General features: G+C 46.6%; 2 protein-coding genes and 1 pseudogene across 2 annotated transcripts; 2 read left to right on the top strand and 1 right to left on the bottom strand.

The window, feature by feature from the left end:
* Positions 1-39,122: 39,122 nt before the first annotated feature.
* MRPL46 (mitochondrial ribosomal protein L46) lies at positions 39,123-48,417 on the bottom strand. The gene is made up of 4 exons (XM_028122192.2): positions 48,133-48,417; positions 46,439-46,628; positions 45,499-45,672; positions 39,123-39,505 (listed from the first exon to the last, which is right to left on the bottom strand). Exons 1-4 carry the CDS (start codon positions 48,415-48,417, stop codon positions 39,258-39,260), a joined length of 897 nt encoding a protein of 298 aa, XP_027977993.2. The 3' UTR covers positions 39,123-39,257.
* On the top strand, positions 43,337-45,052 carry LOC148163990 (tudor domain-containing protein 3 pseudogene; annotated as a pseudogene).
* A 78-nt stretch (positions 48,418-48,495) lies between the features above and the next one.
* On the top strand, positions 48,496-59,081 carry MRPS11 (mitochondrial ribosomal protein S11). Its single transcript, XM_028122204.2, has 6 exons — positions 48,496-48,813; positions 48,953-49,075; positions 54,423-54,521; positions 56,606-56,735; positions 57,707-57,772; positions 58,470-59,081. Exons 1-6 carry the CDS (start codon positions 48,749-48,751, stop codon positions 58,575-58,577), a joined length of 591 nt encoding a protein of 196 aa, XP_027978005.1. The 5' UTR covers positions 48,496-48,748; the 3' UTR covers positions 58,578-59,081.
* Positions 59,082-71,460: the final 12,379 nt, after the last annotated feature.

Raw genomic sequence — 71,460 nt, 5'->3', positions numbered from 1 at the left:
CATCACCATTTACCTGGCTAACTCCTATTCATTCCCCGAAAGCAGCAAAGCAGCGCACATACCCTCTCCCCCAGGAAACCTTCCCTGACCACCCTCCCCCGCAGCTAGGCCAGATGCTGCACCAGGCTACCCTCTCCAGTGAGTGGCTTCGGCTTTGGGGTTGAGACCTGTATGGGGAAACAGATGGCACACTCTAACTAGCTAATTGAGAAGAGTTTAATAAAGGGACTGTTGACAAAGGGATAGGCAGGGTTTAGAGAGAACAAAGAGAGACAGCGGCAGCTAGCAGCAGAGGGCAGCCAGAACCACATAGACACACACACACACACACACACACACACACACACACACACACACACACACACACACACACACACACACGGGCTATGTGAGAGTGGCAGGGAGCACTCAGCAGGACCAGGAGAGAAGGATAGAGGGGAAGTAGCAAGGTTTGTGGGGGGTAATATCATGTATCAGAATAATAGAATAATAATGTTTGTTTTGTGTTCATACCTTAATTAATACTTTCAGTTGATGTCTTGTAATATGTTTATATATAGTTTATATTTGAAATGGATTAAGGTTTTAGTGTCACTGATTATTTAAAAATGAATTTTAAATACTTGATTTTAAAGTACCAGCATTAACACTAGTATTTCAGCTTCACGTGAAATAAATACTAAACCACCTATTATCATTTTGTCCCAATATTGACAATCAGTATTCTGTTAGCTGCAAGCGGTAAGAACCCAGCCCACACTGACTTCACGAATCTGCCAGCTCCAGGGGAGAGGGCTCGCTTCAGGCCCAGCTTGGCTGCAAGGGCCTGAACAATGTCACCAGAGCTTGGGTGACTCCATTGCTTCGCCTAGCTCTCTCTGTTCTCCTCCACGGTTGTCTTGATTCTCAGACAGGCTCCCCCTCATGGTCACCAGGGGGCTGGGGCAGCTCTAGACCTCAGACCCACTCACCTTCACACCCAGCGGAGAGTAGCCCCTGTGCCAGAAAGTCACTGAAAGCTCGCTACCCCTCATGGCTCTGGAGGTGGGGCTGAGTCCCTATGTCCATTGCTACAGCAATCCTGTGACCCGGCTTGTGAGCTTCAACCACCCTGCGGGCCCAGCATGGGCTCAGTGTTTTCAGAAACATTAATATTGAGGATGGGAAGGAGGTGGTTCCCCCAAAGCATAAGAAGTTATCCCCCCAAAAATGAGATCTGATGCTGAGTGAGAAACAACAGATACCCACCTGAGGCATGCCTCTCGAACCTTCCATAGAATCCTGGACTTCCCTCTTAAATAACTCCATTCACACTCTTAAAAACAAAAAATAAATAAACAAAAAAGCCCTCTAGACTAAGTTCCTAGAGCACAGAGACTTCCTTGTATTCCCAATCCCTAGGAAGTACCTGGCGTTCTGTACTTGCTCCGTACTTGTTTGGAGAGGGCACATATGATCAGAAGTGCTCAGTAAGAATGCCTTGCCTATGGCCATTAATCCAAAAGGCTGATGGGACAGTGCTTCCTAGTTGCCTTTGGAGCTCTGAATACAGACTTGAGTGGACCTAGGAACTGCCTGGGCAGTTTCTTCAAACACAAACTTCTGGGCCCCAGTCCCCAAGACTCTGATTCGAGAGGTCTGGGGTGAGTTTGAGATTCCGCATCTCCAGCAAGCTCCCACAAGGTGCTGCTGCCGGCCAGGACTACACTTTGAGGAGCACTGCTCCAGACCTGCAAGGGAGGCCCGGAGCATCAAGGAAAGAGCATTGTTCTGGCTAAGAGCTGGATTACCCTTTGTGATGAAAAACAATATATTCAAGATGGTGCTCCAGTGACGGCTATATTAACTGAGCAATTTCAAATGGTTTTGCTCCATGGGTCTTCTAATGAAAGGACTAGAATTTTCAAAACTATCTGGTAAAAGATTTATTCAATTAAAGTGATTCAATTTTTAAAGGTATCTGTCCCTTCGTGGAGGCAAAGCCATGCTTTTCTAATTAAAAGCTAATTACTGGCTAATATGCTGGTCTCACTGCTTTCAGCACAATGAAGCAGAGGGAGCTGGAGGGCCTGGAGGCGACGCTAGAAACCCCAAGAGTAAAGAAAGAGGGGCACTTCTCCCCCATCTCCCAGAGGCCCTGCATAATGAATCTTACACTTACTGTCTTCATTCATTCAATAAACATCTTAAGCCTTTTTTTTTAAAGAGAGATTTTTAAGTGCCTATGTAACCCACATCATGTCACTCCCCTACTTAAGGCCCTTCAAAGTCTCCCGACTGCACAGGACAGGTACAAAAGCTTTCACATGGCCCATGAGGACTAATCAGGCCCCTCTGCATCTTTCCAGCCTCATCTTGTACCACTTGCTTCTTGTCTTGAGGACCAGCCGCACCAGGCTTCTGTCTTCTGGTTCCTCCAGCGTACCAAGTCTTTTCCTGCCTCAGAGCCCTTCCATATGCTGTTCCTCCACCTGCTGGCCTATGCTGAACTGTCACAGCTTGCATAGACTTTCCCCAATCCCCCCTCCCTTAGTCTATTCTTTTTTTTTTTTTTAAGATTTTATTTATTCGTTTGAGACACAGAGATACAGAGAGAGAGAGCATGAGCCAGGAGAGAGGCAGAGGGAGAGGGAGAAGCAGGCTCCTCACTGAGCCAGGAGCCCGATGTGGGGCTCGATCCCAGGACCCTGGGATCATGACCTGAGGCGAAGGCAGACGCTTAGCCATCTAAGCCACCCAGGTGCCCACCTCAGTCTATTTTTTTAGAGAATCCATCAATGAAACGGATTTCAGATTCCAGAAACATACCCAAATCCAGGTGAAAATATAGCCCACAGTCAACATGGCATTTTGAATCAGTAGAAAAAAAGACGTGGTTTTCAAGAAGTGATGTTGGGATAAACTGTGTCTCTAGCTGGAGAAGAAAAGTTTGATCTCAACCTTATTTTTTATACCAAAATAAATTCCTGATGAAAGAAAAGTTCAAATGTGCAAAATAAAATCACAAGAGTACAAGAAGAACTTTTACACTCTTGGAGTGAGAAAGGCCTTTTTCAAAGTATGATACAAACCTAGAAACTATGAAGAAAAGGTTATTATGCTAACTTCACAAAAATAAAAATTTTCTTTTTGAGAAAGAGTCTTAAGAAAAGTAAAACTGAGGGAAATATTTGCAACATGTATCACAGACAAACAGCCAATTCCCTTAATATATAAAGAACTTCTACAAATCAATAAGAACAATAATCCAATAGGAAAATGTGGACAAGATAAAACAATTAACTGAAATAGAATGAATTTTAAACATATAAAAAGATGTGAAAATTTAAATGAGATACATTTTTACCTATCGGGTTGGCCAAGTTGACAATGCTTAATAGCAGATTGTTGGTAAGGGTAACAAGAAACTAACACTCTCATTCTATGCATGTGACCTTTCTGGAGGCAGTAACCATAATATTTAAAATGTGCAGAGTCATTAATCCAGCAGTTGCAATTCTAGAAAATTATCCTACGGATATGCTTGCACATGTGTGAAATAGCATATATATATGAGTATTCATTGCAGCATTGTTAAAAATTCAAAACACTGTAAACAAACTAAATCTGATCCTTCAATATCAGACTCGTTAAATAAATCATGAAACAATCCATATAATGAATATTATACAGCCTTTAAAATGAATGACGCAGCTCCCATGAACTGCTGTGGAGCCTTCTCTAAGATATACTATTATGTGGAAGAGCAAGCTATTGAAGAGGGTGTGTACCATGCAAGAATGTGTTTTAAAAATAGAATACTATGCATGCATATACTTATATATACATTGATTAACTTTGGAAGGAAACACAAGGGGCTGGTAACTGAGGCTGCCTTCCAGGAAGGGAACTAGGCGGAGGTGGGAGGGGGCAGAATTCTTCTTCACTGCATACACTCTGTAACTTTTGAATTTTGTATATACTATGTATCAGAATGAATTTTTGATTAAGAATAAATGAATTAAAAGCCATTTCACAGTAGGAAAGTACCAAAAAGGAAAAAAGCAGAAACAAAATGTTACCAATGATTGTGTGGTGAAACCAGGAGTGCCTTTTACTTTTCTTTGTATTTCTCTATATTTAACCCTATTTCTTTAATGAGCATGTACTGATTTAAAATGGGGGAAAGAATCATTTTTAAAAAGCATTGGCAGAGTCAGTAATCACCATCTTTCCTGTTGAGCCGCATGTGTTCCCAGCTGGATATGGCATGAAATCCCCCAGCCACATCTGTTAATCCTGAGCCATCCTTGTAAAGACCCTCTGAGCCTCTGCATGTGGCTTTGGGGAAACAGGTCATCCCAGCTGCTATTCTGGTCTCACTCCAAGCAGGTTGGGGGCGGGCTCTGTGTGTAAATGACAGCAGAGCTCTACCTCCAAGATCCACTGTGGGCCCCAAAACTTGGAAAGACCACAAAAAAAAAAAAAAAGCACAGTTACAGTTAATATTTGAACAGTGCCCTGGAGTTTGCCAAAAGCATCTTATATGACATCTTATTTGATTCTCACAACTGCAGTGAAAGACAGCTTGAATTATTTTCCCCTTTGGAAAGCTGGTAGAACCGGTGTTCAGAGAGGGAAAGTGACTGGTCCAGGCTCACACAGCTCTGTGTCCTAGGGTTAGGAGTTCAATACGTGTCTTCTATTCCAAACCAGAAGCTCTTTCCACTTAATTAAGCTGCTGTGGTAAACACTAAATGTGCTCACCAAAATTGATCTCTTTTCCCTGGGCAAACAGCTAGATTACATTTCCCTGCCTTTCTTACAATTAACTGTGTCATTGAATTAAGCATGTCTTCTTATTCTGATGTTCCCACATCTGGAGCCTTAACTGACCCGGGGGACACTGCCCTCTCAGAGTTAGCAGATTTTTAGAGATAGTCAACTCTCCCAAGAGCAGGTCTGTTACCTGAAAACTAAGCAGTCCAAACCCAAACCCCCAATCTCCTGCTTTCTTGGCTCTTAAGACTGCATGACACTATTTCTCTGCCCTAATCACCCTAGGGTCAGGCATCGGACAACTAGAGGCAGCCCCTACACCTTGAGCCCCTAAAATTATCCAAACTGGCCAATCCTAAAGCAGCTTAACCCGCCTCACCCATCCCTCCCCATGAAAAATACAATAAAGGCTTTTCACTCTCCCTCTGCCTCCTAACTGACCCTGCTTCTTCCCTGTGTGGTCCCCATGGGTTTGGCGTGTCCCCTCCTCTTGGTAACTGTGGGTAATAAACTCTTTTCGATGGCAGATAGCTCCTTATCTGTTGGCCTCGCCAATGGAATGTGATCAGCAGTGAAAGACAACACCTTCCAGGGCTGGTCCATAGGAGCCCGCCACTCAAGCCTCTCACTCTGTCTGTCCCTCCCTGACTCCCTCTCCTTCTCGCTCCTTGTCTATGAGCTGGATGTAGAGCATCCCACCCAGCAGAGTACTTTGAGGCCCTAGGGGGATGGTGGGCTATAAAATGAAAGGAGGCTGCATGCTTGAATATACCACATGGGAGGCCACCTGTCAGACACACATCAATACTGTGATCTGAGCAGACACTAAACCTCTATTGTGTTAAGACATTGCAATCTTGAGCTTCTTTGCTACAGCAGTTGGACTATCCTGACGAATTCAGTTGCAAAAACATGTCTTTGGTTGCTTCTACCTCCTACCACATCCCTGCCTCCCGGATTTCTGCCCCCTCACCTCCAATCCCCCAAGGCCTTGGAGTTCCCCAGCTCTGCTCAGATTGCCTAAATCTCCCTAGAAAAGCATCCAATTATATCAAGTATATTCCCCCAAATTCAATTCCACAAATGTTGCCTAAGCACCGGTCATGTGCTGGGCACAGAGCAGGATGTGAGACCAACGTCACAGCCCTACAAGAGGGCTTGGTACCAGCTACTGGAGATCAGGAGGAAGACTGTGCCCCAAGGACATGAGGCTGAAGCAGAGAGTATCTGCCACCTTGTATTACACTCTTTGACTGCTGGGCGTACAGTTTTCAACATCAAAAGAAAAGGAGAAGGAGGAAGAAGAAGAGGAAGAGAGAGAATGATACTGCAGTTGACTGAGATTCGAAGAACAAGACGGAGTAGAAGCCAAGGGGGGTTGGGGAGCAACTTGAGAAACTCGGGTCACAGGAAAGGGGAGGTGTAGAGGCTCTAAAAGCATAGGTAAGAACACTGCAGACCAGCAACACCCTGGACACATGCGGTTCTGGAGACGATGCTAGAGATATTTGCTTTCTGTCCCTGAAACCAAGCCTCCCTGAGGAAATTCCTGGAAACATCCAGCAGCTCACCCCTCCCCAGCAACCCTCGCCTAGTTAAGAAGCAACAGTGCCTTCCCCCTGGTCTCTGCCTTGGGCCCGCCAGACTGCTGATGCTCCCCCACCACAGCACCACAGCACTCAGAGGTGCACATTTGCATTTGGCAAAAAGGCAGGGTTTGCTGAGGGGAGCTGGGGATGCAGGAGGTGTAAGATACTGTCCTAATCAGGGAGCATTTGGCTGCAAGGAACAGAAATGCCTCAAATGAGCTCAACTACTGGAGGGTTTTAATGAAGGATTATCAGGAACACTCAAGGAAGTACTGAGAAGGAAGTGAAAGTCATGCTCACAGGAGCTGGAAAATCCTTCCCCCCGCCCCTGTGCAGAGCTTCTCCCTCCTTCTATCATGTTTCTGGTGTCATGACTATGTGTCCCATTCTCTATAGAATGGCCTCATCTAGCTACCATGGTTCTGGCTCACCCATAACGCAGGCTTTCCATGGGTATCTGCATGCCAGGCAACTTGATCTCTGACTCCACAGGACTCCCAGCTCAGTGCCCCACAGCTCATCGACTCAGCCCCTCTGAGTCTTGATTTCAAATTCTGGAGAGCAGACCTGATCATATTAAGTCATATGTCCACCCCCTGTCTAGTCAGCTCAGGTCAAGAGAGAGAGACAACATGGAACAAAGTGCTGTCCCTTCCAACGACTAGGAATCCACAAGATGAATAAGTAGATTATAGAGGCAGAGACACAAACTCACTCACATGTGCACTGCAGACTGGCTCTGGCTCTCAAGAACCTCACCATCTCCCGGGAGAGCTTGACCTCAAGTAGACGCTCCTTCAAGGAGATGAGAGGGAGGCATCAGTCCCATTTCCCAGAGAGGAACAAATCCAAAGCAGAAAGTCCCTATGGCAGGTAAGGAATTCAGCTGGAGCCCTACAGGAGCAATCTCCCACATTTTACACAGACCCAAACCTTGTCCCCCAGTGACCAGCCTGACGTTTGGTCCACCTGGGCCTGTAACCCCAAATAACCCCTCCATCCTCAACCTATCATCAGAAACTCCTGCCGTACTGTTATGTGAGCAGAATGCCAAATTAGAGGCGGCTTTATGACCCAACCAAACAATACCATTCCTGCTCCCTAGGAACATAAATGTCAATACACACCACACTGATCTAAAAGCAGCTAAGATGTCGTGATGCAAAAATACAGAATGTAAAGGAAAAAAAGTTAGTCACAATGGTGGCAGGAGGGCTGAACGAGAAATGCAGAGACCTGGTTGCTTGTCCTGACACTGAAACTAGCTCACCAAGTGAAGGTGGGCAAGCCACTTCCTGGCTTTGTACCTAGATGACGTCTATGGTCTGTCTTCCCACCTTGTTTGGTTGAGGGTCATCTTGGACAGGGTTAGTGGGGTGGTATGTAAAAGGGAAGATGATTCATACCTTCCCCCACTTAGAAAAGATGCCCTGCATGAGGTCAGGTCCCAGAATTGATGAAAAGAGGGAGGGAAGAGGACAGCAAACCGGAAAGAGTTTTCAGGCCAGGTGCCACCTGGGAGAAGGGGCTGTGTCACTCTCATGGGGCAGGTATCTGTGGCTGAACAGGGGACTGGTATCCTGCTGTTGAAAGATATGGTCAGCCATGAAAAGGAAGGAAATCCTGCCATTTGCAACAGCAGGGAGGGCTCTTGAGGGTGTTCTGATAAGTGAAATAAGTCAGACAGAGAAAGACAAATACTGCATAATCTCACTTATATGTGGAATCTTAAAAAACTGAACCCATAGAAACAGAGAGTAGAGTGGTGGTTGCCAAGGGCTACAGAGTAGGGGGAAATGGGGAGATGCTGGTCAAAGGGTACATATTTCCCACTATAAGATGAAGAAGTTCTGGGATCTAACATACAGCATGGTGACTGTCATCAACAATACTGTATTGTATGCTTGAAAGCTGAAAGAGTAGATCTTAAGTGATGTCACCACTACAACAAAATGATAGTAAGTATGTGAGGCGAAGGATGGATTAACTAATCTTGTGGTGATCAAATCATCACATTGTACACCTTAAACTTACACAGCGTTTTATACCAATTATATCTCAATAAAGATAGAAAAAAAAGGTCCTGATGTTGCCTCAAATCTTCAGTGGGTGTGGGTACACATAGGGAGGAGCTGTAATAGTAGGGGGCAGACAGCAAGTGAAACATTTGGTGTGCACGGTCTTCTCTACAAGGCCTCCAGGAGGCCTACTGGGGAATCTTCATGGTATCCTGGTGTGAGTTAGGGACATTTCTGTCACTAGGCACAGAAACCCCACCCAAATGGTCTTAAGCCAAAAGAGAATTTAGCATACACGTAACTGAAAAGTTCAGAGGTAAGGCTAGCTTCTGGCACAGCTGGGTACAGGTGCTCAAAGAGCGTCACCAAAACTTGGTTCTTCATCTCCAAGTTCTACTTTCTCTGGATAGGATCTATTCTCAGCAGGGCTCTTCTGACAGAACCATGGATGACTACAGTGGCTCCAACACCACATACTTCTAGGGTCAAGGCCTACAAGAAAGTGAGAGTCTCCTTCCCCAGTCCTGAAACAAATAAAAATCCTAGGGGGCACCTGGGTGGCTCAGTCGTTAAGCGTCTGCCTTCGGCTCAGGTCATGATCCCAGGGTCCTGGGATCAAGCCCCGCATCGGGCTCCCTGCTCCAAGGGGAACCTGCTTCTCCCTCTCCCACTCCCCCTGCTTGTGTTCCCTCTCTTGCTGTCTCTCTCTGTCAAATAAATAAATAAAATCTTTAAAAAAATAAACAAATAAAAATCCCAGAGTTCAATCTCAATGGTAGTTTCCCAAAGCAATCACTGTCAGCAGGCGAATGAAACGCACCCATTATATAAGCCTGAGCCTTATGCACCCATCCTGGGGCTGGGGATGGAGTCTACTCAAAGCAGAAAGAGAGGGAGAAGTAGACCCTCAGATGAAAATGGGAAAGTGCTATTACAAGAAAAATGGGGAATGGATGCTTGAGAAGCAAATAACTTGTGGCCACTACAGCAAACTATCCTAAACTGGACATATTGCCAACAATGCATTTCCACTGCAGATGTAAATCCACACGGAAAAGATCCCATCACAGCTACTTTGGACATATCGTATCCTCCTCCCAAGGGCTGATTCTTATTCATCATTCTAACACCTGAAGTGCATAATATAGGACCCGTCTGGTAAACAGTAATGCTTACTACCTGCTTCTTGAATTGAACTGAGCATCTGCAGTGGACCTTGTCACAATTAGCACTGCATGCAGCCTTTATATAATTTACCAAGCTCTCTTGTATCCATTTATCTAATTTCATCCTCCCAAAAACCCAGTAAAAATGGGCATTATTGGCCTCATTTTATAGATGAGTAAACTGGAGATCAGTGAAGCTAAGCAACTTGTCAACTCTAAGTGACTTGCCCAACTGGTGATTATTGGGGCAGAATCTCAACCCAGGATTCTCAATTTAAAGTACGGGCTCTTTCCTCTCCACGGTGTGGTTGCCCAGCGGGGGGGGGGGGGGGGGGCGGGGGGCAAGGAAAGGACACAAGCACCAGAGTTTGGGTCCCTGCTAGCCCAGACAGACTCAGATGCAATAAACCACTCTCCCCAACCCCCACCAAGCTAGCCACCAGGGTCTCCTTCCCTCTGGATCTGGAGAAGGTCCTGCTGCCATGTCATGTGGCCTGGGGACAGCAATAAATAGTCAGCTGAACTCTGTGATGCTAGGCGACCTGATTGATCCTCTCTTAGTGCCCCCACCTCCTGCCACCCTTCAGGCCTCTACTGAGACTGGGGCCAGGGCAAGGCTGAGTTATGAATCTCATTTATTGACATATAAAATCCAAAGGTTTGTTTCCTTAAGATTCCGCTGAGCACACATTTTTAAAATATGAGTCCAGCCACTGGAAAACATGCCTCTCCATTTGGTGACTGCCTTTGAAAGACTGGTATGCTTCTGAACATTTGTTTACTTAATATTTACAAATTAAATTTAGAATTTTTACAGCATTGATATTAAATATGTGTCACCTATTTTGAACTGTATATAAACTGCTTATAAGAACTGTATGCATTTCTGAGTATTTACTTAATCTCCTAAATTAACCTTTGAATTTCTGCAAAGTGCCTCACTGAGCATGTCACTTCTTTTTCTCTTAATGTAGTACATAAAAATATGCACAAGGATTGCATTGTTTTTGAGCATTTATCTGCTTAATCAAAATTTGTGTGTTTGTGCATTCATTTAATTAATTGACGGTTTTTAATTTTCAAGAAGGGTAAAGATGGCTAGCCAAATATATGAACTCTGAGCAACCACAAAGTAACTGCTTATACAGCTTTGGAGAAGCAGTGAAATAAAGGGTAATGCTGGGGAAGGGGAGCAGAGGTCTGAGGGTGGAGAGAAAAAAAGCTAGAAACAGAAGAGAAAATGATGCAGAACTGCTAGACAAAGAGATGTTCCAGATATAAATCATCAATCAGTGTCATGGGCTGAACAAAGAGTGTTTGTGTCCTCCCAAAATCTACATGTTGAATACCCAATGTGATGGTATTAGGAGGTGAGGCCTTTGGGAGATAATTAGGTTTAGATGAGGTCAGGAGGATAGAGCCACCATGATGGAACTGGTGCCCTTAAAGAGGACAAACAGCCACCAGAGCTTCTTCTTTCCACCCTATGAGGACACAGCAAGAAGGAAGACATCTGCAAGCCAGGAAGAGGGCCCTCCACCAAGAACCAAATCTGCCTGCTCCTTGAACTTGGACTTCCCAGCCTCCAGAACTGTGAGAAATAAATGTCTATTGTTTAAGCTACCCAGTCTATGGTATTTTGTATTTTGTATTTTATAGCCCAAGCTATAATAAGCATGGCTAGGTCCAAGATAGGAAGTATGTAACAAATAATGAGTACCACAGTGAACTCAGACACTATTCACCTCTGACTTCCCCTGTTGCCCTACATATTCAAAAGGACAGGTTCCTGGTTTACTCAATGATCACAAGCTCAAAAGAAAAACTTCTGGTAGAACTTCAAATCATGGAGAATAATTGGCTCTTTCAAGACCTTGGTTATTGAACTCATTAAGAGTTATATTTGAGAAGAATAAGATTAAATTTTCACAATGAGACAGATAAAAAATATGATTTTATTAATAGCAGGTGAGATCTGCTAGAATGAAGTCTGTTTGTTACACTGGGTATGGTTCACTTCCCATCAGCCCCTGACCCTGGAGCCATTTTCTACCTTTTGGGTCCTTCTGATAGACTTCCTAATCCAAGCCTTTGGCCTTTACTGGACTTGTAGAAAGGCCCACCTTGCATTCTGTCCAGGTACATGGGATTATACACCACATTGGACTTGGTGATTTGGATAGTCCCACCCAGCTAATTTGTTTCTCCAATTGCCAGTTGCTCCCTGCCACCACACCTGCACATGCATGCGTGCGCGCACGCACACACACACACACACACACACACACACACACACACAACCCTAGCAACCTCAGTTCCTTCTCTTCTCCACTCCAGGAGATCCCATCCTGTTTGCACTCAAGGTAGGGCTTGTTGTGATCCAAGGATTTAAGTGACTGAAGGACTATCAACCATGAGCACCAATAGCAAAAGTAGATTTAGCAAGGAAATTCTTAACATTTTTCACCATCATAACACTTGTTTTTTTTTAAGATTTTATTTATTTGAGAGAAAGAATGAGATAGAGAGAGAGAGCATGAGAGGGGGGAGGGTCAGAGGGAGAAGCAGACTCCCCGCCGAGCAGGGAGCCCGACGCGGGACTCGATCCCCGGACTCCAGGATCATGACCTGAGCCGAAGGCAGCTGCTTAACCAACTGAGCCACCCAGGCACCCACCATCATAACACTTGTGAAAGATGTGAAGAACTTAAGCATGATAGATTTTAACAAAAGTCTCAAACCATTTTTCAGGGAAATAAGTAGGATATTATAGTAATTTATAATTATTCCATCAATAATAATTTATTAATCAATTTTAGATCAGAGCTATAAACATGGGCTAAAAGCAGTCTAGCTCACAGAAGTATTTCCCTCAGCCTTCATAACATTTTTTAAATATTGGGGTTTTTTTGCTACCTTGAAAATGAGATGATTTCACACTAAAGGAACAATCATCTGGGCTTCCAGTCAATATGGAGAAGGTCATGAAAGATAATCACTTGAGAAAACATCAGATAAAACCATAAAGTCATATTTTGTAATCCCAACAAAGAGCTAAGGATGCAAAGAAATCTAAATGAATTAAATTCTAAAGACAGATGAGCCTTTAATAATGAATAGAGACTAGGGGCTGCTTTTATTCTTGGGGACATGCAGAGAAGCAAATCTGCAATAGATAGGGGTACTTTGCTGAATTAAGAGGAAATCGGATTAACTCATGATGACCATAAGGGCTGACATGATGGATTGGATTCTGATTGAGCCCTCATGTAGAGATGCCACCCACTGCCCACCAATTCTCCCCCAGAGGATGTTTATCAAGTACACAGCAGCATGTGGACCTGGGATGGACAGCAGAGCAAAATTCTCCCACAGGATGAAAATGTGAAAGCAGGAAAGGAAATTAGAGAGAGATCTTATAATCATTTAACATTTAGATCCCAAAGAGAAGCCTCATCCCATCCTTAAGGCATTTGAAACCAATGGTGATGAAACCATTATTTTATTGCTGAGAGAAGAAAGGACATCATGTTTCTGGGGATAAATATTACCTACTTCGGTTTCTTCTGTCCTTTTACACAGAACATCTAGTTTGTGATCCAAAATGACAATGAATGCAAAAGAAGGACAACTCTAACCAAGAGGAAAATGGTCAATAGAAGCAGACCTATAGATGACCTAGATAATGAAATTAACAGACAAGAACTCTGAAATGACAATTATAAATATTTTAAGAAATAAGTGTAGAGTATAAACATAATGGGTAAGAAGATGGAGAATTTCATCGGAGAAACAGAAACTCTAAATAAGAATCAAATGGAAATTTCAGATCTAAAAAATATATATATCTGAAATGAAGAAATCACTTCATAATTGACTGGATAAAGTAGAGGAAAGGATCAGTACACTCAAAATTAAGTCAGTAAGAAAAATTACAAAACTGAAGCACAAAGAAAAAGAATTTGAAAAACAGAATGCAGCATCAGAGAGCTGTGGGGAAAAGAAACAAAAACAAAATAAACAGTGTATGTAAATGCAATTATCCAAAAGGAAGAGGAAAGAGAGAACTGGAGCAAAAGACGTATTTGAAGCAACAATGACCAGAATTTTCTAAATTTCATGATACATACCAACCCACAGATCCAAGAAGCTCAATGAATCCCAAAGAGAATAAATACAAATAGCACAACTAAGCAAGTTATGGTAAAACCACTGAAAAACAAAGATGAGAGAAAATTTTAAAGCAGCCATAGAAAAGAGGGACATTAAATTTATTTTTTTAATAATTTTTATTGTTATGTTAATTACCATACATTACATCATTAGTTTTTGATGTAGTGTTCCATGATTCATTGTTTGTGCATAACACCCAGTGCTCCACGCAGAATGTGCCCTCTTTAATACCCATCACCAGGCTAACCCATTCCCCCACCCTCCTCCCCTCTGGGGGGGACATTAAATTTAAAGGAATAACCATAAGATTTATAGCAAACATCTCAACAATGTAAACATTGTTTATAGCAAACAATGGATTTTAGACAACAATGGGATGACATTGTTTAGATGCTACAAGAAAAAAATGGTCAATCTATAATTCTATATGCTTTGAAAACATTATGCAAAAATGAAAGCAAAATAAAGACATTTTCAGAAAAACAAAAGAGAATATTCATCACCAGCAGACTGCACTAAAAAAATACTAAAGGAAGTTCTTCAGGCTGAGGAACAGATGGAGGCCCAGATCTTTAGGAAGGAATAAAGAGTACAAAAAAGGATAAATATTGGCAATCATACATATATATATATACATATATGACTATTAAAAGCAAAAAAAAAAATAATATCATTGAATTGTGGGGTTTATATCATGTCCAGATGTGAAATACATGAAAAATAGCAGAAATGGTAGGAGAGGAAGGAAACAGAATCATATTTTCTAAGATTCTCACATTGTTAAATGCAATAATACTGATCAATATTAATTTTATGATTTATTAAATGTGAAAAAAGTATGATTATTGTAATTTCTACAATAGACATTTAAAATAATACAAGAAGGTACAGTTTAAAAGCCAACAGAAGAATAAAATGGAACAATGAAAAATGCTTGATTAATTCAAAAGAAAGCTGGAAATGAGGAACAAATATATAAGACAGAAATTGGACACATAGTAAAAGGGCAAACTTAAAGCTAAGTTAAAGCTTAAAGCTTAATTATACTAAATATAAATATATGAAACGCTTCAATAGAAAAAATTGTCTAGATAAAGAATCAAATTATGCTATTTGCAAGAGACAAACTTTAAATATAAGGACACAAAATTTGAAAGAAAAAGGATGAGAAAAGGATTTATATTTACCATATAAATGTTAATCAGAAGAAAGTTGGTGTAGTTGTATTCATATCAGACCAACAGACTTTAAGACAAAGAATATTACTAGAAATAAAAGGAACATGTTATAATGATAATAGTGTCACTTTATCAGGAAGACCCGATAATCATAAATGCATATGCACCTAATAATAGAGCTTTAAAATACATGAAGCAAAAACTCACATAAGTAAAAGGAGAAATAAACAAATCCACAATCACAGATGAATATTTTAATTAATAGAATAGTAAAAAATTCAAGAAGTATATAGATTTGAAATATTATCAACTACCTTGGCCTAATTAGTATTTATAGAAAACGATATTCAGGGGTGCCTGGGTGGCTCAGTCAGTAGAGCACGCAACTCTTGATTTTGGGGTCAAGAGTTCAAGCCCCACATTGGGTCTAGAGATTACTTAAATAAATAAATATTTTTTAAAAAAAACAAGATTCAATGCTACGGAATATAACTTTTGTTAAATTCACATGGAACAGTCACAAAAATAATCCATATGCTGGGACATAAATCAAGTCTTTATAAATCTCAAAGGGTTAAAATCATACAATATCTGTTCTCTGACCACAGTGGATTAAAATAGAAACCATTAACAAAGCAAAATCTAAAAATCTCTAAATAAGTAGGAATTAGATAACACTTTTCATAACAACAAAAACAACTTCAAGTATCAAAGAGGAAATTTCAAGGAAATGAGAAAATATTTTGAACTGAAAAAACAGCATACTAAAATCTGTGGGATGCAACTAAAGCAATGCTTAGAGGAAAATGTATAGCTTTAAAGGCATCTATTAGGAAAGAATAAAGATGTAAAAAGTAATGGCCAATGATTCTACCACAAGAAGCTAAAAAAATATACTTAACCCAAAGTAGGAGAAAGAAAATAAAAGAGCAAAGAATCAATGAAATCAAAAAAAGAAAATTAACACGGAAGTCCAACAAAGCAAAAATTTGTTGTTATTTAAAATTAATAAAATTGGCTAATGTCTAGTTAGAATTATCAAGGCAAAAGGAGATAAAACACAATATTAATATATGGAATAAAAAGGAGAGTATTATGACAGATCCTACAGATATTGAAAAGATAATAGGGGAATATTATGAAGAACTTTATGTTAATAAATTTGATAACTTAGAAGAAGTAAAAAATATCCTTTGAAAAACACCACCTTACGAAACTCATACAAGAAGAAAGAGAAAATCCCATCTTTGTTAGCTGAATTTGTAGTTAAAAACCTTATACAGATCAAACTTCAGACCCAGATGGCTTCACTGATAGATTCCTTTTTTTATTTTATTTTATTTATTTATTTGAGAGAGAGGGAGAGCACAAGCAGAGAGAGGGGCAGAGGGAAAGAAAGAAGCAGGCTCCCCACTGAGCCAAGAGGCCGATGCAGGGGCTTGATGCAGGGCTAGATCCCATGACCCTGAGATCACGACCTGAGTCAAAGGCAGATGCTTAACAAGCTGAGCCACCCAGATGCCCTTTCACTGATAGATTCTACCAAACATTTAAGGAACAAAGTAATAGCACCACCAAGAATGTAAAAAGGCAAGCCACAGACTGGGAGAAAATATTCACAGCACATATATCTGACAAAGGATTTGTATTTAGAACATATAAAGAATAGAGAACAAATGTATATAATATATAATACATATTTTATATATATAATACACATCATACATATATATAAAATATATAAAATAGTAATAAGTCACCCCAATTTAAAAAGAGGAAAAGGAATTGAAAAGGAACTTCACAAAAGAAAACACTGAATGGCCAACAGATATATGTAAAGGCGCTCAATATCATTATTCATCATGAAAATGCAAATTAAAACCATAATGAGGGGGCGGAGCAAGATGGCGGAGGAGTAGGAGACCTAGATTTCGTCTGGTCTCAGGAATTCAGCTGAATAGGGATCAAACCATTCTGAACACCTACGAACTCAACAGGAGATCGAACAGGAGAGTAGCAACAACTCTCTGAACAGAGAAGCGACCACTTACTGGAAGGTAGGACGTGCGGAGAAGTGAATCCGGGGCGATATTCGGGAGGATAGACGGCGGGGGAGGGGCCTCCGTCGGCCGCTTCTGGCAAGTGATAGAGCCGCGGAGCACAAAATCGGACCTTTTAGAAGTCGGCTCCGCGGAGGGACGTCGCTGCAGTGCCTAAGCTGGGGGTGGAATCCTCCTGGGATAGTGTGGTCTCAGGACCCTTGGGGTCCCAGAGAGACCAGGGGTGCCTGAGTGCGCCAGAGCTCCCAGGTATCAGAGCGGGGAAGCCGGCTGCAGAGACGGAGCAGAGTCGCGGGCTCTCAGCTCGGGGTGGCCATAAACTGTGATCTGCGGCCCAGTCGGGGCACGGCTCCTCCAGCAGGGACCCAACAAGCACAGATCCGGGGAGACTCCCCTTCCTTCCCGGGGAGGAGCGGTGCGGGAACACACTGCAGGGATCTGCTGGGTTTGTAGACTCCACACGGGGTCGGGTGCCAGAGATAGCAACGCTCGGTCACAGGCCGGGTGAGCATGGAGTGCGGCCGGAGACCGGGGACACGGAAGTGACTGCTTTTCTCTGGGGGCACACTGAGGAGCGGGGCCCCGAGTTCTCAGCTCCTCCGGGTGGAGATTGGGAGGCCACCATTTCTGCCCTGGTCCTCCAAGGCTGTACCGAGAGCTTGCAGGGAACAAAAGCTACTGAGAGCAAACCGGAGCAGCTTCCTTAGCCCGGACCGACCAGGGCGGGGCAATTCCGCCTCCGGCAAAGACATTTGGAAACCACAGCAACAGGCCCCTCCCCCAGAAGATCAGCACAAACAGCCAGCAAGCCAAGACCAAGTTGATCGATCAAGGAGAATGGGAGAACTCCAGCGCTAGGGGAATACTGCACATAGATTCATGGCTTTTTTTTTTTTTTACCATGATTCATTATTTCATCAAAGTTAATTTTTGTTGACTGTTTTTTTTTTTATTTTTCTTTTTCCCTTTTTCAACCAACATCTTATCAATCCCTTTTAAAAAAAAAAAAAAAAAACAATTTTTATTTTTCATTTTTAGAGTCATATTTTATCCCTTCATAGTAGTTACCCTTATTTTTGGCATATATATATAAGTTGTTCTCTCTTTAAAATTTTGAGATACAGTTTCTTCTAACAGATCAAAATATACCCTAAATCACTAGTGTATGCCTTTGTTCTAGTCTCCTGCCTGATCACATTCTCTCCCTTTTTCCTTTTTTTTTTCTTAAATCTTCTTTCTTTTTTCAAACGACTTATCAAGTCCTTTTATAAAATCTTTTATAATTTTCATCTTTACAGTCATCTTCCATCCCTTCATTGTATCAACCCTTATTTTGTACATATATGTCTTTCTTCCCTTAAAATTTTAGGAGGCACTTTTTTCTAACAGACCAAAATACGCCCAAAATCTAGTATGTGGCACTGATCTATGCACTAGCCTGATCATATTTGATCATATTCTGCTTTTTTTGTATTGTTTTGTTTTTGTTTTTATCTTTTTTTCCTTTTTTTTTTTTTCTCTTTCTTTTCTCTTTCTTTCCCTTTCTTTTCCCCTGGTCTCAGGTCTTTTCTGATTTGTATACAGTATATTTGCTGGGGACATTGTAAACCTGTTAGCATTTTGTTCTCTCATTCATCCATTCTCCTCTGGAAAAAATGACAAGATGAAAGAAATCACCTCAGCAAAAAGAACAAGAGGTAGTACCGTCAGCCAGGGACCTACTCAATACGGACATTAGTACGATGTCGGACCTAGAGTTCAGAATCATGACTTTAAAGATACTAGCTGGGCTTGAAAAAAGCGTGGAAGTTATTAGAGAAACCCTTTCTGGAGAAATAAAAGAACTAAAATCTAACCAAATCGAAATCAAAAAGGCTATTGATGAGGTGCAATCAAAAATGGGGGCACTAAATGCTAGGATAAATGAGGCAGAAGAGAGAATCAGCAATATAGAAGACCAAATGATGGAAAATAAAGAGGCTGAGAAAAAGAGAGAGAAACAACTACAGGATCACGAGGGCAGAATTCGAGAGATAAGTGATACGATAAGACGAAACAAAACATTAGAATAATTGGGATCCCAGAAGAAGAAGAGAGAGAGAGAGGGGCAGAAGGTATATTGGAGCAAGTAATAGCAGAGAACTTCCCTAATGTGAGGAAGGAAACAGGCATTAAAATCCAGGAGGCACAGAGAACCCCTCTCATAATCAATAATAATAGGTCAACACCCCGACATCTAATAGTAAAACTTACGAGTCTCAGAGACAAAGAGAAAATCCTGAAAGCAGCTCGGGAGAAGAGATATGTAACCTACAATGGTAGAAACATTAGATTGGCAACAGACCTATCCACAGAGACCTGGCAGGCCAGAAAGGACTGGCAAGATATCTTCAGAGCACTAAACGAGAAAAATATGCAGCCAAGAATACTATATCCAGCTAGGCTATCATTGAAAATAGAAGGAGAGATAAAAAGCTTCCAGAACAAACAAAAACTAAAGGAATTTGCAAACACGAAACCAGCCCTCCAAGAAATATTGAGAGGGGTCCTCTAAGCAAAGAGAGAACCTAAAAGCAGCAAAGATCAGAAACGAACACAGACAACAGACAGTTAACAGTCACCTTACAGGTAATACAATGGCACTAAATTCATATCTTTCAATAGTTACCCTGAATGTAAATGGGCTCAATGCCCCAATCAAAAGACACAGGCTATCAGATTGGATTAAAAAACAAGACCCATCAATATGCTGTCTGCAAGAGACTCATTTTAGACCCAAAGACACCCCCAGATTGAAAGTGAGGGGGTGGAAAACCATTTACCATGCTAATGGACACCAAAAGAAAGCTGGGGTGGCAATCCTTATATCAGACAAACTAGATTTTAAAACAAAGACTGTAATAAGAGATGAGGAAGGACACTATATCCTACTTAAAGGGTCTATCCAACAAGAAGATCTAACAATTGTAAATATCTATGCCCCGAACATGGGAGCAGCCAATTATATAAGGCAATTAATAACAAAAGCAAAGAAACACATTGACAACAATACAATAATAGTGGGGGACTTTAACACCCCCCTGACTGAAATGGACAGATCATCTAAGCAAAAGATCAACAAGGAAATAAAGACTTTAAATGACACACTGGACCAAATGGACTTCACAGACATATTCAGAACATTCCATCCCAAAGCAACGGAATACACATTCTTCTCTAGTGCCCATGGAACATTCTCCAGAATTGATCACATCCTAGGTCACAAATCAGGTCTCAATCGGTACCAAAAGATTGGGATCATTCCCTGCATATTTTCAGACCACAATGCTTTGAAACTAGAGCTCAACCACAAGATGAAAGTCGGAAAGAACTCAAATACATGGAGGCTAAAGAGCATCCTACTAAAGAATGAATGGGTCAACCAGGAAATTAAAGAAGAATTAAAAAAATTCATGGAAACCAATGAAAATGAAAACACAACTGTTCAAAATCTTTGGGATACAGCAAAGGCAGTCCTGCGAGGAAAGTATATAGCAATACAAGCCTTTCTCAAGAAACAAGAAAGGTCTCAAATACACAACCTAACCCTACACCTGAAGGAGCTGGAGAAAGAACAGCAAATAAAGCCTAAACCCAGCAGGAGAAGAGAAATCATAAAGATCAGAGCAGAAATCAATGAACTAGAAACCAAAAAAACAGTAGAACAGATCAACGAAACTAGGAGCTGGTTCTTTGAAAGAATTAACAAGATTGATAAACCCCTGGCCAGACTGATCAAAAAGAAAAGAGAAATGACCCAAATCAACAAAATCATGAATGAAAGAGGAGAGATCACAACCAATACCAAAGAAATACAAACAATTATAAGAACATATTATGAGCAACTCTATGCCAGCAAATTAGATAACCTGGAAGAAATGGGTGCATTCCTAGAGATGTATCAACTACCAAAATTGAACCAGGAAGAAAGAGAAAACCTGAACAGACCTATAACCACTAAGGAAATTGAAACAGTCATCAAAAATCTCCCAAGAAACAAAAGCCCAGGGCCAGATGGCTTCCCAGGGGAATTCTATCAGACATTTCAAGAAGAATTAATACCTATTCTCCTGAAACTGTTCCAAAAAATAGAAATGGAAGGGAAACTTCCAAACTCATTTTATGAGGCCAGCATTACCTTGATCCCAAAACCAGACAAAGACCCCATCAAAAAAGAGAATTACAGACCAATATCCTTGATGAACATGGATGCAAAAATTCTCACCGAAATACTAGCCAATAGGATCCAACAGTACATTAAAAGGATTATTCACCATGACCAGGTGGGATTTATTCCTGGGCTGCAAGGCTGGTTCAACATCCGCAAATCAATCAATACATTAACAAAAGAAAGAACAAGAATCATATGATCCTCTCAATAGATGCAGAAAAAGCATTTGACAAAGTACAGCATCCTTTCTTGATCAAAACTCTTCAGAGTAGAGGGATAGAGGGTACATACCTCAATATCATAAAAGCCATCTATGAAAAACCTACAGCGAATATCATTCTCAATGGGGAAAGGCTGAGAGCTTTTCCCCTAAGGTCAGGAACGCGGCAGGGATGTCCACTCTCACCACTGCTACTCAACATAGTATTAGAAGTCCTAGCCACAGCAATCAGACAACAAAAAGAAATCAAAGGCATCCAAATCGGCAAAGAGGAAGTCAAACTCTCACTCTTTGCAGATGATATGATACTGTATGTGGAAAACCCAAAAGACTCCACCCCAAAACTGCTAGAACTCATACAGGAATTCAGTAAAGTAGCAGGATATAAAATCAATGCACAGAAATCAGTGGCATTCCTATACACCAACAACAAGACAGAAGAGAGACAAATCCAGGAGTCGATCCCATTTACAATTGCACCCAAAACCATTAGATACCTAGGAATAAATCTAACCAAAGAGGCAAAGGATCTGTACTCAGAAAACTATAAAATACTCATGAAAGAAATTGAAGAAGACACAAAGAAATGGAAAAACGTTCCATGCTCATGGATTGGGAGAATCAACATTGTGAAGATGTCAATGCTACCTAGAGCAATCTACACATTCAATGCAATCCCCATCAAAATACCATCCACTTTTTTCAAAGAAATGGAACAAATAATCCTAAAATTTGTATGGAACCAGAAGAGACCCAGAATAGCCAGAGGAATACTGAAAAAGAAAAGCAAAGCTGGCGGCATCACAATTCCGGACTTCCAGCTCTATTACAAAGCTGTCATCATCAAGACAGTATGGTACTGGCACAAAAACAGACACATAGATCAATGGAACAGAATCGAGAGCCCAGAAATGGACCCTCAACTCTATGGTCAACTTATTTTTGACAAAGCAGGAAAGAATGTCCAATGGCAAAAAGACAGTCTCTTCAACAAATGGTGTTGGGAAAATTGGACAGCCACATGCAGAAGAATGAAACTGGACCATTTCCTTACACCACACACAAAAATAGACTCCAAATGGTTGAAAGACCTAAACGTGAGACAGAAGTCCATCCAAATCCTAAAGGAGAACACAGGTAGCAACCTTTTTGACCTTAGCCGCAGCAACTTCTTCCTAGAAACATCGCCAAAGGCACGGGAAGCCAGGGCAAAAATGAACTCTTGGGATTTCATCAAGATAAAAAGCTTTTGCACAGCAAAAGAAACAGTCCACAAAACCAAAAGACAACCGACAGAATGGGAGAAAATATTTGCAAATGACATGTCAGATAAAGGACTAGTATCCAAAATCTATAAAGAACTTATCAAACTCAACACCCAAAGAACAAATAATCCAATCAAGAAATGGGCAGAAGACATGAACAGACATTTTTCCAAAGAAGACATCCAAATGGCCAACAGGCACATGAAAAAGTGCTCAACATCGCTCAGCATCAGGGAAATCCAAATCAAAACCTCAATGAGATACCACCTCACACCCATCAGAATGGCTAAAATTAACAAGTCAGGGAACGACAGATGTTGGCGGGGATGTGGAGAAAGGGGAACCCTCCTACACTGTTGGTGGGAATGCAAGCTGGTGCAACCACTCTGGAAAACAGTATGGAGGTTCCTCAAACAGTTGAAATTAGAGCTACCGTTCGATCCAGCAATTGCACTACTGGGTATTTACCAAAAAGATACAAATGTAGGGACCCGAAGGGGTACGTGTACCCCAATGTTTATAGCAGCAATGTCCACCATAGCCAAACTGTGGAAAGAGCCAAGATGCCCATCGACAGATGAATGGATAAAGAAGAAGTGGTATATATACACAATGGAATATTATGCAGCCATCAAAAGGAATGAGATCTTGCCATTTGCAACGACGTGGATGGAACTGGAGGGTGTTATGATGAGTGAAATAAGTCAATCAGAGAAAGACATGTATCACATGACCTCACTGATATGAGGAATTCTTAATCTCAGGAAACAAACTGAGTGTTACTGGAGTGGTTGGGGGTGGGAGGGATGGGGTGGCTGGGTGATAGACATTGGGGAGGGTATGTGCTACGGTGAGCGCTGTGAATTGTGCAAGACTGTTGAATCACAGATCTGTACTTCTGAAACAAATAACGCAACATATTTTAAGAAAAAAGAAAAAGAAGAAGATAACAGGAGAGGAAGAAAAGGGGAGTATGTCAGAGGGGGAGACGAACCATGAGAGATGATGGACTCTGAAAAACAAACTGAGGGTTCTAGAGGGGAGGGGGGCAGGGGGATGGGTTAGCCTGGTGATGGGTATTAAAGAGGGCACGTTCTGCATGGAGCACTGGGTGTTATGAACAAACAATGAATCATGGAACACTGCATCAAAAACTAATGATGTAATATATGGTGATTAACATAACAATAAAAAATTTAAAATAAATTAAAAAAAAATAAAACCATAATGAGGTACCACTGTATACCCACAGGAACAGCCAAAAGTGCTAGTGAGGATGTGGAGCCACTAGAAATCTCATACATTGCTGATGAGAATGTAAATTGACAAAACCTTTATGGAAAACTGTCCATTTCTAATAAAGCTTCATGACCTATTTTATGTCCTAGCAATACCTCTCCTATGTTTCATATATATATATATATATATATAGTCATGTACATATTCATATATATATGAAGCATATGTCCAGAAAAAAGACTTACACATGAAGGTTCATAAACAGCTGTATTCACAATAGCCAAGAAGTAAAAATAATCTGAATATCCCTCAATAAGAGCATAAATAAATAAAATATGGTATTTGGTACTACCCAGCAATAAACGGAATGAACTACTGATGATGTGCAAGATGGACAATCTCAGAAGTATTATATTGAGAGGCCTGACAAAAAAGAATTCATACTGTAATATTTCATTCATAGGAAGTTCAAGATCAGACAAAACTACTTTATGGATATAGAAGTCAGTGGTCCCCTTTGGTGGGAAATAGGCAGCTACTGGTGGAAAGGAGCACAAGGAAACTTTCTGAGAGGTGGAAATGTTCCCTATCTTTATATGGATGGTGGTTACATATGTAAAATGTATACATATGTAAGAATTCATTAAAATGTGTGCATTTTAGGGAAAAAGATAGTCTCTTCAACAAATGGTGTTGGGAAAACTATACAGCCACATGAAAAAGAAGAACTGGACCACTTTCTTACACCATACGCAAAAATAAATTCAAAACGGATTAAAGACCTAAAGGTGAGACCTGTAACTCAACACCAAAAAAGCCCCCACAAATAATCCAATTAAAAACTGGGCAGAAGACGTGAGCAGACATTTCTCCAAAGAAAACAACCAGATGGCCAACATACACATGAAAAGATACTCAACATCACTCATCATCAGAGAAATGCAAATCAAAACCACAATGAGCTATCACCTCACACCTGTCAGAATGGCTAGAATTAAAAAAAAAAAAAAAAAAAAAACAAGAAATAACAAGTGTTGGCAAGGATGTGGAGAAAGGGGACTGTTGCTGGGAATGCAAACCCGTGCTGCCACTATGGAAGACAGTATGGAGGGTCCTCAAAAGATTAAAAATAGAACTACCCTATGATCCAGGAATCAAGCTACTGGGTATTTACCCAAAAAATACAAAAACATTAATTCAAAGAGATACATGCACCCCTATGTTTATTGCAACATTATTTACAATAGCCAAAATAAGGAAGCAGCCCAAGTGTCCAACAATTGATGAATGGATAAGGAAGATGTGGTATATATATGTGTGTATATATACACACACACACACACACACACACACACACACAACGGAAATTATTCAGCCATAAAGAGGAATGAAATCTTGTCATTTGTGACATGGATGGAGCTAGAGCATATAATGCTATGCAAAATAAGTCACTCAGAAAAAGACAAATACCTTATGATTTCACTCATATGTGGAATTTATGAGCAAAGAAAAAAAGAGAGAGAGTGACAAACCAAGAAACAGACTCTTACTAGAGAACAAACTGCTGGTTACCAGAGGGGAGGTGGGGGGGGAATGGCTGTAATAGGGGATGGGGATAAAAGAGTACGCTATTCATGATGAAAAAAATTACATTAAATTAAATTTAAATTTAAAAATACAGCATTCATCATAAAAAATTGTGCATTTTATTGTACATAAATTATGTCTCAAAAACAAAACCCCACATACATCTCATTTCTTTTGAAAGCATGAGACAATCTGGCAACACAGAGTCCACATTTGGCCACAGTTGGCTGAGGGAGTGCACATGCCACTTGACCACAGACCCCACCACTCTCTATTGCTCACCCCCAACCCATCCCACTCATTTCTGCTACCTGCCTGGGCCCAGATCCAACCACTTTAGCACATGGGTCAGGATGGGAGCCCCGATGAGGGGACCACAGCAACCGCCCACACAGACCACCAGCTATGAGACTAATCAAACTCTGGTTGTTTTCTGCCTGGCATTTGGAAGTAGGTCTCCTTCCTTCATACTGAGCCAACAATTCAACAGGGGCAGGAAGCCTCCAAAGAGAGATCCTGAACTTCTGAATAATAAAGACTGCTCAAGCAATTAATTGGAGAAATTAAAGAAATGTGACAGTATTTGCATTCCAACCTGGTGAAGCAGTTCATATTGATTACATTTTTTAATCATTTAAGCAAATCATGTGCAAACTCTATTTTAACAGTAATGTGCACTCCCTGTTGCCTAGTTCAACCTCCAGATACAGAGCTCGGTCTTTGTCTCATGGCTGTGCTGGGGAGGAACTGTGGGCAGGAAGCTGACAGTGGTGGGCCCGGGGATTACGTCCACAAGCCAGGGTCACTGGGCCTACTGGCCTGGCACCTCTTGCTTGCAAGCTTGTGATATTCGAGTGATTTGCCTACTGGTCAGGCCCAGTCTTGACCTTCAGAATGAATATTGGCCAAATCAGGGGGACAGGGTTAATGGGCCCGTGGGAGGTCTGCGAGGAGCATGATGGAAGGGGCCAGGGCTAACAGATTCAGAGGAGGACTCATGAGGCAGTGCCTATTTACCAGCCAGTATGAAAACTTGTAGTATTTATTAAGCAGCCTTATCATACCAGTGGTACTGGGCCAGAGCTCCCACCAACTCTTGAGAGCCAAATGCGGGCAACTTCTTCCCAATTCCTCAGTGACACGACAGTGGTGGCCACAAAACTGGCCACAGTGGGAATGTTTACACCGTGGAGATTGGCAAGAACTACAAAACAGCACTCCCGCCCCACTGCCCACCACCTCCAAACACCTGTTTGCCTGCACACTGGTGGAAATGACTAAATATCCCCACAAGTATGTCCTACTTATATTCCCATTTTGCAGGTAAGGAACTGAGATGCAGAGAAGTCAAATGACTTGCCCAAGGCCACCTAGCTATTGGCCACTCAGCTATTAAGTGACAGAGCTGAGCTCAAACTTCACCATTTAGGGGCACCTGGGTGCTCAGTCAGATAAGCATCTGACTCTTGATTTCAGCTCAGGTCATGATCTCAGGGTCGTGAGATAGAGCCCTGTGTCGGGCTCCATACCGGTTGTGGAGTCTGCTTAAGATTCTCTGTCCCTCTCCCTCTCCCTTCTCCCACCCTCCCTCTCCAAAAAAAAAAAAACCCCAAAAAAACGAAAACAAAAAACTCGACCATTTAGAGCCAGAGTCCATACGCCTCACCTCTATATGACACTGCCCTTCTTCACTTCTTCCTCCCTCAAAAGCTTCAGTGGGCTATGGCCTCTCTGTCAGCCATGAAAGCAGAGAGCCCAAATTACAAGCTATAGAAAATCTGGCTTCCATTCCTCACAGGCAGGGAAGGCCCAGGCCTTCAGAAGCACACTCCATTACTCGGGCCACACTTTTTTTTTTTTTTTTTAAGATTTTATTTATTTATTTGACAGAGAGAGAGAGAGAGAGTGAGAGAGGGAACACAAGCAGGGGTAGTGGGAGAGGGAGAAGCAGGCTTCCCACTGAGCAGGGAGCCCGACTCGAGGCTTGATCCCAGGACTGTGGGATCATGACCTGAGCCAAGGGCAGACGTTTCACGACTGAGCCACCCAGTCGCCCCTGGGGCCACACTTCTTAAGGAGGACAAGAAATGTTTGCATCTAACTGGGAAAAATTCCTCTCCCCCCCACCCCAACCCCAGAAATGTGCCTAATGATGCCTTCTAAAATGCAAGGTTGAGTTTTCATTACACAAACAGGTGGACCATCCATATGCAGTGTTATTGGTAATGAATGGGTATCCACATCCCTGCTGGAGCTACAGCTGCCCCGTCCTGCCTTCCTCACTCAGGTACTGGGTGCAGAAACCCATCCAGACCCCTTGGACAATCCTGGCCTGGCCCTGGGCACGACGATGTCGTCCAGCCCTGCATGAGGACCTGAGAAGGTTTCTGGGAGATTCTGGCCAGCGGCGCCAAGACCAGATGGCCAGAGAGATTACTACAATTTGATTTCCACAAAACCCATAAACTTGGATGAGCTAATGTTCCTTCATATGCATTATCTTGTAATCCCAGGGAAAGCTGTGCAGAGCATACAGCCTGGCTCTCTCTACCTCCACTGGCCCTGGTGTGCTGGGTAATCCTTGCTCTCCTGGGAGGGGGTCATAAAGGCCAAGGAGCCCTGCCAGGGGGCTGGGGAAAGATTCACCATGGCCCTGCTGGCTCCTCAGAGCCTGGAATTTGAGGTCAAGAGGGGAGGACCTCAGGTTCTCAGAGCCTTCCAGAAGGAACCGGATGTCATGCTGAGGCCAGGTAGACTCCACATGGTGTCTAGACAAAAGCCCCAGGCTGGGAATCAGGATTCCCTGGGTCTCTCCCCTTTACCTCTGGCTCTGCGTGAGACCTAAGACAAGAGACCCCTTCTCTGGGCCTCATTACCCTAAACGTAAAGGAATTCACCTGCTCTGCCCCCTGCTATGTGAGGATCTGGCCAGCACCACCTCCTTGTAGCATGTCAGGAGCTGCGGCTGCCCAGATAGGATCACTTGAGGCCACCCTGAGGCAGGTGACCACCCTATTGACTGTGCCCAGTACCCAAGGGTGTCCCTCCTGGCTCACAAGGACTTGGATTTAAGTCCCAGCTCGGCCACTTTACTTCCCCAGCTCTTGGCTCCCCTTGTCTGTCCATCAGGAATACTTATACAGCCCTGCCTTCCTCAGGCATGTTGTAAAGTTCACATACATGTAGGACACTGGACAACGGAGGATGTGGCGTAACCATCTGCTCAAAGTAAAAATATGTTAAAATGAATCAAATACCTGTGAAAATGTTTGGATGTTGGCATTATGCTTTTTTCCCCTGGCTGTCTTCCCTTTCAAATTTTACCTCCCCTGAGTTCCCACAAGCTCTTCATAATTCTGCCTAATCGTTATGAGCTCATGCTAACGTGTGAATGCCTTAGTTGGTGACTTCTGCCCCACCATTATCATTGCATATTTGCATTGGCCTTCGGTGCCTTAACTCAATTTGCAACAGGCAGTTGGCCACTCAGAGGCACAGGCATGCAGGGAGGCTCTGCGGAAGGGCACCTTGGGCTTTCTGAAGCTGCGGGCAGCACAGCTTTTGGCCTGGAGGGTCTGGGGCTGTGTAGGCATTTGTGTGTAGAGCCTCCCTGTGGACAACATATGTACTGCCTGGGACCCACCCTGATCACCAGCACCTCATCACCGGCCCATGACAGCCCCCATCAGCATTGGGAATCCAGCCTCCTAACATCGCAGATGAGAAAGCTGAGGTTCGCCCCGGGGCGGGGCATATGACTTGTTCAAGATCAGACAGTTCCTTAGACATCCTGTAGACAGGATTAAGTGATGGGTAACAGTTGCTTACAATTCCACAGGCAAGAATGCCGAAACAAAGAACAGCTTGCCCCAGCCAGTTTCTGAACTAAGAATTTAGATTGGGGGGCCAGTGCTCAGAGCACAGGTGCACCCAAACTATTAGGGAAAGAGAGATCTCCATTCTCTCCTATTTATGTCAGGCACTGAGAGTCTCCGTGTTTCTGAAATGGTATCTAGCCTACTGATGCAAAACCTGGTTACACATTAGGCTCCAGGAAAGTTTCCATGACTCAGTCAAGGGCTGTCCACACTCTACTCTCCAAATGGGCTCTGGCTGGGATGACCTGGATCCCATGAGGCTGGGCTCACTGCTGTCATCTGTGACCCATCCAGAGAGGGCTGAAGATGCCCTTGAGCCACGTAGTTCAAGAATACCACAAGCTCCGACCCAAAAATATCCCGGAACAGGGAGGAGGGGCCACCATACTCATTTATTCAACAAATACCCAACACCTACTCCGTGCCAGGATTTGATCCAACAAAGATCCGAGCACAGTTGGAAGAAAACCTGTTGGTCAGGGAAGAGAATATCCTCAAGTGTGAGTGTCAGCAGAACAGCAAGTCGGGTCCAGTTAGGGGAAAAGTCACCCAAGCCAGGTAGGTAGGAAGAGGGAATTTAATCCAGGAAACTATTTACACAGGTGTTTGGAAAGACTGAACAAGAATGGGACAATGAAACAACCCAGAGATGAGCAAGAGTAGAGGCCACCACCACCTCCGGAATGGAAGGACCAAGGAAAGAGGTGGTGCTACCCGGAACCTTGACTGTCCTGCAGGAATTGGAATCGAGAAAAAGGCTGCTGGTGGGACTTGGGATCACAGAGGGGATAGTGCCACCTAGGCAAAGAATGAGGAGAAACACGTGGCCCTTCCTCCACCCTCCCATCTCTAACCAGTACCTCTTACTGGCCAAACCCAGCTGTAACCCAATGGCAAGGAAGCTTGGAAGATGCAATTTTCAGAGGTCAGCACCTGCCTCGATGTGTGCGTGCATACACATGCGCACACACACGCTCTAGAGCACAGCGGGGGAAGGGTGAGGAGCGGATCTGACAGCAACAGGCAAATGACCCGAACAGCATGTGAGGTGAATATTCAAGTCTGTGTGTGATGTGAATGCTCAAGAGCGCGCATGTGCATTATCAGTTTCAAAGGTGCGTGTGTATAGAATGTGCATGTGCATCTTTTAGTGTGACTGCTCAAGGGTGTGTGTGGATCAGACAGATTTCGAGGATGTGTATAAACCTGTGATAGGAGCCAGCATCCAAGGGTTTGTGTGTGATGTGAGCGTTCAAGGGTACGTGTATGTGTGATGAGAATATTTAAAGCTCTTGGCGGGGGGGGGTGTGCTGAGAATGTTCAAGGAGGTGTGTGTGTGCTGTGAATGCTCAAAGCTGTGTGACATGATGTTCAAGGGAGTGTGTGTGTGGCTGTGTGAGAGACTGGTGAGAAGTGGGGATAGGAGAAAGGAAGTGTACAGAAATGTTCTTTATGGACGTGGGAGAAAATGTGGCCATGTGTCTTTGTCGGGGACAGAGATGTATACAAAACTTGTCATTGTCATCCATGCACACAAAATGCCTAGGAGGAGGGTGTTCGGAGAAGGATGTGTATGAGGTGGGACTATAAGAAACATCATTTTTTTTTTTTTTTAGGAAACATAATTTTCCATCCAAATGAGTGTCCCCTGCTCCCAAGCATTCACCTTTTTAAAAGTTAAATTCTTATTTTATTGATGCAGCTGCGGCTCAGGGAAGTTTTTGGACCTGCTTTCAGCCAGTTTGTGTGCCATATATAAAATCCATAATCATTGCTACAATCACCCCATATTCTTACTGGGTGAGGCTAGAATTTCCCAACTTAATCACTCCCATCTCTGGCTTAAGAACTTTTCCAAAACCCAAATCTCTCTCCTTAAAAAAAAAAAAAAAATTGCTAATTTGTCACCCTTAAGGCCAAGTCTCTTCAGGGTATGTGAGTTAAAACATACGCTTCATGGGCGCCTGGGTGGCTCAGTCATTAAGCGTCTGCCTTGGGCTCAGGTCATGATCCCAGGGTCCTGGGATCGAGCCCGGCATCGGGCTCCCTGCTCAGTGGGAAGCCCGCTTCTCCCTCTCCCACTCCCCCTGCTTATGTTCCTGCTCTCACTATCTCTGTCTCTGTCAAACAAATAAATAAAATCTTTAAAAAAAAACCAAACATACGCTTCATTGCCTGATAATTAGCCACTGCAGATGAGAGTGTGCAGGGAACGACAGAAACAACTGGGAACCAGATAAATACCATAGAATCACATCATAAAAACCTTTGACTCTTAAGAATTCAAACTACTGTTCAGGGATTTTTAAAGGTGAGACTAATAATGTGTAAACAGTACAGGCATTTCCACTCACTGTAAATGAGCCTCCTGCTCCCACGGACTCCTGCTCTGGAGTGAGCCTGAGATGGGTAAGGCAACTCCATCTTGGATCCTGAACGCCTATCTTTGTGTGAGCATCTCGTGATAACTGAATGTGGGTCTGAATGTGTTCTTCCAAACTGCCCCAATATGGGCTTTTCCTCGGAGTACATACACCTGCAATTTCCCCTTGGTGACAGGTACGGGAGTCCTAGTATGTTATATAACCTAGCCCCTAAACCGAAGCCACCCGTTAATCCTGTGTTCAACCAAATAAACCATGATTGGTTCCATCATGGGAGGAAACACCAGAGAAGTCTTTCTAAAGGATAGTTCAGTAGTCACTTTGTACATGATTTGTACACTGGCTTTAGAATCCAGCCCCTGGGAAGATGGGGCTTCACTGTAATAAGAGATCATGGAACCCGTTCTCTTGGTTGGCAGGCTGGAAGGATGGAAGTCATCCTTCAGATAACACAACTCTTAAGCATCTTCAAGATATTGTAAAATAATTCCCACACGTATTGCACTCCAGCCTCACAGGACTTTTCAGGCCTCTGTGGGCATAGGCTCCCTACTCCTTCCACTCCCCCAGCTCACTTCTCCTTGCTCTTCAGGCCTCAGCTTGGCCATGTGTGTCCGGGGGGCCTTCCCTGAGCCCCAGACCAGGCCGGGTGCATAGTACTAGTGTTTCCATGGCCCCCTCCCCCTTGCTGGTTGATGGGTCTGTTTCCTGCCCCCATCCTCGGCCCTAAACCATTGAGAGGACTTTGGTCAGGAGTATTTTGATCAACATTTTACCCCCAGAGCTTGGCAGTCAAACCACCTCCTCCACAAATATTTGCTGAATGGTCACTGGAATGTTTCAGGAATTCACTTTGATGTTTAATAAACCTATATGTCAAGGAATTCGACTCATGTTGTAGTCTCCCAAAATCTCTCCTGCTGTGTGCAAAGCTTACTGCCTCTAATCCAAAGGAGACTGACCAACTTCCCTTGTAGAAGTAACATGCACACTTGAGGACCATGACTCTTGTCATTCTCCAAGTTCAGTGGCTTCAACCGGGAACTCGATGATACAAAGACAACTGTCTAGGCAGCATTGGGCAGTGGGTGGCTTTGAGTTCAATCTTGGCTCCAACACACATTAGCTATGAGGCATTCATCCCTTCACCTCCCCAAGCTGCTGACCAAAACGTGGGGAGAATAAAAGCTGCCATGTAGGGCTGACAGGAGAATCAAGTGAGGCAGAGGATGTGAACACGCATCTGTGTTGGCCGGTGGCACGTTGGCTTCAGGCTACCCCTTGACCCCAGGGGACATGGCACTGGGGGTTCTGCAGATCCTGGGCAAGGAGCCTCTCTCCAAGGCGGTGGCCTAAGGCCAGGCGCTGTTGAGATTGCAAGGGACAAAGTGGTTGTCAAGCAAATTCTGCCACCTTGTGGTACTCATGCATAAGATCCAACCCCACCTGGATCCTGAAGCCCCGCCTTACCCCTCTCCACCCCCACCCTGCTTCTTAGTGGGGGGGGGGGCGGGCCTCTCTCTTCTCAGCCCTGTCTATCCCAAGGCTTCCTGACCTGGAGGTGTCCTCCCAAACCCTGTAGTCCCAGGATGTTCCCAGTTTTGTCTATCAGTAGACCAGTCTACTCCATGGTCCATGAACTGTATCAGGGCCATTTTCCCCCTGCTGGGCCAAAGGAGAACCCCAACAGGGATTCTCTCCGCCCACCTCAGTCCCTTCTTCAGCCACCCAGCAGCTACTCAGTGCCTGGGCATCTGATTCTTCAGCAATTAATGGTGTGTCTGTACTTGCAAATCTTCTCAACAAAACCTGCTGCTGGCTCCTCTGGCCCATTTGAGGAGGACTTGGGTCAGGGTAGCTGGGGTGTGTTTGTGTGTGTGTGTGTGTGTGTGTACGTACGTACATGCACACGGACCTATTCCTTGCTCTGGACTAGTAATGTCGTGTGTGCGCGCGTGCGCGTGTGCGCGCGCGCCCTCCCTGGCCATCTATAACCCAGCTCACAGGGCGCCCCCACGGCCAGGCCCTCAGCTGCTGCACTGCTTCAGCTGCCTGGGCCTCTCCCCAAGCCTGTCTGTTCTGGATACCTCTCCTGGAAGCAAGAAGAGCAACTCCGCTCTTCCCTTCCCCTGGGCCTAGGCACTGACATTCCAAGGTAGGTGGGAGGTGATTGATGCCTGCAGGGACTGGCTATCATCCAGGCTTCCAAGAAATACAGCAGAGAAGTGGGGGAACGGAGGCTGCCCTCAGATTTTAGGCAAACAGCCTTTATCTTGCTGTGTGTGCTTGCAGCTTAGTGATCTGTGAGCTCTTAATAATTAGGTCACTGACCTTTTCGCTGTGCTTTTCCCCCTGCTGGGGTAATAAACAGGCCCGCGAGTCCATTCTGTTGTTAGTGCTCCACTGGCCAGCACCTAACGATGGCTCTGGATTGCCTGGCCCGGGGTGGGACAGGGCTGGCATGCCCAACCAGCTGGATGTGGTTATGGGACTGACCTGCCACCCACCCATTTCAAAATCGGCTGCTGGAATCCATTAATCTCCAATTCCCCGTGTTCCTTTCCAAATAGGTCAGAAATGTTTGGTTGCCACAAGGTATCACCTGGAAAAGGTGAGAATGGGAGTTGCAAAAGCTAAAGATGGTACAGGTGGGTTTGGGAGAATTCAGGAGCCTGAATATGTTGGGTGGGGCAACATTAGCTTAGTGTTCACAACAAGGCATGTGCAGTGCGAAGTATTCTCACATACATGATCACATTACCTGAGAAAGAGGATCACCTTCCTCTTACAGATGAGAAAGGTAAAGTCAAGAAAACTTAAGGATCTGAGTTCAAACGCTGATCCCATGGCTTACTAGCGAGTCACCCTAAGCAAGTTAACTAAGCTCTCTATGTTCTCACCTATGAACTAGGGCTGATGATGCCTGCCCTACTGGTTTAAATAGAAACATATGCTGTAGGTACGGGCCCTAGCACCCTTTCTCTGCTTGGCCAATAGTGACAGTACAAGTAACTTGTGTAAAAGGAGACTTCAAGATGGAGCAAGCAAGCCTAGTTGAGAGACTGTCTTATTTTTTTTAAAGATTTTATTTATTTGAGAGAGAGAGAGCTTGCATGCGTGGGGCTGGGGGCGGGGGGAGATGGCAGCAGGAGGAGCAAAGGGAGAGGGAAAAGCAGACTGCGTGCTGAGTGCGGAGCACCACGTGGGGCTCCATCTCACAACCCTGAGATCGTGACCTGAGCCAAAAGCAAGAGTCAGAGGCTCAACCGACTGCCCAGAGAATGTCTTTTAAAATAGGGTCGGGGGCACCTGGGTGGCTCAGTTGGTTAAGCGACTGCCTTAAGCTCAGGTAATTCTGGAGTCCCGGGATCGAGTCCCACATCAGGCTCCCTGCTGAGCAGGGAGTCTGCTTCTCCCTCTGACCCTCACCCCTCTCATGCTCTCTCTCTTTCATTCTCTCTCTCAAATAAATAAATTTAAACTAAAATAAAATTAAAATAAAATAAAATAAAATAGGGTCAGGAGGCCACAAGGGTGGAGGAACTTAGGCCTGTCCTCATAACCTCATGGAGGGGGTGGTGGGGTGGGGACTAGGAACTTCTGGCCAGCTACAAGCCTTCAGCCTGGACTTCCCTTACTCACCACCCCTAAATCATTTCCATTCTTCACCTTGGAAAGAGCCAATTCAATCCCTCATTTGCATTAACCTAGTTTCAATCCGTTTTGCAGAGGACCTGAATGAGAGCTTTACTTGTGACCTTTGGCCTTTTTCACTCCATTCCTTCCTTGTCTTCCTCAGGATGCACAGTAAGGTTTTTGCCTGAGACCGGGTATCCCAAATGGCAGAACTAATTGCCCAAATAAAACACCTGTTGGCTTAAATTTTCAGTGAATTCCTTCTAGGTTGACACTTGCCCAAGGTCATAAAACAAATTCAAACCCAGGTTTCCTGACTCCCAAGTTCAGGGCTCAGGGGGAAGGAGGCTGGTTCACTTAAGTATTTTTTTTTAAAGTGTGGCCACTGAAGCAGGCTCTGCCCTAGGATTTGGAAGTTCAGTTAGGTGTAGGAGCCAGACAACTCATTGTCCTATGAAGTGCTAGGTCTAGAAGCACGTACATGGTGCAGAAAAGGCACAGCAGGAGGTTCTCCTGAGATGAAATTGCCAGGAAAACGAGTTCGTAAGAGTGGTAATATTTTCTCCATACTACTGGCAAAGGTAAAAAATAGAAGTGACTGGAAATCACTTGGGAAGACAAAGACCAGAAGGGAGCTAAACTTTTAAAGGAGGCTTCTAGTTAGCTGGGTAGTCTGTTTTACGTGTCTTTTACACACACACACACACACACACACACACACACAGTGGCATTTTCTTCTGAGGGTGAACAAGCATACCTCAAACCGGAGGTCGTAATCCCCACCTCTCACACCTTACTCTTTCTTCCTCCCACCGTTTTCTTGGAAGGTGCCCATCCCCTGAAACACAGAGAATATCACCTCTTGGTTCCCCGGTGATGTCCCCAAAGGATACACTAGAAACAATTTTTTGGTCATGTCTGGCAGCCAGTGGAAGATTTGGGCTGGCATTCAGCATATACAGTCATTTCGACCATAATGCCAAAAAAGCTTGCATTCTGTAAAATCACACTCCAAAAATAACAAGCCTTCTGGGAAAAGGGGGCTAGGGCAGACCACACAGAAACAATGGGATTTTTGTGGCCAGAGCACAAATAAAACAGGACCAAGCCCAGTGACGCTACTGCAGTTAAGCTCCCACTGGCCACGTGCACTGGTCCCTTGCACCTCTACTCCTGGGGCTCATGCTTCTTCCTGACACACAGAGACTAGTTCCATCAAAATAAAAAATGTGACCCAGAAAGGGACCTTCTTTATCAATTCTGTAAAACAAAGGGGAGGGTGGTGCCTTCCCAGCATTTCTGTCCACTCCATTTCCCTAGACAGCCTAACACAGGGGAGACACTAATAGGGACTTTTGAAGCTACTAAACCAGCCACTAGTCATAATAAAGGAAGGTACTTCCATAAAATTTGCGGCTTTTTTCTTAAGGTAATTCAATCCTGTCCCTGATCACTTCAAAATATTAATGTTCTGGGGAAAATGTTATATGACCTAATCTAATTTTTGGTTATTCTGACGCCATTTCTCTATTTACCAATTGTATATGTTATTTCCCATTAAAGAAACAACTTTATACCAAAAGAGAGCATCTTAAAAACAGTCGTTAATTCTGGTACCAATTCCAATGTGTGAGTTCTTCCCACACACAAAGCAATTCTCAGATGCTAGCTGGGTGTCCCACAATTCAGCTCAATTCTGACACCATCTACCTGGAGAGAGCATCAGATCCAACAGGTTAAGGCTCAGTCCTACAAGATACCCCCACCCCCGCCCTGCTCCCCCAACCCATCAGATGCCAATCACCTGTCCAGGCATCTGTGCTTCTGAACAACAGGTTCAATCAGACGCTCCAAGGACCACCCCCAACTTGGGTTCAATTACTTTGCTAGAATGGCTCACAGAACTCAAGAGAAACACGTTACTTACTAGAATACTAGTTTATTATAAAAGGACGTAACTCAGGAACAGCCAGATGGAAGAGGTGCACAGGGCAAGGTAAGGGGGGAAGGGTGCAGACCTTCCATGCTGTCTTGGAGCGCGCCCCAAATCCCCAAGGGGTCACCAACCCAGGAAGCTCTCTGTCCACCCATCCTTTTATATTTTTATGAAGGCTTCATTTCATAGGCAAGACTGATTCCATCATTGGCCATGGGTGACTGAACCCAATCTCTAGCCCCTCTCCCCTCCCAGGTCAGGGGGTTGGACTGAAAGTTCCAACCCTCTAGTCACATGGTTGGCTTCCCTGGCAACCAGCCCCAATCCTTAGGTTACCAAGGGGCTTTCTAAAACTCTCCTCCTAAACATAATGAAAGACACCTTGATTGCTCTCAGCACAGGAAATTCCACAGGTTTTAGGAGTTTTGTGCAAAGAATGGGTACAGAGACCAAATATGTATTTCTTACTATAAATCACAGTATCAGTCTTGAATATAGTCTCCAGCTCACTCTGGTGATTCCTTCCCTTCTAGACTGGAGGTCCCTGAGGTGAATATGCAGCATAGTTCACGTCTACAACTCACCCCAAAACCCAGAAAGAGAAAAGCACCCCTGGTCCTATGTCTGCCCTCACCTAGCACCCACGTTTCACTCCTGGGGCAGCACGACTGCCTGTGAAATCAGCAAGCCTCAGCTCGGGGACATCTCCCCTCTGCAATGAGGTGGTTCAGGGCAAGAAGGACATATCAGGACTAGGCACCTCAAGTTTGATCACAGAAAGCAACTTCCCCGACCCTGAGTGAGAACACAAGGCTACATCAGAAGCAGAAACAGAAATCCCATTTCACCAGCTTACGTCACGCAGGCCAACTGTCTGAGGAAACCAGGAAGCTGGGATCCAAGATGTAGCCTGGCTATTGGAACCACTATCCTGCGCAGACGGAGGCATGCCTGAGACCCGCCCTCCCTTCCACTCACTTAGCAAATGTTCACTGAGTGCCTTCCACGTGCCAGGCACTGGGACCAGTGATGACTCAAGCAACACAGGGGGGTTCAAGAGCCCCAGCCCAGAAGCAAGAGATCAGCCTTCTCCTCCTGTACCATCAGTGACGTCAGACTCTTAGCTGAGTCCCATCTAGCCATGATTTCCCCATTTGTAAAATGCAGGGGACAATCGGACCCTGCTTATTTCACACAACTGTTTCAAAACCCATAGGAGTTTTAAAGTGCTTAAATAGTGCTTAAAAATTAAAAAAGAATGAAGGAAAAAAAAAACAAGAAAGAGAAGAAAAGGGGGAACCTGAGTGGCTCAGATGGTTAAGCATCTGCCTTCGGCTCAGGTCATGGTCCCAGGGTCCCGGGATCAAGCCCCACATCGGGCTCCCTGGGAACCTGCTTCTCCCTCTGCCTCTGCAATCCCCCCACTCCTGCATGCGCACGTGCTCTCTCTTTCTCTCTCTCATAAAAATAAAATCTAAAAAAAAAAGAGAAGAAAAAAAGGAAGAAATTTTCCTAGGCTAGGCAGATACACTTTCCTATCAAATACAAAGTGAGGAAAACACAAAATGGCTAATGGCTAAGGAACTGCACAGAACAGGTTTCTTTGCATGAGCCTAGAAGTTTTCACAGAACTCAGGGTTTTTAGAAGGTCAATTCATTTCCTTCGGTTCTCTCTTTCTGGGTCCAGGAAGCTAACTGATTCACTATGAGGTAATGCAACACTCAACTCTCAGCCTGGAAACAAGGGAAATCACCCTAAGAGACAGCGCTCTCTGCACAGGGAAAAGCCAGTCGTCCTCAAAGGACAAATCAGCTGAGACCCACACGATGATAAACTCGTTTATTTCTCTGAATTTAGTTGGCTGCATGCTGTTCCCTGCACAGACGGGACAAGCACATAATGTCCTCGAGGTCCCGACCACAGGCCTGGTCGAGGATCGTCCACTGGCAGCACCGCCCGTCAGAGGTCCAAGAGAAATCTCCTAACCTGGGCCAGGTACTTCGGTTTCAAATAGTCACCCAGCTCCTCCTTACAGACCCAGACATGATGGCCCTTCTTCCCGGTCTGGGAGAAGTCTCCAGTTAATAGCGCTTTGAAGAAGAACACTCTGGCCCCGAGGCTACTCTCTGTCCGCAGAGCTTGAGGGAACTTGAACTTGTAGTGGCCACAGGGGGCATTTCCCAGGAACTTGGCTTCCAGGTTGTTTTCTGAGGGGAAGACGGGAACATTTGGAAGAGGATGCACCCACCTGTTGACTCGGGTTCCCCAAATCACTGGGGGTCTCCGAGAGCCATTTCCAGCGCGAGGCAAAGCAATCCCTGAGAGCGAGGACGAGGGTCATTCCTGCAGAGCCTGTCCCCCTCTCCATCCACGGGCTCACGGGCTCCAGATTCACTGGGTCCATCCCATGTGCCAAGCTACTGCCCTCAGACTGAAGTCAGCGATGCCGTTCAGAGACCACTACCTGCAGTCAGAGCACCAAGCTTCCAGACTCGGCCCAGCCACCGTCTGCTGATGAAGGACCAAGACACTCAGTATCTGCAAAGCAAAGCTCATTAGCCTTTCAAAGGGAGTGTCACTTGAAAAGCATAAAAAGGACCCAATTTGACTTCTGTGGGGTGAAAACACGGTAACCCAAAGTTAAAAGACAAAGACACATGGCTGGATATTATCTAGAATCTGTAACAAAGGGTTAACCGCAACCGAGCCATTTCAAAGGAAAGGGGAAAGGACAGACAGAGTGACAGCATTTGGAGAGCCGGCTAGCTAAACAGGAAAAATAAACCTGGATTCTACCAACCTCAGTCCTCACATCAAAAATGATACCACACGGATCAAAGATTTAACAACAGAAATTTCACTTTCATAAAAAGACTGTATATTCTGGGTGGTGGTTTCATGGATGTTTAATCTTTTCTGAATTTTTCTGTATTTTCAAATTTTTCATTAAAGAAAAAAAAAAACCGAAAGAGTACTAGAAAAAAACGTGGGACACTTTCCATATAATTTTTGAGAGGGAAAGCCCTCACCAAGACACAAGATTTTAAAAATCCATAGAAGAAAAAACTATTTATTTACATAAAACTAAATCCTTCTACAAGGAAAAACGAAGCATAAGAGTCAAAGACAAAATGGCACGCTAAGAAAAATATTTTCAACACACTCCACAAAGGAAGGATGTCTTCAAGTACAAGAAGTACCAAGGAAAAAACCAACAAATCTACAAGAAAAGAGAACTAAGCATGTGAACAAGGAGTTCACAGAAAAATAAATACCACTGACCTATAACCTCATTAAGAGGTGTTCAATCTTATTAACAACTGAAGAAATATAAATTCAAACAACAACATGTCATTACTGAAGTCCCAAAACTTGGAGCTGTCCACCGCCTGTCAAGGACAAGAGAAAAATGGGCACTCTCACACCATCGGGAGGGGGAGAGATTAGTGTGAACCACTGTCTTTGGCAAGAGTTACCAATTTTAGGGCACCTGGGTGGCTCAGTTGGTTAAGCAACGGCCTTCGGCTCAGGTCATGATCCTGGAGTCCCGGGATCGAGTCCCGCATCGGGCTCCCTGCTCAGCAGAGAGTCTGCTTCTCCCTCTGACCCTCCCCCACTCTCATGAGCTCTCTCTCTCATTCTCTCTCTCAAATAAATAAAATCTTAAAAAAAAAATCCTTTAAAAAAAAGTTACCAATTTTAATTATGTGTACCCATTCATCCAGTGACTCTGCTTCTAGAACTTGGATCCTCCCAGATACATTTCTCTGCCCACATGCACAAAGATGACTATGCAAGGACGCTCATTACAGCTTACTTGTAAAAGCAACAGACTGGTAAAGTGAATGCAGCACACGTGTATTATGAAATCGTATGCTGGGGTTAGAAAGAGTTAAGGTATGGCTTCACATGCTGATAGACAAAGATGCTTAAAAGCTGCACAGAAGAGAAATGAAGGTATATAACCATTCTCCTACTATGTGGGGGAGAAAAATCAGATGAAGTATGTATGTACTTGCAATTTCTAAAAGGATATACCAAAAAAATTAAATAAATAAAAAATAAACGGATACACCAAAAACTGTTAACAGGGGATGTCTCTGAAACAGGAAAATTACTTCTCACCCTGTATTACATTTACTAGACACTGTTTTGATAATTTTCTTTTCACCATATATAACGAATTGCTTCTCTCAATACTAAAAAAACAAAAAACAAAAAAACCACTATTGGCTCAGAGGAGGAAGTGATATATCATGTGAGCTCACCTACAACACAAAATGCCAACGGGGGTATCTGTGAGTGGTGGAATTACACTCGCTTTATACTTTATACTTTCCTGAATTTTCTACTTGTTTCACTGAATATATACTTATTTTTCTATAATCTGGAAAAACGGGTTAAAAATACAGTCAAATCAAGAAGAAAAAAATAGTTCATTACAAACTGGGCAAAGAACCACAAAGAAATGCAAGTAGCCAGTAAACACATGAAAATATGGTCAATCTCACTAACAATCAGGAAAATGCTAATCCAAAAGAGATCATTTTATACTAACAAGATAGGCAAAAATTGAAGAGACAAGTCCATGTGTTGGTGGGGTCTAGACCAACGGGTATGTACATTCCGCAGGACAACTGGGCAGTACCCGTGGAAAACTTCAATGCGTCCATCCTTGGCCATTAATTCCACCTCGAGGAATTCCATCTTGCAGAAGGACTTGGGAGTGAGGTGCCAGCGGGGAGGAAATAAATGGACTCTTTTACGTGTAGGTATATACATATGCGCGCGCGCACACACACACAATTTTTACATTTCTTGAGCTTTTCTTGGCCATTTTCATTATTTTCTATTATTTGCCATTTTAATAACTTTGCAATAAATCAACATGTTTTCTTTGTTATGCACCTGTTTAACGGCGGTACGTCGTTCGTAGGTTTCCTCTCACATCTATTTATTACAGCAGGAACGTTACAAGGAGGACAGTGAGTTCCCAGGTGGAAGTCCTTTCCACGTGGCACGGGAGGGAGAGCAGAGCATCCATCATGTATGTGTGAGGGAAGCTGAGCATCCGAACAGTGATCGCGGTGAGAAACCCACATGCCACCTCCTCAGGGGCAGCTGAGGCCATGGGAGAACCGCGAAGATCCCCACCCACTCCATTCTGTCTCGCTCCCGCTCTCGCAGGCCACACGGGGCCCTCGTGAGGAAGGAGCAAGGGGGCACTCCCTGCCGCTGCTTCGTTAGCAGGTGCTTGTGCTGGTGACAGGGCCAAGAGAGCACTGTTGATACTGTCAAATCTACATGCTCAATAAACACTCAGCGGGCATCTACTGTGAGCCAGGCTGAGAGCTGGGATGATGGGGATGATACTGTCCTCCGTACCTTTAAGGGAGTCAGAATTCTAGCTGGGGGGGAGAAATGTGTCAATTCACAGATTACCGGGCAATGCAGTAAGTGAAAGAGCGTATTCTCCACTAGAATGTAAGCTCCCACAGAACAGGGGTAGTGTCCTGTTCATCACGGTGACCCCACTGCCTGGACGGTGTCCAGCAAATGGGAGGCTCGGAGTAAATGTTTGCTGCATGAAGTGAATAAAGGCACACACATAAAGGTTACGGGAACCTAGAGGGAGGAGTAGCTCTGTCTACCTGGAGGCTTGGAGAAGGTTCCAGCACAGAAGGTATAATGTACAAGCTCAGTCTTCAAAACTGAGTAGTCAGACCAAGGAGGAGTAAACTGTTCCAGTCAGAGGCCAGCACGCCACAGAAGAGATGCATGAATGACCACATTATTGGAGGAACGAAGAAGGTCTGCTAGGTTGGAACTCAGACTATACATCAATATGTGGTCAGATGGAAGACTGGCAAGCTCAGGACCAGAGCAAATGGATTTGTAGGCCATGCTTGAAAGTCTGAACTTTTATGGGAAACCTTCTAGGCAGAGAAGTGTTTGAAAGGTCATTCTGGAAGCACTGAGGAGCATGACATGAAAGCAAAGGGGAACTTATTTAGCATCCACTTCAAAGGTCCAGCGCCATGGTTCTCAACCACTGTGACTTCACTCCCCGGGTAATATCTGGCAATGTCTAGGGACATTTTTGGTTGTTACACTAGGGGGAGTGGGGGTGGGCTAGCGCTACTGGCATCTAGTGGGCAGAGGCCAGAGATGCTGCCAACCATCCCACAATGCTCAGAACAGCGCCCACAAAGAATCCCCTGGCCCCAAATGTTAACAGTGCCAAGGATGAGAAAACCTGATCTGGTGAGAAGCAAAAAGGGTGACAGCTACCACTGTGGGAATAAAGAAAGAAATACTGAGAACAGACCAGGCAGGACTTGAGAACTTCAGGACCTCAGAATGAGGTCAAAGCGAACTCCGAGGTCTCTAGTTGGGTAAATGCATTAAGTGTCAGGCCAGTAAGCAAGGCCGCAAAGATAAGAGGTGCAGGCTGAGAGCAGGAGGATGTCAATTTTGAAAGTACACACTAAATTTTTAAATCTCAGCAAGGACAAGGAGAGCACAGGGATGGTGCCTGCCAGCCTGCGTCCCCCGGGGGTGTTTTAGCAGACCCTGAGATGTGTGTTGAATTGAATGCGTGCCCCTCAAGCCAACCATTTTAAGATAAGCAAATAAGCCTCTAGGCACTTTCCAGGTGGTGGCCCCTGTGCTGGGCCCTGGGGCAGAACCTAAATCACAGCAGAAACAGCTTTATCAGGGATAACAGACTGTCAAATACTGAGTCACCAAGACATCTTTCTCAAAATGACAGGAGACTGCCAAAAAATGAAAAATGTCCTCATTTGCAAAGAGACACTCAAAATTCAAAAGTCAATTTTAGAAGGCAGTGGACTACCCAGACAGAGACATTCTGAGAGACCGAGTACTTCTTCAGGATCTGAAGTATGGGCTAAAGAGAGAATCCTGAGTGAAAGGTCACATTCCAGATATGAAAGAACTAAACACACTTCATGTCTTTTAAGTTCTCAGCACAATGATGTTGCTTAAAAGAAAAAAAAATGGTAACTCTATGCAGAGCAGATCAGGAAAAGATCCATCCTCTGAAGAGGTGAAATAAAATCCACTTCCTCAAATAATCCATATATTAAATTAATCAAAACCGTGGGAAAAGATAAAGCCAAACAGCAAATCATGATGATTTTTATGAACAATAAATAATGAAGCTTTCAGTGGTGTAAAAACTGAAAAACATTTGACTGTAAATACTGATGACTGGAATCCTGTCTGAACTGTTCCACTCGTGTTCCAAACAGAGACAGAAATGCCACTAAAGAGAAGGTGAGTAGGACCCACGATGGCTACCCATGACAATAAAATATCTTACAATCATGGGCTCAAGGGAAGATGTGGGCCAATTAAACCCGAGAAGGTACTAGAATTATCTATTCCTGTGGAATATGCCAACTGTGGAAACCTGGAAATGAACGTTTTGTACTTTGCTGGGGAGACAACAAGGTTTACTGAGCAGAAATTGAAGCTCTCCATTTTTCAGGTACGAGAGCAGTTGTTAAATTTGCTGAATGAGGAAACCACGAAGAAGCACCCCGACACAACACCGGCCTGTTCAAAGAGAGGCACGAGACGAGGAAGGACCTACAACCAAACTCTGGAGCTCCGCAGAGGAGGTAAAGGCCAAAGAAGAGGACCTACTCAGCTAACCCAACAGTTTTACCAACCTCCCCAGGCTTGGAGCTAAGACCAAGCAGAGTCTTTATGAAGGAGCCATTGACTAAAACTTCCAGATCAAATCCTGTTGTCAGACCTCATGCTTTCCCTTCAGAAGAAGCAGCCACTGTGGTGGATATTATTTAGCGAGTGAAAAAGTAGATTTTAGGAGGAAAAAAGTTCAACCCGCACAAGGGATGGAAAAAAATATGGAGTTCAATAAAGCAAACACTTTTTACAAGTGAAAGAAAGAATTGTTTCTTCTACCATCAATAAGACCAACATGCCATATTATAAGGAAAGAAAGAAAAGAAAAGAGAGTTTTAAAATCTCAGTGGGACAAAGTCTCTCACCTGATCTAAAATTCTTTCTAGGTGAAATTTTTATAGATTTCAAAGTTCCCGTTAACGACACACTTCCAATCCTTCCAGCCATCCTCACAAGTCAGTCTGCAAATCCCACAACTGAGTGTGAAGGGAGTCTTGTGAGCTTCAGATAGAGGCAGAGAACTCACCTGAGAGTGCGGCCAGGGTTCGCTCCGCTGTTCCCCGGAGAGTTTCCCCGGGCTGCCACTCTGCCTGGGGAAGCATCCAAACATCCTGGTCTCCAAGCTTCTCTTTGACCAAGAGAACAAGGTTCCTGTCTAGCTTCCGGTGCAGTGAAGTTCTGTCATTCTTTTTATCGGCTTCTGTGAAGAAAAGGGGATCAGAGAAGACAAAAAGACTGTGATCTGCCAGAACCAAGGAGAAGAGAGTTTTTACAGTCTTCCTTTAAGGTAGAGCTATAACCTTTACCCTCGTATAATCAAATCATGACCCTGACCCATCTCTCTAATTCAGACCCCTTTCAGGGTAGAGTCTCACAATCTTAAGAAAACTACAGTGTAAGAAGAAGAGAAAACCAAAAGCTGAACTTCTCCTTTGAAGAGCACAACGCAAGGTACTTTGAGCCGTTGGAAAAGAAGCTATACGCACACTACTTCAAACACTACCACTTCACTGGCTTTGACACTAACTATTACTGACTTAACTTGGCCCTGCTTTCTCTGTTCTTCAGTTTCCATCTGTGAAACAAAGGTAAGAGAACTCAATCCTCTGCTTTAGGAGAGATTTCAGATGAAACCCAGGAAACCCTAGCGGGAAAGGCTTAATTTCCCCCCACTCTCACTCCCAAACTCGGAGGTAAACTCAAATAACATTCATGAAGTTTAACTGAGAGAGAATAGGTTATCACAACACCCTTAGCTCCCACTCAAAACTAACATCGGCCTTTAAAAATTATATTAGGTTGGAAATGAGGAACAGGGAAAAGAATTTATTTTTCTCCCACCTGAAAGAAGTTTTGCAATCATCTGCTACTTAAAATACAAAGCAGGGGCTAAGCAAATGTCCTCTGTCTGGGAACCTAAATATCCCCTTTTCTTTATTTCTTGCTGGCCTGAAAAGACCACAAACCTGTTATGCGAGCTCCAGGTTTAAACTGTAGAAATTTCTGCTCCCATACATCTTCCAAATCCTGCACCAGCAATATATTCTGTTCATCTTCTTCTTCATCAGACAAGTCAGCTTTCTTCTTTGCCAGTCGTTGGGCTTCATCCAAAGCACGAAGCTCATGGTCTGAATACATACTTCTCTCTACCTCAATCTGGGAAAATAAAAAGGACAAAAAACAAAACAAAACAAAAAACAAGCAGAATAGAAAACAAAGCTATAGCACACTTGACATACTCAGAAGTTTACCACCCAGCATAACCAGACATACAATCAAAACACCACAGAAAAAAAAGAAAGAAGGGGCGCCTGGGTGTCTGCCTTCGGTGTCTGCCTTCGGCTCAGGTCATGATCCCAGGGTCCTGGGATCGAGCCCCACGTCGGGCTCCCTGCTCAGCGGGAAGCCTGCTTCTCCCTCTCCCACTCCCCCTGCTTGTGTTCCCTCTCTCGCTGTGTCTCTCTCTATCAAATAAATAAATAAAATCTTAAAAAAAAAAAAAAAAGAAGAAGAAGAAGAAAAAAAAAAGTCACCTGCACTTTGGGCTTGAGTCACATTTGCTAAAATGTTAGAATGTGATTGGAGGTCAAGCTGCTACAAAGAACAGAGGACTGGGAGAGGCACTGCCTGCCCATTTAACCACACTCCAGTCCTGTCAGTCCTTGATCTCACCATGGACTTCCCTGCCTCGGGAGTTTACAGATATTGTTCCTTCTTCCTAGAATGTTTCCCCTCATGCTCTTCTCCTAGGAGATTCCTACTCATCCTTCAGATTTCAATTTAAATATCACTTTCTTAGGGAGATATTCCTTGACACTCCCCATAAAATCAAATTAGATGTCCCCGTTAAGACTTTTTACAGTACCCTGGGTCTTCCTTTATAACACTTAGCAGGGTCTGCAGTTATACAGTCATATGATTATTTGGTTATTGACCAGCCCACCTCCACTAGACTGAACACTCTGAGAACCAGAGGCATGTCTGTCTTACTCATCTCTAGCACTTAGCACATTGTCTATACAAAACACGTGATAAACGATTATCTATAAAATAAGCTATTTACAGAATAAGTTTATAAACCAAGTAAAAAGTACGAGGCAAAGTTTAGAGCTCCCAGTAGCCAACACAAAAAACATCTCAGATTCTAGGGAAACAGCAACCTTCAATCACTACCTGTTGGGATTTGAGCCCCTCACGGCCACTACACTGAATATTTGCCCGTTTCCTCACTTGCCACTCCCACAGACAGACTTTATCACTGTCATCTTATAGATGTGCCCACTACCTTCTCCTAAAACACCACATCACAGACTCTCTCCTCTCTAAATTATCGACTACCTACGATAGGGACTAAGTCGTCTTGTTCACCACCGCATACCTAGTGTGTTCAATGAAAAAGAAAAGCAACTCTAAAGGGTTGCCTAACGTGACAACAAAGACAGCCAATGAAAACAAACTTATTGAACGCCTTCTATGTACCAAACCAACCCAGTAAGGTGGACACCGATGCTCAGGTCGAGTACGCTGAAGTTCAGAGAGGTGAAGTGACTTGCCCGAGGTCATTCAGACCGGTGCCGGAGTCGGGATCGAACCGTGGCCCACGTGCTTCTGTTGGTTCCCCAACAGGACCTCGAAGCGGCTAGCCGCCCCTCAATCCTACCTGTTGTAGTAGAGCCGCCATCTCTTCCTGCAATGGAGTCAGCGGCTTCGAGACCAGCGGTGGCCGCTGCAGGCACACCGCGCCCAAAAGGCGCCATGGAGACCCGCTGCTCGAGGGTGCAGCCGCAAGGCCCAGGCTGCGAAAACCCAGGCTACCGGCCCAGAGCCCCTCAAACCGCCGCCAGCCCTTCGCCACCCCAAACAGAGTCTGCCTTACGCACGCCGCCATTCTTCTACCCTCCCACAATGTACCGCGGCCCCCTGCGGGCTCCTGGGCCAATCCCATGCTCCCACAAGGCAGCGCGGGAGCGGCAAGACGGAAAGAGTTCTGTCCGGTGACCAATTAGAACGAACCATTCCAATATGGAGGGGTGGGCGAAGATCTCATGTTAGAAGATTAGGGGAAAGGGAAGAAATTTCCAGTTGACACTCGAAACGATAGTTATTGTAGAGCGTTTAAATGGGAATAAAAATCTTTAGTGGACCTTATGAAGAGGAATGAGATGACTTTCCTTCTACGCCGTCCCCCACAAGCGCTCGTGGTGCGGGGCGCCGCTGCAGCTGAGCCAGGTTCCGCGGTCGCCGCGGACGGAAGCTGACGGGGGTCAATCCAAGTCATGCAGGTTGTACGGAAGACGGGGTCTTGGCTCTTGCGGCGGTGGGCTTGGCCACCGACGCCCAGGTAAGAATGATCACGCGCGCGCGCACGCACACACACACACAAACACACGACTGCGCTCCTGCCTGTGTCCCTGAGCCCTGAGCCGCCTGGACTGCAGTGGCCTTTAAGCCTGACCTCACCGAGCTTTTCTTCTCCGCAGGGTCGTGGCTGGGGCGCCAGCCTCCACCATCCACACCGGCGCCCAGCAGCTGCAAGACGCGGCGGCCAGTCAGGAGGTTGAGGAGAAGGCGGCGGCTCCGGCTTCGAGCCGCAGCAGCTTCAGGTGAGGGCCACTTAAGCCCAGCCCTCGGGACACCGGCACGGCCGTCCAGGGCCCGAGAACCAGTGAATTCCCAACTCTGCCACTTGACATCTTTGGGACCTTATGCAAATTAGTACCTGAGCCCCAGCTTTCTCGTCTACAAATGGAAAGGATGCCGAGAGAGTTTGCGAGGATCAAATGAGATGAACCTTGGCACAAAGTGGGCGCTCTATGAACAGTTTGATGAATGAATGAGTGAATGTCGGAGGTGTATAGTAAATATCACTTTTTCCCTCTGAGAGGGGTATCACGGCAGACTAACAACCTTCCCTGGGCCTCGGATGCAAAATGGGAGTTGGGGGGCAGGGGGCGCTACGCTGTGGTGTCGATTATTGAGTTGGAGCAGGGTGGATTTTGTGCTCAGCCCTAGGGACTGGCCCCTTGCTTTCCATCGGTGCCACCACCCCTATGTGCATTCACATCCATTTAACAAATGTTTACTGAAAACCTGCTGGGCGCCAGGCACTAGTGCTAGGTACTGGGAATACAAATACAAAAGATCGTTCTTCCCCCACGAGTAGGTCACAGGCTACGGGGGAGGACAGACATGCAAGCATTTTCAGCATAATCTGGTCAGTAGTGTGCTGGAGGTAAGACCTGGTTGCTTGGAAGTATGAAGGAATGAGTGTCTTACTCCTGAGGAAATCAGGCAAGACTGCTAGGAAGATAGTGTGGAGCTGAGAACTGAACTGAATGAGAGTTCAGCTGGACAACATGAAAGAGATGATTTTAGGCAAAGCTAATATTCTGTGTAAAGGCATGCAGTATGAAAGCATATGGTATATTCAGCTGTGTGTGTGATGGCAGATGAGGCCAGCAAGAGAAGGAATCAGAAAGCTGAGGGTCTTATCTGTAACAGTGCGACTTTCACACTCTTCCCACTGTAGACAGTGGGGAGCTCCTGAAGGAATTTAAGCCAAGATCCTGTTGGAGTCATTCAACAACGTCAGGCCCTGTTTTAAGGCATTAGGGACACATCAGTGACCAAACACCCAAAACACCCTGCCCCCGTAGAACTTAAATTCTAGCGGATAGGTGGCAGTAAATAGAAAACACATAAAACATGCGGGTATGACAGATGGTGAGGGAGTGTCTAGTGTTTGGGAGGAATAGCAAGGAGGTGAGTGTGGAGTGAGGAGTAAAACAGGAGATGGGGGGAAGGGGATGAGTGGTGCAGCAGACACGCGGGGCTGCTCTGTTCCAGCCTGTAGAACTTCGTGAGGACTTCAGCTTTGACTCAGAGTGAGATGGGAAGCCGCTGGAGAATTTTGAATAGAGGGTTGAAATGACGTTGCTTCATTTTAAAGAGTCCCTTTGGCTGCCGTGTCAATATTGAACTGTAGAGAAGTAAGGATGGAAGCTGGGAGACGTCTTCTAAGAGGTTAGAAGATTTCTGAAATAATCCAGGCAGGAAATGATGGTGGCCTGGACCAGGATGACAGCTTTTGGAGTAAGACATACAGAAAGTGGGGCCAACAGGATGTGTTCATGTAAGGTGTGAGAAAAGGAGAGGAAGGAAGGAACACTAAAATGTTCGGCCTAAGCAGCTGGAAAGGTGGAGTCATCATTTCTTAAGATGGGGGAGGCTGCAGGAGGTTGGCTTTGCTTAAAATTAACATCCAATGGAGATACAGTGTAGGCTTTTAGAAATGGGGTTCAGGGGACTGATCGGGGCTAGAGACACATATTTGGAAGATTCATCATATCGATGATGTTTAAAACCACAAGACTGTACAAGATCATCAAGAGAGTAAATGGAGATAAAGAGAAGAGGTCCAAGGACTGACCCCTAGAGCCCTCTAACGTTTAGAAATTTAGGAGATGAGGAAAAATCGGCAAAAAAACAAAGACGGAAACTCCTGAGAGGTAGTAATAAAACATAGAGGGATTTTTTTTTTTTTTAATGTAGTTCAAAGCTGGAGAGATCAGCTGTGTCAGATGTTGTTATGATAAGTCACTGTGCTGTTGACAGAACTGCTCATTGGATTTAACATGGTGAGTTGGTTGGTGACCTTGCCTAGAGCATTTTTGGCGGAATAATAGGGCTAAAGTCTGATTGGAGTGAGTTCAAGGAGAATAGAAGACAGAAAGAAACGTCAAGTGTAGTCAGTTCTTTGAGAGGGAGTAGAGAAATGGGCAATAGCTCAGGAAGGCTTTGAGATAAAGAGGTTTTTGTTTGTTTTTAGGTTGGGGAAATGACAGCATGTTTTGCTGATGGGATGATACGGGGTAGAAACATTGCTGGAATGATGTCCTTGACAAGTGGAGCATCATAAGAGGAGAGAAGGCAAAGATTGTGGGCACAGATGTCTGGTAGTGGAAGCTGGGAGAAACTCTGATTGCTTGTATTTCTCTACGGAGGTCATCAGCTGGCCGTGAGGAGACAGGAGGGAGGTGGAGGCTTCAGTAGACAAAGGAAGGTATAAAGTAGTCATCCAGGAGAGTGGAAGGATAATTGAATTGGGGACATGCATCCAGTGCCGAGGGCCCACTTGATGTTAGAAGTCATCAAAATAAAGCAGTAGTTCTCAACTGGGGCAATTTGGCCTCCAAGAGGACTTTCAACAAGATCTGCAGGCATCTGGGGGTTGTTACAACTCAGGACAGTGGAGGGACAACTAGGGTCGAGGCCAAGGATGCTGCTGAACACCCCACAACACACAGGCCAGCCCCTCACCACCAAGAATTATCGTGCCCAAAATGTCAGTAGTGCTGAAGTTGAGAAACCATGCTAGATAGAGAGCCCAGTCACCATTGGTGTGGACTTTTCTCTAGCCAGCTGTGCAGAGGCATGCCCAGGCTCAGAGTGGCTGGAGAGATGGATTCAGCCAGAGCTGGGGAGTGCCAGGAAGGTATGATGAAGTAAGAGGAGGCGGAGGGCTGAGGGGGTATGCAAGGGAGCGATGATAGTGATTTGGTCATGAAACTTACTGGAGGCCGGGAGAGAAGAGAAGGCCTGGGGGTGGTGAGGGAAAGTGAACCAGGGGGAGAATCGGAGCGCTTAGAAGGCTTCCTGGAGTGGGGGTCGCATGGGTGTGCCTGGAGGTGCTGCTTGAAACCAAGGTCATGATGAGGTTGCAGACATGGCAATGACAAAAGCCAGGTATGACCACAGGAGGAAGTAGCCAGGCTAGGATAGAGGACCCAGGATCACTGCAGAAAAGGAGGCAAGAAACAGAAGCCATACAGTTGGAAGGATCTTACGGAAGCCATGCGTATAATTATGACAGGAGTGGTGAGCCAGGACTATCAACACTGCATTTTTCTACATTTATTTGCATTTTTAAAAAATCATCTCTAGCCACAATTAGAAAGTGGGTTGCAGACCGCGAGGCCAGGCTTTCTTTATCTGGAAATGGAACTACAGCGGACCCGGCCCAGGTCCCAGCGTCTGGCGCACTATCAGGGTCCGTTTGGGGTGGTTGCCCTCCCTCCCATACCTGAGCTGCTTGCGGTGGAAGTCAGCCCTCCCTTCCAGACCTTCAGCGGGAGAGAGCAGAGGCTGTTTTCAGTCCTCAGCCCTTCCGAAGAGACACCATGTGTCCTGGCCCCTCCGTTTTCCTGATTGTGAGCACGGGTATGAAGAGGCAGCAGACCAGTGGGCGGAGGGCTTTGTCTTTCCTTTGTCTGAGCTTCCCCCTGGTGAACCACTCGTTCGTTTGTACATTGGACCTGATCAGTTTAGAGGCCTGATCTTGTCTGTGCCTTTAATTAAATGGTTCAAGGTCCAAATCCTCCCGAGTTCAGAACCCTTGCTGTATATGAAGGCATTAACTAGCATGGTCAGACTTTAGTCGGCTTAGTTTTTGGACCGCCCCCCCCCCTCCCTGGGTCAGTAGGGGAAATGATCCCCGGGGAAATGACGATGTCCTCTCAGAGCCTCGTCTACTTTCCATCTTGGTTTGTAGGTTGAAAAGCCGGCAGCCTGCTGAGGGGCCGAATCATCTCCAGACCAGGCCTAGCAGGGAGGAACACACTTGTAACTCTTGAAGACCATTGTGTTATTTTCTGTTTTGTTTTTTAAAAAATATCTCTAGGAAAGCAGGTGGGGCTTGGTGGCAGGATGGCTCTCTTCTAATAGAGTATTTTCTAAACCGCAGTCCATTGAATTTCAAGAGGCATGAGAAGGTATAAACACGGGTCTGGTGCGTGTAGGCAGGACGCAACAGCAGGCTTACTCACGTCTGGAATGCTGAAGGACAACTGTGTGTTTGAATAAAAGGAAGGACAGCGTGGCAGACTGGGCTTTGAATTGAGGCAGGTCTCGTAGGCCCAAAGCCTGGCTTCCCTTGCTGACCCTGTTCTCCTATTTGCATCTCAGTTTCTCCACCTGCACACAAAGAGTACTGACCTAGAGGTAGCCAGAGGACAGATTACACCGAGATAGAGAAAGATCTTGAACTCAGCACAATGCCTAGATCAATGTTCTCAACCCCGGGTTCGCATCTGGTTCACCGGGGATAGATTAGGAATAGATTCTCAGGCCCCATCCAGAAGTGAGGGGTGGGGATTAAGCATCAGAATCACGAGATTCTGCCATTCAGCCAGCACGGAATGCTACTGGTCTAGGCTAGAGGTTGGCAAACTGGGTGCTACCCAAATCTGGCCAGGTGCCTGGTTTTTTGTAAATACCGTTTTACTGAAGCATAGTCACACGTGTTAACTTACTGTTGTCTATGGCCGTTTTTGCACTCAAGAGGCAAAGCTGAGTAGTGGAACAGAGACTCCGTGGCCAGCAAACCCTAAAGTATTTACTGTCTGGCCCTTTACGGAAAAGTCTTGCTGACTTCTATCATGGGGGATACTGGATTTTTTTTTTATAGTAATGATACTGTAAGTATTATTAAAATTATTTTGTCCTTTTTTATAAAAGAGTCAGGATACATCTGAAACCAGAAATAGAGATTTGACTTTCTTTCTTTTTCTTTCTTTTCTTTCTTTCTTTCTTTCTTTCTTTCTTTCTTTCTTTCTTTTCTTTCTTTTTCTTTTTCTTTCTTTCTTTTTCTTTCTTTCGCAGAGTGTCCCAGAGAGAATTGAAAATACTGATCTGAATGTACTAGAAGGGACACAGGAAGATAGGGAGAGTGGATTAGATCCTCTTTTTCTCCTAGTGGAAAGTCACTAGGTGTGTCCAGAGTTGACACTCGAGAAAAGACCGCCTCGGCCCAGTGTTCGTGGGTACAGCAGTAGCACCAGACCGACTGGGGGCAGCTACCCCAGGAACTGGTCCGGGGTGCAGGGCTGCTGGTTTTCATTGACTTAAAACAAAAAAAATCGGGATTTACCTAAAGTGTTTCTTTAATTACAGCATTTACCCTCCAGTTCCAGGACAGGAGAGCCCTCTGAGGTGGGCAGGAAAGAAATTCGAGGAGATCCCAATCGCACACATTAAAGCGTCCTACAACAAGTAAGTGGAAGGAGCACCTGGGCAGATCTCGGGGTGGGGGGCTTCTTTCTCCTTCTTGGGGGAGAGCAAGCCCAGGGGCCTGCGTTCCACGCAGTATTGTTGATACAGGGGTCCCCTGGCGCCCCTCCTCCTTGTTTTGGGAAACCACCTCTGTCTTTATAAAGTTTCTTCAGATTTCATGAAAATGTCTCTGCCTGCCTTAGGACTAGTATTTCCTAGTTCTGCTCACAAGTTGGAGAGAGTGTTTATTAGGGTGCATGTGTTACGTGTTACTGGGTACTGGGGAACAGAGGATGGATGAGATATACAGAAGAGAGGTGGCTTAAGAGTCTATGATTTATTGACAAACTAACCAAAATATAAATCTGTAAGTATTGTCCCTTTGAAGCACTCACCTTGGGCCACTGTGCACTGACCTCCAACCTCATAAGGCTACACAGAGTCGTGATTCAGTGCGTGACTTCCAGATGAGTGTCGGGGCCTTCCCAGGTGCATGTTGGCAACAGAAACCTTGCTGACCTCAGGGACAGCTTTGCAGGCCGGCCCCCACTGGGAGATGGGCTCATTGCTTAGTCACAGGCTGCCCAGGAAGCGATTCAGAGAACTGTACAAGGGACTGTCGGTGGTCAGGGATGGCGTGTGGAGCACAGCTGAGATGCCAGAGGATTCATCCAGCATTCATGTGACAAGCTCGAAGTGAGAGCAGCTGGGTTTCTTTTTCTCCCCTTCTCAGGCCAATAAGGACATAGGTTAGCGCTCTCTGTATAAGCACCTCTGCTGAAGTTGTGTCAGGGACAAGCAGTTCTCCTGCGCTTCTGTTCAGCACAGAAAACCCGGGGAGCCCTGCCAGGGGGAGAGGGCAGTGGTAGCCAGGCCAACAAGCAGATGGTCCGCACCCGGGTCCACCCACCAGCCTCCCTGGCACGGCTCCTCTACCTCCCTCTTGACCAGAGTCCTCAGGGAGCTCCTCAGACCAAAAGATTCAGAGATGTTGGCCAAGGGGAAATAAAAAGCATGTCTAAGTATTTCTTGAAGTCAGAGATGACTAGAAAAGTTTCACTTAAAAAAAGTTTTGTGATCATGGAACAGAGTGTCAGCATTAAAATGATCCAGTATGGGAATATTGCTCACTTTTTTAGGTATAATAATGGTTTTATGGGATTTTTTTTAAGTCATTATCTTTTAGAAATATATACTGAAATATTTACTGATGAAATGATGGGTCTGGGATTTGCTTCAAAATAACCCATTGTGGGGGAAGAAGGGAGTAGAAACAAGAGTTTATAGACAAGACTAAATTGGATAGGAGTTAATTCCTGAAGCTGGGCGGTGGGTCCATGGGTGTTCATATACTCTTCTGTTCACTTTTGGGTATATTTGAAACTTTCCCTAACGAAAGCCTTTTTTTTTTTTTTAATTACCTGATGTGAAACACCTAACTTCTTAGAAAAAAAGCCCAACAAGGGTATCACATCTTAGATATTTCTTCTGGATGACATTTAACCACCCCGGATTCTGCAGCTTGTCTTAGTCAGGCTCCTAAAACAAAATACCACAAACGGGGGAGCTTAAACAACAGACGTGGATTCCTCAGAGTTCTGGAGGTCCAGGAGCAGGGAGCCAGCGTTGGGGCGTTCTGGTGAGACTTCCTCTGAGTCTCAGGTGGCCGGTTTTGCATTGTGTCCTCTCATGATGGAAAGAGCGAGGGAGCTTTCTGGGGCCCCATTCATGAGGGCTCCACCTCCACCCTGATGACTTCCTCACCTCCCAGAGACCCCCTCCTCCAAATACCATCAGGTTTTGGGTTAAGATTTCAACATGAATTTTGGGGGGAAACAAGCATGCAGTCCATACAGAGCAGTCCTTAGATGATATGACGTGTCTGTTTTTGATGAGGTTTAGGGGGTGATTCTGGCCTTTCTTGACACCTCCTGTAGGAGTTCGAAAAGCATTCATCGGAGAAGCTCAAAGGGGAAGCAGCTGAGTGCCTTTTTATTTCTCACGTGGGCTTGCAAGGGCCTGGCTTTAGTGCTGTTACTTCCCTGACCAGTCATTATGTCCTGCGTGCCTCCCTGCTTCCCCAGCACACAGATCCAGGTGGTCTCTGCCACTCACCAGCCCCTTGCCCGCACTTCCTGTGGCACGGAGGGGTTCCGGAATGCCAAGAAGGGCACAGGCATCGCCGCACAAACAGCAGGCATAGCCGCTGCCATGGTAAGTGTGTGTTCTTTCTGGCTCCTTCTGTGGTGTGTCCCGGTTTCCGCATGGCTGACTGCTGTGAGGAAGCTTCTTCTCAAAGCAGTGGTGTCCCACAACTCTTGTTCGATGCCCCAACCTTGGTGGCAATCTGAAGAGGTCTGTCTGTTTCTCTCATGCAATACCAATTTCATTGTGAGCTGTTGCAGACCTTTCTAGAAGCAAATTGGCAGTATGCTCCTATTAGTATATTTATTGACCATGTACTGTACGCCAGACACTTTACATTCATTACCTTAAATCCTCAGAAGACGCTCAGTATTAGCCCTGTTTTTGAGAGCCAGTGAGGATCCAGAGCGCTGCTTGCTTTGAGTCATTGGTCTGGGGCCCCGGCCGATGCAAGCTCTACCATAGCGCTGGCCTTACAGGGGTTCACGTTCTGCCAAACAGGAAGTATTTCCTGAGGAAAAACCTTGGCCTTCAAACAAAGCTTGATGCCCCAAAATATTATTTGCTGTGTATTAATGATCATCAAATTACAATACAGATTTTATACACTTGAAATGTCAGTGTTCATAGTGGCTTCTGCATGGTAGGTTGAGTGACTTCCGTGTGTTTTCCAGACTTTCTATAATGAATAACTGCTGTTATAATCAAGAAAGAAAATTTTAAGTGATAACACTTAAAATGTTCAATGATTTAAAATGATAACGCTTTTTAAGTGGGTTATTTAAGCGAGGCCTTAAAATTCTGCCTTTACTGAGAAAAATGTGAGCCATGTTCGGAAATCTCCATCAGGTGGCAGTGCTGCCCCGGGTTAACAGGGATCACAGTTGGCTGTAAATCCAGAATCAGACATGTTCGGTGCTCTCTGCTCGGGTTGGCCTAGCACCGTGACCATCTGTCCTTTACTGCCGTTCCTGTTTTCTGCCCGTTTACATCGGTGGGTGCCTTCTCCCCGGAGCGCTAACCCCTGCTCTCCTCTCCAGAAAGCTGCAGGCAAGGGCGTGACCCACGTCCGAGTGGTGGTGAAGGGCCTGGGCCCAGGGCGCTTGGTAAGTGGCCGGGAGGGTCTGCAGCGTGTGTGCTTCCTTCGTGAGAGAAACGGGGCTTGAGCACAGTCAGGAGAGTAGACAAACCCTCTCCTGGATTTCCAGGACGGCTTAAGTTTCTTTCTGGTCTTCTAACCTACTGTGCTTCTCAATAGCAAGCCCAGGTCACTGAGCTTAATTCATCAGACATGTACGGAGCACCTGCTGTGTGCCAGGCACTGGGCATAGGAAGGTGCTCCGTGGGGGACTGTCACAAGCGGCCCCCCAGCACAGACTGGTGGGTGCAGCAGTAAAGCTCGTACCCAGAATGCTGGGAGCCCACTGGGTATATCCCCAAAGAGGTGACATCTGTACTAACTTTTCAAGAAGAGCAAGGCATTAGCCAGGTGTGTGAGGAGGGAGGGGACATTCCAGGCACAGGACACTACAAAAGGGTAGTGCTTAAGGTGGGTTGGGGTTTACAGGTAGTCTTGGTTTTCAGATCGTAAAGCACAAGGTGGGAAGTGGCAGGTGCTCCTAAAGAAATGGACAGCAGCGAGGACGCGGTGAAGGGGTTTTGTTGGGAGTCCTGGGGAGAGAACAGAGTCAGGATTGTAGGGATCAAAGCCCCCACCCCGTCCGTCTCCAAGCCCTGTGTGGATGTGCTGGGTCATCGTGTCTGGGACCATGGCATTTCTGCTGTTCCTTCTGCTCCTTCCAGTCTGCCATCAAGGGACTGACCATGGGCGGCGTGGAAGTGATCTCAATCACAGACAACACCCCCATCCCGCACAACGGCTGCCGCCCCAGGAAGGCTCGGAGGCTGTGACGAAAGGAAGCGTGTCCCTGAACCTGGCAAGTCCCACCTCCAGCTAGACCTCGTAGAAGACACACTGTCCAAGCTCTCCCCAGAGCAGGGCTTGCTGGAGACCCCCTTGCGTGGCGGCCTCGCTTGTCCCTTCGACTGGAGACCAGGGTGCAGAAGGGACTCGAGAGGAGCCCCAGGGCAGCTGCGGCGCAGACTCCACCACCCGGAAGCGCTGCTCTGCAGAGCTAGACGCACCTCTGCCGCCTGTCCTAATGTGTGAGCTTTGGCTTGCCGAGTTGCGGGCAGTGATCCCCGTGGCCTTCCGAGAGTGAGAGCGCCGGGCGCCTGGGTGCCGCAGTCTGTTGAGCATCTACCTTCCGCTCGGGTTGTGGTCTCGGGGTCCTGGGATCGAGCCCCGCGTCGAGCTCCCTGCTTGGCGGGGAGCCTGCTTCTCCCTCTCACTCTGCTGCCGCTCCCCCTGCTCGTGCACTCTCTCCCTCTAACAAATAAATAAAATCTTTTAAAAAAAAATGAAAGTGAGGAGGTGACTGTGAATGGGGAGGGGAGACCTCAGGCGGAGGGGGAAACGTACGCACGAGCCGCTGCTTACCCGGCAGCCTCCTCCCTGCTCCCAGATGTTTCCTTTTGGGCCCCAAATGGAGAGCTGCTTGCCTCCTCCCTCTGGAGTATTCTGGTGGTAGAAATCCCACCGATAACGGGCGTATTTAAAGTTAGCGCCAGCGGTGTGGGAGGACTGCCTGAGCTCCCCCACGGTGACGTCTCCTGCGCACGCACTGGGGCTTTCAGCAGTCCCAGCGCCCGAGATGGCCCAAGATCCAGGGACCCCGAAGGGAGGAGGGAGAGGGGTATGAGACGGGATTCTCTCGAAAACTGGCTGGATGGAGGGATGCGCAGGAGCAGTGGACGGTGGGGAGCCCCAGTCCGGACTAGCTGCTCAGGGATTGCCTCTGAGCTCCCGGACACCACACGGGAGCCCAAGGCGAGGGGTCTAGAGACCCGACAGAAGGGACCCCGCCTCCCTGGGCACAGAGAGGGCCATGGTGGAGAGCATCACAGACAGGAAGGAGCAAGGCGCCTCCTCAGGAGCGCGGTTCCTCCCACGTGAGCAGGGACCGGGGATGGGCCGGCTGAGCACAGAGAGGCAGTGCGATCGGCCTGGACTCCAGCAACTTCATCCACAGGTGTCCTCTTACGAAAGTGACTGTGTTACAGAAGGTCGGGGGGGCGGGGGGGCAGAGACCACAGCTTGGGCATGAATTTAAAAGGAAAAATGTCTCCCTACCTCTTTCTCTTCTGTGCTCAGCAGGATCTGTGAAGGTTCACTTGTGACCCTTGACTAAAGAAATACAACTAGAGGCCTGTCGGGTTAAGGCCATTGCCGGAAGGAGTTCTGCCATCTCACCGTCAAACTACCCGTAAACATGATTCATGAAAAAACATGAGCGCTCGCTCCTACAGCTCCTGAGAACCGCTCTGGGATTTGATACGGGTTAGCCTTTATTCGGGTGGACAGAGGACGGTCGGACAGTTTTATCAGGCAGGGCCCAAGCAAGAAGGTTAATGAGGGCTCTTTACAGAGGTGTGGGCAGGCTTGAGGGAATAAACACCCCGGAGCACTCAAGGACTAGCCAGAGCAGGAAGCCGTGTGTTCCCCCCACCCCACCCCAGCAGCGGGCAGGGGCAGGAACAGGAGGAACGCAGCCTCTGCCAAACCCTGGCCTGGCCGAGAAAGGAAGGAAATGCCCTCACTGCTCCCCCCACCCCGATCACCTGCAGGCATCCCAGTGGCTGAACCCAACCAGAAGCAAGAAGGGAGGGGAGCAGGCTGGTGTGGTCCTAGAGGGTCGGCCTCCTAGGCCACAGAATGGTGGCCTCGGTCATTCCTGAAACCCTCCATACACTGTCATGTTAGAAAACGTTCTTTTATTTACAGGAGGGCTTTGAAATGGAAGGGAGTGCTCAAGCACGGACAGGACACTTGGGAGCCGTACAAGATCAATGGCCTTGGGCCCAGAATCAGGTGCCCGGCACCACCTCCAGATCCCACGGTCAAGGTGTGCTGGAGAACGCGCGCTGCCTTATCATGAGCTCTCGGTGCTGTGTCCAGGCTCCAAGGGGCCAGTGAAGCCGTACTCTGAAACTATTACCTCTTCGTTGGTCTTGGCCTCTCCTCCGGAAGACTAAAGCGCAGTCACAGAAGCCTGACCGATTAAGGCAGTCATCATTGACTTAAAATGCTGGCCGCCCCGCCCCCTGCTGCCATAGTCCTGAGAACAGGTGGGCCGTGTGCTCGCACCTCCCTGGGGCAGAGAAGAGGCAGAGCTGGGCAGTGTGGCCCGAGTTTGCACAGAGCGTTGGCATCAGCTTGTGTGACACACTCCCTCCCTCCCTGGCATCAGGGCCTCGGATCATTTCCACGAGTGCATCCTCAGCTTTGCTCCTACCGGCTCAGAGCTGGTGGCCCAGGACTGGAAGCCTCTACACAGGCAAAAGGACAAATACGACTTCTTTCCTTTCCGCATAGATGCAATGTTTTCCCTTCTTTGAGCCAAGGTCATCACCTGACACCGAGATGTACCGTCACCACCAAAATAAGCCTGCCTAACACTAGAGTCCCTGGATGCTGGCAGAGTATCACTGCGCTTGAGGGGAAGCCATTCTCCAGTCGCCTCCGCCTTGCGACCTCACTCTGATGTGTCCATTCAAAAAAATGCATGTATACCTTCCCCCTGGGCTCCTTTATCCTTTCTCTCAATTCCTTTCTCCCAGTACTGGATAGACACATTGCTTTTAAATCTCAGTAGTACCAGCGCCAAGTGATCGAGAGCAGTCACTGCCAAGGCAGAAATTGTCCACTCAACCGAATTAAGCAAACATAGGTTGTTTTGCACAAACAGGTCGGGCACGGCCGTGACTGTCCTGTATGCAGCTCACAGTCTAAGGAAGCTAGACAGACATGGGGCCGAATTAGTCAGAAGTTCCAGAAAAGAAGCACGAATGGCCCCCTCAGCTTAAGGGATGCTAGGGAAGGCTTTCTGGAGATGGCAGGCAAAAGAAGCAGCTGGATCAGCAGGCGCCCTTAGGATCGGAAGCTGGCAAAGCATCAAGACCCAGGTGACGAGCTAGGGGTTATCGGATTATGGGGTATGGCTTGGTTGGCATGGAGGGTCCTGGGGTTCAGACTGGATAGGAAGACAAATAGAGGGAAAAGCTGACCAAAGGATGAGAGAAGAGAAAGGGGTCAAACACGAAGAATAAAGAGCAGGTTCGGCAGATGTGGAAAAGGGGAGGTGGGCGTGTGGAAGTTTCTAGACAAGAAGGAACCTGAGTGTTAGGGACTTTCAAGCTCGCTCCTTTACAGGTGATGAAGTTAGGTATGTAGGCGTCTAAAACCGAGTGGGAATAAGAATCCCAGAGGTTTAAGGCAAGAAACTCTGAGCTGTGGGAAAGAAAGCTGTCAGTCTTACTGCTGAAGCCACAAAGGGAAGTTGGGGAAGGGGACAGAGAAGAAGGCTGTGAGGCTGAAGGGCCCAAACAAAGCGGAGTGGCCCAGAGAAGAGGACGGCATGACCCCAACCCACGGCCACCACGTGTGTGTGGTGCAGAGTTGGGGGAACCGAGCTCTAGGGGCCGGGGGGTGGCTAGAATCCCAGGGTGGACGCAGGCTGCGGGCTGGGGCGGTGGTGCCCGACTGCGAAGGGGGTACACACACAAGGGCCCGGTAGTGCCTGAAGGGGGCAGCGACAGACACCTGCCGTAGCCCCGTCGGCACAGGAACCTGGGTCCCTGGTCCCCACAGGAACCTGCTCTGCTTCTAACCTGCTTTTGTAAGGAACACAAAGATCAGAAACCATGAAAACGTGCTCAGTCTTGGGGCTGGGTGGCTCAGTCAGGTAAGCGTCTGCCTTCGGCTCAGGTCATGATCTCAGGGTCCTGGGATCCAGCCCCACATCGGGCTCCCTGCTCAGCGCAGAGCCTGCTTCTCCCTCTCCCTCTGCCTGCCTCTCCCCCTGCTTGTGCTCTCACTCTCGGTCTCACTCTCTCTGTCAAATAAATAAAATCTTTTTTAAAAAAAGATGCTGTCTTACTAGTAACCAGGAAATGGGAATTAAGATGCATGACCGTCATTCCCCAAATGATGCGAATCAAAGCCATGGTGGGGGTGAGACTGCCCAGGAAAACAGTAGAGAAGGAGGAAGACAAGAGGCCAAGTTATAAATGCTGGAGGAGGAGGAGGCTGCAAAGGAGGCGGCGGTGGTGTCTCGGAAGCCGAGGGACAAAGTGCCGGCTGTGGCTAAGAGTTCTAGCAAGATGAGGACCGGGCAAGGCCACCTGCATCTGGCAACTCGGAGTTCACCACCCGCCAAAGGGAGAGCGGCTGGGAGAGAGTGGGAGGTGAGGAAGGAGGCCGAGCGAGTCTTCCTTCCGGTAAAGGCTGTGTCATGGCGACAGGGAACGTGCCAGGTCACCGGCATTGTCACCTGAGATGTGGTAGACCGGGACTCAGGGTGTGGAGGCGCCCTGGCCTCAGGGAGGAGAGGGAGGTGGCTTAGATCTGGGGAGACGCAGCCCTCAGCAAGGGGGCAGGAAGCCAGGCCTCAGCGGGGAGACTCCGGGTGACAGGCGTGTGGCTGGAAGCTGGGGACAGCAGGGGGTTCGACTGGCCCCCAACAGCAGAAACAGAACATCCTTGCAAGCAGCACTCAGGGGACCTTGCTTCCCCTCCACATTGCATACAGTTGTTTGCAAAGAAAAGGGCCGTTCCTCTCTGAGCTCTGATCGCAGGGAAGAGAAATAGCGAGAGCCTCTTCAGAGGGAGGTTCGGCAGTGTCTGTCACCACGGCAGACAACGGAGCTCTGGCTGCAGAATTCCCCTCTAGGAATTTATCCTGCGGGGCAGCGCTTCCAGAGAACTCCTTGCACCATAGAAATGCTCCATCTCCCCACTGCTGCCTCATTAGCCACCAGCCTCGAGGGGCTCTGGAGCCCTGAGATGTGGCTAGCATGACTGAGGAGCTGAAGTTTAAGTTTTCTTCCATTCAAGCTAATTGAAACGTGGCTAGTAACACATTCCTGGTGGCTACTATATTGGACAGTGCAGCTGAGAGCCGCTTCAGGTGTGGAGCAAGTATGCAAAGATGTATGTTTCCTGTGGCCCTGTGAGTAATGGCCAAAGACTGCAACCTCAATGTCCATCGACAGCGGGCCAGCTAAAGACATTAGTGCATCCATGTAATGGAATGTCAGCCCTGAAACAGACCAACAGGTACTGCTAAGTGAAAAAGAAAGGGGTTGTGGGGGGACAATGTGCATAGTACAGCCATTAATTTTTGTACAAAGGACAAGATACGTGTCCGTAAATATATATGCATTGAGTACCTGAAAAGACATACCTCCGAATGGTAGCATCTCTGCGGGGAGGGAAACAGTAACTGGGAAAGAGGCGGAGAGAAGACTTCACTTTTTACCTTTTCCATCCTTACAGTAGGGTGCCATGTACACATTGGTGCTTATTCAGATGAATGAATGAACCAACTAAAATAAATCTCAGGGTGTGGAGGCGCCCTGGCCTTCATAGAAATGAAGGACTGGTTTGTTTTAAAAAATGTATAGAAGCTGCAGAGTTGGACATTCTATAAATTATCTGCTAAAGTATGCACGTAACATTTGTTTTTAAAGATTTTATTTATTTATTTGACACAGAGAGAGACACAGCGAGAGAGGGAACACAAGCAGGGGGAGTGGGAGAGGGAGAAGCAGGCTTCCTGCGGAGCAGGGAGCCGGATGCGGGGCTCGATCCCAGGACCCTGGGATCATGACCTGAACCGAAGGCAGACGCTTTAACGACTGAGCCACCCAGGCACCCCTGCACGTAACATTTTTAATAGATATTTTAAAAGACCCTGTAAATGCCCCCCCACCCCCAATCCTGCTGGTGGTCTGGTATTTGGGGGAAGACATCTGACTTGGCTCGGAAATTTGTTCCAGTAATTAATGTGGCTTCTCCCCTCTGCCTGCCCGGGTTCAAATTAAATTGTGCACATGCTCTGCGATTTAGCATAACAAGCCTTGCCGGAGAAGCTGGCCTCCGTGTCTTTATTGCTTGGCTGGAAGGAGGGGGCAGACAGAGCGCTGTGCTCTGTTTCCATAGTGCCCCGAGGCCGCTTAACCACCTTGGATTTGCGTAATCCCCTTGAGCGGAAACGAAATGTCAACTAAGGGGCAACAGAGTGTCCAGGGGGCCCTGGCCAGCAGAACAAATGTCGACGAGACCCAGTTGAGCAAAGACTCCGCACACAGGCTGCCAGGTCACACTCCCCTTCCCCCATCAGACGTCAGTTTCCCCCTCAGGTCAAAGAGGGGGTTGAGCGGGATGCGGCTCTGGCCTCCCAGGAGCCTGCGGGCCTTGTATGGCTGGGAGGAAAGCCCAGGTCCTGAGACACGGGTGACCGCGTTGGGGGAGAGCCTCAGGGGTATCCCAGAAATGCAATGGGCTCTTCTCCCCCAGCCCTGTGCCTTCCCCAGGGCTCCTCCGGCCGCCCATCCCTTCTAGCCTGCTGAGGGGGGACGAGCTTGGTCTTTGGAGACCAGCTCTGCATCCCTCTGAAACCTCTGCTTCTCCCCCTCTGAGGGCCGGTAGGGCATTTGCTAAGATGAGCGGGTACTGAGCTCTGCACAGCGGGTGCTCGCGCGGGGGGGGGGGGGGGGGAGCGGCGGGGGGGGGGGCGCGGCCTCCTCCCCTCACACTGCTCCCTCAGGCTCCGGGCTGTGGGGACCCGGCCGGGAACACAGTGGTGAATGCAGGTGTGGGCCCATCTTGCCGCCAGCATCAGCATTCCTTTTCCAAAAGCTTTTTTTTTTCCCTGTGATTTTAATCAGAAAATGTTCTGTAGGAGCCAATCACCTGTCCTCCTACCTCCTTAAACCCACTCACCTGTAGATGAAGCCAGATTGTTAAAAAATGTGCAGCCAAAAATTAAATTAAAAAGCCAAATGACTCAAGAGTCTATCCCTCCGGGGTCTCGCTTCCCTCCCTCCTTCCCCGAAAATCTATCAACACTCAGATACAATATGCGTGAAACCTGGTCGCTGCCCTAAGCCGCTTAGAGGCTCGCGGGAGAGACAAATTCTGGAAAAGTCCATTGCAATACCAGCGGTACTACCACAGAACAGGGGCACCCGTGTGTGTCTTCGGGGCGCAGGAGGCAAACTGCTATTTCTGGGTGGAAGAGAGCCGAGAAGCACCAAGGCTGCTGATGGTCTCACAGCAGGGGCCTGGGGGACTGCAGGTGCGCCCTGGGTGGGCCCTGCATGGACGGGCAGAAGGGGTCCCCTTCTTGGGCTCTGCTTCCCGGGCCCCCTGAAGATGGAGCTCTCCAGCCCCTGAGCCCTGTGAGCCGAGGACAAAGCTGCTTCCGGCAGAGGACCATCAGGGGATCCTGACAGCCCGTCCCTGGGAGCAGGCACTTTTTTTTTTTTTTTTTTTGGTCCTGTTGGGATCGGGATAATTGGAGCATTAACGGAAATGCATTTCTCACCTATTTTCTGTCTGATTGAAAAGTACTTTGCAGTCATTTAGAGCCCTCACACCCCCTATAATCAGAGCTCACATCGCTCTGACGGAGGCAGGAAACTGGGTCACCACGTGGGCCCAGGGCCTCCCAGGACACAACCAGCGGAGTGCAGGCCCACCCCCCTCACAGGCCCCCCAAGGACATAGCCGGGTCTGCGCAGCCCCCTCGGTGAGGGACAAGTTTCAGGAACAGGCTGAACTTGGATGGAGTCTGACAGAATCTGGGTTTATTTGCCTCTCATCACTGCCTCAAATCAACGATGTCAGGCCTCCCTTTCTACACCGCTGAACCTCCACCCCAGGAAGACACCATGGCTTTGTGGTTACTTTTTTTAAAAGTTTTTTTTGGGCGCCTGGGTGGCTCAGTCGTTAAGCGTCTGCCTTCGGCTCAGGTCATGGTCCCAGGGTCCTGGGATCGAGCCCCGCATCCGGCTCCCTGCTCCGCGGGAAGCCTGCCTCTCCCTCTCCCACTCCCCCTGCTTGTGTTCCCTCTCTCGCTGTGTCTCTCTCTGTCAAATAAATAAATAAAATCTTAATAAATAAATAAATATAAGTTTTTTTTGGATTTTTTTTTTTTTAGGTAACATATAGTGTAATATTACTGTCAGGTGTACAATATAGTGATTCAACACTCCCATCCATCACCCGGTGCTCATCACTGACAAGTGCCCTCCTTCATCCCCATCCCCTATTGACTTGTAAGAATAAGTCCCATTTGGATAGTTAGCACTCTCTTTCAGGGATCCAAAGTCCAGCCAAACCCATAACAAAACTTCAATCTGGCTGTCCTGCACTTCTCCCCGCCCGTCTGCAGCCTCTCTCAAGCACGGCAGGAAGGCGGGGGGATAGGATGGGGCTCCTTCCCAGTGCCCACTGAGCCACAGGAACCTTGGGGATGCCCCACTGACCCCCCACCGGACGCCAGCAGCATGGCTTACCCAACCCTGACTCTGCCCCTGCCCTCCTCCACCAGCCTCCCTCCTCCCAGCTCCTCCTGGCAGGAAGCAGAAGCAGGTACCACCACCGTCTGTCCACGGATATTCTACCCGAGCTCCCGGAGACGCTGTAAATACTTCGCTCCCAAGAACTCTCCTGTAGAACCCGGCCTGAGAGGTGGCTTGGAGCAAGTTCACGCCTTTCCTGCAGCCGGGCACTCTCCTCTTCCGATGGGCACCCCGAACTCTGCCAGCCCTCCCCCCATCACTTGACCTCAAAGCCCAAAGCATTCCCGGCCCTATATAAGGTCTCACCAAGTAGACTGGGAAGGAAGAAGAGACCATCCCCACCCCACAGCTTTGGCCAGGGAGATGTTGGAGTTTCTCCAGCTCTGTAGGTGTTGAGGTGGTTGTGGTGGGGACAGCAGTGCCCCCACCCTGGGGTCAAGGAGAGGCAGGGGTCTGAGGTCACTCACACCCACATCGCTCTGAAAGCCCAGCCTTCCTGAGGGGACAGGGGCAGCAGCTCCCCGGAGAGTCTGCAGGGATGTTCTGCGCCCTTCAGACAGCATAGTAAACACCTAATTTCCCGTAACAAATCCTTTTTAACCAAAAACAGCCAGCGTAGTTTCTGTTTCCTGTTAATTGTACGCCTTTCCAAATTTCCAGTCTCTTCCTTTGCCTGGATGGGGTGGCAGTCGCTGGATCTGTTTTGATACCTTTTATTACATCCCGCATGGATGCGACTAGTCCTCATCCTTGACTGTGCTCGCGAATCCCCAGAAGACGCTTGTTAAAATGCAGGTGTCTGATTCTGTGGGTCTTGGATAAGACCCAAGAATCTGCATTTCTTTCTTTTTTTTTTTTTGGACAGAGACACAGAGAGAGAGAGGGAACACAAGCAGGGGGAGTGGGAGAGGGAGAAGCAGGCCTCCCGCGGAGCAGGGAGCCCTATTCAGGGCTGGATCCCAGGACCCTGGGATCATGACCTGAGCCGAAGGCAGACGCTTAACGACTGAGCCACCCAGGCGCCCCAAGAACCTGCATTTCTAACAAGTTCCTGGTAGTGCCTTTGCACTAACGCTACTACAGGCCTGCTGAGTACTTAGCATCTACTGCCCTCGGCTGTGGGCCTTTAGCTGCAAAACCAAGGTGGCAGGAAGTGGCCCCTTTACCATACTGCACAAGCGGGGCTGGGCCAGGTGAGTGGGGGGCACAAAGGTGAGTTAGATGCACTCGGGGCCCTCTAGGATCACAGCGAGTGGCTCGCACTGCGCACAGAGCCTGGTGGGCAAGAGGGACAGAGCTGCCTGCCTCCCCCACACCTTGTGAATGAAGAAGTCTCACTTCCCAGACATAGGTCAGCAGTGCTTCCTGGTTGGACTCGGGTTTTGGGGACCAGCACTGTAGAAGCACAGGGGAGCAAGGCAGACACTCTGGCTGGGGCTGGGACGGGGAGTAGGCTGTGGCTCTGAGCTGGGTCTTGGCACCAGTGACAGCGTGGAGGGCATCACTGGGGAGGAGGCAAGGAACAGCAGAATCGCTACTGAGAGGCAGGGAGAGGGGGCTGGCCAGCCACACGCTCTGGAAACAGCCCTGAGACAGGGTGGGATGCAGTGGGGGCAGGGGCAGGCCGGAAATGCTGAGAGGAAGCACTGAAGGGGGGCTGAGGCCACGCTGGGAAAGCCGTACAAAGGAGTCTGGGGTGCGCCTAAGGCTCCTGAGCAGAGCTCTGTCAGAGGCAGGACAACGTCCCCGAGCAGAGGGAGGTGGTGGCCTGAGGAGCCAGGACGCAGGATAAAAAGGGTCTGAGTTCACATGTCCTCCCACTGGCCCAGGTTACACGAACCCGGCCGCGTAGGCCTCATTATTTCTATTTTATGAACAGTCTATTCATTCAGGTGGCTTTCATGTTTCTTCAAAAGTTAGAGCACTCAATGGAACAACAGAAAAGGACATGTTGTCCATTTAGATGGCCTCGTAAACATGTGCCTCCGAGGGGCAGGAGGAAAACACTGAGCACAGCACTCAATAAACATGGGTTGCGTGTGTCAGGTGAATGAGCGTGTGAGGCCAGAGCAAGACGCCTGGGTGCGGGGTGTCCCGGAGAAGTCCGGGTTGCCCCGATCAAGGCTGTGCAGCCTATCCCTTTGGGACCATCCTCTCTGTTCCTGCATCCAGAGCCCCGAGTCAGCAAAGTGGTGACTGATCACTAGGAAATTGCAGATCTTCTCCCTGAAAGGTCTAACAGATATCTTGACCTAACATGGCCAACACAAAACCCTTTCCCTCTCCCTGTCTTACCCAAGGCAGCTAATGGAACCGCTTGCCCAGTTCGGGCCGAGAAACATTTGGACACATCCTTGATTCCTGCTCCTTACGCCTGTGCCAAATTCCTCAGCTGGTCAGTAGGCCTCACCTCCAAATTAGATCCCGTTCTGACTCCTCACCGTGTCCGATAACCCCCTAGTCTTGCCTGGTCTGCTGCCTGGCCTCCCTGTGTGCTGTCCTGACATGCCTTACCTCAGACCGACCCATGTCCCACCCAGCAGCCAGGGGGGGTCTTTTTAAAACGTAAACCAGGGGATGTCACTCGTTTGGTGCTTTTCTTGTTTAGCTTCTGCTTGTTGGCAGGAATGTAACTCCACAAAGGCGGGGGCTTGTGGATTTGGGGGGCCCAGTGTGGAAGAAAGATCAGGCACGTAATGAGTGCTCAGCAAATGGCGGGGCGGGGCTCACCTCCAGCCTCAGTTACTCAGGGCTGCCCCCACCAGCTCCACACTGCAGAGGAACACTCCCCAGCTGCAGAAAAATACCATAAGAGTGTCGGAGGGCATTATGTAAAGTGATTTTTACAATGGTTTTCTAGAACGTTTCTGGAGAAACATTCCAAAACGATAAGTAGAAGGGCTCTGGATTACCAATAAGGTGAATGGCTAAAATGATATGTAGGGGTTGATTCTAGAGTGTTACCCGGAATTCAAAACATTAGCCAGTGTCTGGTTCTGAAGAGCCCCCCACAGCAGTGTTTCCAAAATGTGGCAAAAGAATTTAGAAATGAAGGTGGGAGATATTTTTCTTTTTTCTTTTATTAGGTACTTAATAAGTATTTACCGAATGAATCAACTGCTTGTGCAAGAAGAAAAAGAAGGTATGCCCAAATGTTGTTCTAAGCTTTGCGGTGTGAGACGGACTAGAATGGCTGCAGAAGCCGTATTCTGGAAAGGGGTCATTAAGGAACCCTAGCATTCCACATTCACCTCTGGGGGCTCACCCATGTATTCTCTGGCCCCAGGTTATGCAAATATGTATTTTATTGTTCTCCTGTTTGGAATGTATTTTTGATAGCTGCTTCAAGCCCTTTATGAAATGAGACAGGAAACAGAAGGGCAGACAAAACAAATGAAACCAGTAGACCCAAACCAGAGGTGACAAAGAGGCCCGGGAAGAGAGGGGAATTGAGAGTAGGTCAGGAGAGACTGTCCATCCCAGTTACAGACTCCGGGCCCATCATTCTAGCTTTGCATCTTCCTTTCTGGAAGGGAGAAGATTCTCTGATCAAAAAGCACCCGGCCAGCAAGAGGTGGGAGATTCCATGGCCTGAGCCCTGGCCCTGTCACCTCCTGCTGCCATGGGGACAGAGATTAGCAAGTACTAAGCTCCCAGGGCTGGGAGGTGCCGGCAGGACCAGCCAGAAGGGCCCACTGTGCGTCTCCCCCGATGGTCACTGAGGTTGTCGGGTACACCTAATCCAGCTGTCAGCACGCACTCACCCTGCTCTGCAAACAACAGCTGGTCCGGGCTGGGCGCCACGGCTGCCCATCTGCCACCCGCCCTCCCCGGCTGGAGATTCACGGGTGTCTTTAAAGGCCCTTATCCCTTGGAGCATCTCCCCTTGTTCCCCCTGGCTTGGATCTATGGCTCAGCTGGGGATTTTCCATCCTTCCCACAGAGCTTTCTGCCGCCAGTGAGTCCCAGATACGCCATCTGCCCTCCCGTATCCCACGTCCCTCCCCGGGGCCCCTCACCGCACACAGGGGACAGGGAGTGACAGCGCAGCAGACTCTGAAGTCCAATTTGAACTCTGGTTCCAGCTGTGTGACCTTCGGCAAATTACTTAGCCTCTCTGTGGCCTCGTTCCTGATAGAAGATGGAGACAACAGGAGGCACTCCAGAGAGCTGAGAGGATTAGCACAGAGAAGTTTGCACAGTGTCTGGCTCAAGTGCCCAAGAAAATGCCAGCTGACCTTCCAGAAGGCACCTTGGGCAGCAGACATCCCCTCCAACTCAAGCAGGGCCTTCAGTGTCTGTGTGTCTGCACTGCGGTGAGGACAGCCAAAGCAACAGCTTTATAACCCTCTACAGTACGTGTCCT

Source organism: Eumetopias jubatus, unplaced genomic scaffold, assembly GCF_037043125.1.
Source record: "Eumetopias jubatus isolate StellerSeaLion01/CBP00866 unplaced genomic scaffold, mEumJub1_p1.0 scaffold_7, whole genome shotgun sequence".
In the NCBI taxonomy this organism is placed as follows: domain Eukaryota; kingdom Metazoa; phylum Chordata; class Mammalia; order Carnivora; family Otariidae; genus Eumetopias; species Eumetopias jubatus.
This window is presented reverse-complemented; position numbering and strand designations above follow the sequence as displayed.

Excerpts from the sequence above, each read along its gene's own strand:
- MRPL46 (XM_028122192.2), bottom strand. The coding sequence starts at position 48,417 with ATGGGATTGGCCCAGGAGCCCGCAGGGGGCCGCGGTACATTGTGGGAG. Across the intron at positions 45,673-46,438 it reads ACCTGGAGCTCGCATAACAG|AAGCCGATAAAAAGAATGAC; the intron begins GTTTGTGGTCTT and ends TTTTCTTCACAG. Across the intron at positions 39,506-45,498 it reads AACCCTGGCCGCACTCTCAG|AAAACAACCTGGAAGCCAAG; the intron begins GTGAGTTCTCTG and ends TCTTCCCCTCAG.
- MRPS11 (XM_028122204.2), top strand. The coding sequence starts at position 48,749 with ATGCAGGTTGTACGGAAGACGGGGTCTTGGCTCTTGCGGCGGTGGGCT. Across the intron at positions 54,522-56,605 it reads ATTAAAGCGTCCTACAACAA|CACACAGATCCAGGTGGTCT; the intron begins GTAAGTGGAAGG and ends CTGCTTCCCCAG. Across the intron at positions 56,736-57,706 it reads CAGGCATAGCCGCTGCCATG|AAAGCTGCAGGCAAGGGCGT; the intron begins GTAAGTGTGTGT and ends TCTCCTCTCCAG.